We start from the raw sequence: 72,089 nt of genomic DNA, 5'->3' as shown, positions 1-72,089 counted from the left end.
ATCTATGGGTTAGTGTAGTTCAGACCTGGAGAAAGTCTTCTCCAACAGAAGTTGCATATGTAATCAGCTCATTCCCTCATCCCAGAAACACACAAAATTGTACAATCTGTTCTTTCTGCTTTCACTGAAGAAGACACACAGCACAACTAGCTGCTGCTACCACAGATACAGAGAATCACTTGGGACAGGATTTACTGTCATTGTGGGACTCCTGTTCAATCTGAACTACACTCCCACTATGAGGCACTGTCACTGGCCACTCTTCAGAGAGCGAGAGCCACAAGTTCAGACTGGCTGACAAAGGGTCTGCCATGAGGTGACCTGCCCCTGAATGAATATACATCCAGTATTTTTAAGCACTTGTTCTCACCTTAATACAAGGGCAAGAACTGATGTGTGAACAAAAGAAGCATTGCTGCTTTACAGGATGATGTCAGTCCACGAGAAATACATGATCCCTGTCCCCTTCTAGGAATTCATGTAGCCTTGTTACAGCGGGAATATTATATCACTTTAATACTTGAGATATGAGGAAATGAAAGTGATCTTTCTGAGCATATTTCTCAACTCTTGAGTTCTCGCTCATGTACCTACCCTAAGCAGTCACTACATTAATAAAGGAGAGAAGCATTAAATCCAGGGTTAAAATGGATTGTACCTGGCTCCAATTAAAATGGCATTGAATATATGCAAGCAATTCATTTAGATTAATAATACTCACATCAAAGAGCACAAAAGACATTCCATGTGACGAAAAATCTGAGGTCCTCATTGCTGTCCAGAGCATGTACACTTAACATGCAGTAGTTATATTACACTAAAGGCGCTGTCAAACATCTTGTATAAGACAACATTAAATATGGGTCTGGAAGCCAGTCAGAAAATCCCTAAGCTGAGTTTACTTAAGGGTTTAACAATATAAATCGCCACAGGAGAGAGTGTGTCCTGGAGAAACTGCTCCACAGTGTAACACTACAAGCAGCCATGTGGATCATATTTCATCAGCTGAGTGAGATCCCTTGGCAGGCCATCTCCCATGGGGAAGATGCAACATCTGTAACATCTCCAGCTCTGGGAAAAAGATGACATGGAATCCAAGAAGAACAGCATTTCCCCTTAGAACAGAGCAGCATGCAAAAGCACGAGCCTCAGCAGCTGTGTCGCAACTGCCAAGCCCTACTGTCACCGCCTCGCCAGTGTGTGCGTACACACACACACATACACAAGGGGTGGGGTGGACAATGTAATTTGCATTGAGAAAGATAGCTATATTCCTCATTAGTACATTGTGTGGTCAAATCATTAAGGCTGTCACTAGAAATGATTTACTTTTTGTCTTTTCACTGAAAAAATATTAAAAGGTCATTTGTGATCGTCTGGATGTTTCTCACTTCTGATGATGTCCTCGTTGAGGAGCAGAATTCTAATGTTTGCGCTGAGTGTATCTTACATCTCCCCAAAATAAAGCATTACATGGTCCAGACTCCTTTTAGCTAGGTATGAGCATGTGACAAAGTACTACTCAAAGAGAGGTTAAGTAGACCATTTCCAAGCACATTCTGGGTCCTGCTGCCTCCTTCTGCCTTCTTCCTGACCGAATGCACAGATCTGACTAAAGCGGTGATTTGCAATGGCTCAAGCAGCTAGCTTGGACCCTGAGGTGGCTTTGAAAACATGTCATATCTTATTAAGGCAGTCTAAGTTGCTGCAACAGAAACCATCTAGACTTTGTGACATGGAAGACATTGTTTCTCTGTTGTGTAACAAGTCAAAGCAAAGGTAGGCAAGAGGTTAGTTTTGCACCAGTCATTACAAAAACTCAAGGATCTTGGGATTCTGCTGTCTGAGGAATCACTGTCTAATCAGTGGGACAGAAAGTCTGGTCTGAAGATCTTCAAGGGATAGCCACCGTCAGCATGTCTGTTCACCTTTTCGGGAAAAGCTTCTGCATCCAGCTTAAGGGGAGGCTGGGAAAAACTCAGCCCCTCCACAGACAGCCATATTCAGACACAATTTACTGCTGTAGGTAAGGAGAAGCGTCTGAGCCCCTGGTGGAACCTTCTGGAGCCCTGTTCTGCGCTTCCAACTTCTATGCTGCTTTTGATTGAGGCGAAAGATAATTTCTGTATTGTTATCAATTTAATTGTGAAGGGTTACTTTCCCCCTTTGCAGGTAAAACTAATTCTAAATAGTATATGTTATTTGGTTTTACCTTTAAATGAAGGGTGATTTTGGCTTGAGTTCAAAATGCCTATGGTCCTTTAACATATTAAGTTATGAAGATTTGTTTTACCATGGCTGCAATTTTGAGTTAACTTTCAAAATGCAGGGGTGCTGAGATGCCTCCAGGGATAAAACCATTTGCCACCAAGCCTGACTACCTGAGTTCAATCCCTGGGTCTCATATATTGGGAAGAAATAACCAAATTCCTACAGGTTGTCCTCTGACTGCAACAACACACACACACACACAAATGTAATAAAATGTGATTTTTCTTTATTCTCCTCCCTCCTTCTGGCCATTTTTCTGTATTGTGTGATTCTTTTGAGCCTGGATATTAACAGCATTGATGTAAATCCTAAATTCATCTAATAGAGTGACATAAATTCTAGATTTGGCAGTTATCTGATAGGTGACAGCTCTTAATCTACATTGCTTAATAAGCCATCTAGTCAAGTCTCCATTTTTGAAGTAAGATTTTAAAAATAAGAATCTCTTATCTGATGAATAAAACTTTATGAATTAAAATAATGGTGAAATAAAAAAGCAAATGTAGACCTCTTCTACTGAAGCTTTTTAAGTGATTTCAAGCAATGTATAGTACTTCATGTGATAATTAAAAAGGTTTTCTTGAGACTGGTAAAAAAAAAAAATAAAGGAGGATCGTGGTAGCTTGATAGTTCTGTTTAGGGTTTGCTGTTCTGTGTAAGCTTCTGTCTGTGTGTTTGTTTGTTTGTGTTTTTGAAATTCTATCTCCATGTATCTCCAATGAGCTATTTACACTTGATCTAAACATATCTTTTCAAAGAGCTTATTTATGTACATATATTTCACAAAGAAGGGAGAAATCATTAGATTTTTATGACTAAAAACTGCCTAAACGGATGCTCTTCAAACTCTAAATCAGTATCAGCACCCTGCCCAGGAGCTAGGGCTGTGCTTAACATCACATGCTGCAAAAGTACAATTAAAATGACAGAAATTTACTCATTAACTTCATGGAGAGATCTGAGTATGGGAATGAGGAGACAGGGCTTCTGGTCTTTCTTACCATTTCTGGTCTCCTGATCTCGATCTTCACCAGTCCCTTAAATACTTGCAGCATAATTTTCCTGCTCACTAAAGGAATGGTTTGAACAATCTCACAGTTCTTGTTCCATTCTGCCAATTATTTCTCTAGTTCTAAAGTCCCCCTGTCCTGTAACAACACAGCTTTGCTAGCAGCCAGGATAGCAAACTGCCCAACCTCATAGTAAAAGCATTTAGGAACATGGGAGGAGCCTTTGAACTACTCAGAAATGGCTGTGTGATTGCATAAGTCATAGGGCTGTGTTTTGTGCCATCCATGACAACTTTTAAAAACTGCTAGTTACCTTTTTACTGGGAGTTGGTTATTTGCCAGGCACAGTGCCAAGTGAATCACACACAATATCTCGGTTAATCCTCTTGACAACTCCATGAGGGTGGCGATAGTATCCCCATTGCACAGATGAGGAATCAGAGGCTTAGAGTGATTAAATAATTTGCCTGGGCCATGCACAGCATCAAATAGAACTCATGGCTGCCCAGCTCCAAGTGCAGGCTCTAGAGTCCTGTGAGAGATGCCTGCAGGAGGTCAATCCGTCCTAGCCAGCTCTCTTGCTCCTACTCTTGGCCATGCCCTCTGAGTCACCCATATTTAATTACACCATGAAGTCTCCATAGTAAACATTCTTTGTGTCCCTCCCAACTCCATTCCCTTACTTCTCCTAATAATAGATGCAAACATTAATTGAGCATTTGCCACAGTTCTCGACTCTTTAAATAGATCCTCTCACTCAGTAGTCACAGCAGTCCTCTGGGGTCGATACTATTAGCTCCTCCATTTTCCAGGAAGGACACCGAGGCACAGAAAAACTACCCAACTAACAAGTTAAAGACAAATATCCGAATGTAGTTCTAATTCCAAAGAAAATAAAAATTGATAAATGCTGGTAAGATTCTAAATTAACATTTATTGAACCTTTTACCACATGCTGGGCCCTGTGCTAAATGCTGCATATCAACTGTCACATGTAATCCCCCTGACAATCCTACAAGGTCGGTATCATTGTGATTAATGCCACGCTCCAGATGGATGCCAAACCCTGGGTGTCTTGGTTAAGTCATGAGAGAAAGTCATCCTGAGCCTGTCCAGGGCCAAACCTTTCCACCATAAGAGTAACATGCCAACACAGCTTTCTTGTTAGAAACACACGGGTGCTTTCCTAACAAATCACCCAACCCAACTTTGCCTCAGTTGTTCTGATTTTGAATCCAGGGAATTACGAAGACATAGTGTTGTCACTATACGAAAACCATTTGGAACCATCCCCAGCATTGAGTAAAAACTATAGAGCTGTCAGGACAAAGTAAATGGGAGCCCACAATTGGCCTTTTATTACCAAGGATGCTTTTTTTTCCTGTGCCTCCATTTTATCGTTTATAAAAATGTATTATTTTAAAAGTAGAGCTAGAGAGACAACTCAGTAAAGCACTTGCTTTGTAAATATGAGGACCTGTGTTTGATTTCCTAGAGCCCACATCAAAATCCTAGGATGACGGCATTCACTCATAATCCCAGCACTATGGAATCAGAGACAGGAGGTCCTCTGGGACTCACTGCTAGTCAGTCTATAGTAGCTGGTAGGTGAGCCTCAGGGCAATGAGAAACTCTGTCTCAGAGGAGATAGTTGGTATTCCTGAGGATGACACTTAAGGTTCATCTCTGACCTACACACACACACACACACACACACACACACACACACACGCACGCACGCACGCACGCACGCACGCACACACACACACACACACACATCCATACCCATACCCATACCCATGCACAGAAAGAGAGAGGAAGAGAATACCTTATATTGTTACTGTGAGGGAAAAAACAGGTAAATATGCGCTCAGAGACAACAAGGGGTTGTATGTTTTGCACAATGGTGTGTAAGTGTTCAACAAGTGTTAACTTTTATTGTGGTTATAATGTAGAAGTCATTCTTACTATTTTGATACTTTTCTTGATCCCACAAAAATATCTGTTCTGCCTCAGAAGTTATCAAGCTGGTCTTTCTTGAACACTTTGTCCTTAAAAAAAATGTAGCAGAGATAGCAGCTGACATACATCTTTTTCCTCAAACTTACCAGCAGGATGGCAGAACTCAGTGTCTAGGCAGAAATGATACTCCCATGCTAAGCAAACAAACCCATACAGCCTGCCTTCGGGTGTTTTCTAAGAATGTGCCTGGCTTGCATGACTGACTGGCTCAAAGAGCACAGCCCTAACAGCCACTATTTTGGTGATCCAACAGCACAAAGCTGTAGCTCAAATTATCAACAGGTTCCTTGTTGAATGGTTGAGCAAAAAGCTGGTTTTACTAGCTGCCTGTCTGAGAGCATAGGGAGCCCTGGTCCCCAAAGGCAGACCATGTATAGGTCTATATTGCAAGAAGACTCTTGACCACTAACTAGGACTTGAAGATGGTCTCTTCTGTTTTCTGACTATGTAAAATTGGGCAGTTCATCAATTTTTTTTGTGTCTTACATATCTCTAAAATTAGATTCATGGCTATCTCTACTCTGAACATCAATTGAGTTAACTATGTAAGTGTTTAGAAAAATGTCTAGAGGGCTGGAGAGATGGCTCAGTCGTCGAGAAAAATGTCTAGATACAGTGAGAATATAGTAGATGTCAGAGTGTTGCATGATTGAGTGGCTAGCCCTGATGATTTAAAGTTATTTGGATTGTCCTGGCATGGCATGCTGTGTGCTGTGTCCTCATCTGGATGTAGAATTGAAGAGAGCCTCCCTCTTTTGTGCGTATAGGCAGTCCAATAGTTCCTAGGACAGCTGTGCCCTGCCTGTCACACCAGCAGTGAATATTTTCCAAGCGGGAATGCCTCCATGAATCATTTTGGCTGTTAAGGAATCATTCACCACCATGACCTTCTCCTTTCTCTTTGGGTCATGCTAACAAGTCCATATCACTTTCCACACATGCGTTTACATGTAAAAATAATAATAACCAGCCAACAATTACATCTGTAGATTTGTCCTCAAACACCAAAGACAGTATCTGTTCTTCCATTCCTTTTTCTAAAGCTTGTACTGAGTACCTTTACCTAGCTACAAGGCTAAGCCCTGCAACTAACTGTAGTGCATTGCAGTTTGAGGTGGAATTTATAATCTAGGAGCAAGGGAGACAGAGGCAAAACAGAAAGAGAATAAATCAGAAAACTATATGGTTGGTAAGCACAGAGTTTCACACAAGGAGTGGAGGGATGGAAGTCAGTAAAAGAGGTGATGATTTTTTTTTAAATTAGGCACCAAACCAGAAACAAAAAAAGAAAAAAAAATCAGATATTCCATGGGAGCTTCCCAAGAGAAAGTAAGTCCTCATCTGAGACCTTAAATGAAGATACATTAATGCTAAAATTATTTCACCCTGTTGACAAAGCAACAGAGGCAAGAAGACCATGATCCTCCACTGTAGAAACTTGTGGCATCAGAGGAAGCAGTCAGCATCCTGAGGGCGTGGAGCTCTGGGTTCCACCATCGCTCTGTGCTCTTCCCTTTCAAAGATCTAAACATTAGAAGTTTATGAGTCTGACAACTTCAATGGCATTCCTTACCCAAGCTATAAAATTCCAGCCCTGCCACTACAGAGCTGCTCTTTCTGAATTTCACAAACTTAGAGATAACACTGACTCTAGTTTTCTAGCCAGCAACAGTAATGGAGCCCAGGACTTTAGTTTATATTTGAAAACCAGCTTTACAACTGCATGGAGGGTTGCTTGTTGCCTGGGAAATCCAGACCAGTGCTGTGAGTGGATGGGAGAAAACAGCTTCTTAATTTTTTTAAATGAATCTTTGTATTTCCTACTTTGGGAGAGTCAGGAATTTATAACCCTTTGATTAGTCTTACATTTCCCTTCACAGTATGGTTTTGGAGGTCTTTGTTTATTTCAAGACACTATGTTATAGTAATTGTATCATATAAAAGTGCCTTATGTATTCAAAAGTAAATTCTCTGTGAAAATGTTAAGGCATGATGATGCAATTATTAGTCACTCAGTATAACTAATTACCATAAACAAAGGTACCAACAAGCCAATTTTGCACAATGGCATCAACACAAAGCAATCATTCATCAAATTGAGAAAAAAGGTTTTTAGAAAAAGTTCTACCCGTGTTTCACATATATGCCTACATCCATTCCCTGGGCTTTGCCAATGCTCAATAAGCGTTCATTAACCAAGAAACTTGGTGTGCCATGGTAAAGTTGTTTCAACTCAATGAAGATCCTTTGTCAAGCATGAGACCACTAACACTCCACAACCAAACCTGGCTTACTTACACATTCATTGTCTTCTAACTTGACACATGAAACATTGCCACCTCACTCTAATTCATTCAGTTCAATCAATTCAACTGTACCAGTATACATTTGTAACAAAAAGAAAGGAGAAATTTTATTAGACTGAACAAGAGAGCATTTGACATAATTATAATCGGTAACCTGAGGCATGCCCCAAGTTAAGTCAATAAAGGTTATTTATGAAGCATGAGGTACCACAGTACTGTCAGGAATAAATAGAATCCAAGACTTCAGTTGCCAGCTTCGGCTACTACTTCTTGCTCAACTGACACAATGACCTCCACAGTTCTGAGAGAGAAACCATGATAATAACACTGTCCCCCATAAAGAGAGTCTTCAGCATTCTTTATTTGAAGAATGTTGCAAAGTGAGCTATGATTACCAGGTGTTTACTCCTCCAGAGAATGAAATCGTATCAGCTTTTGCTCTCATCATCTGTTTTTATAAACTACACCCGTGGAGCTGTGCCCAGAAAAGGGCACAGAAGACGGAGAAAGAGCTCGAAGCTGGAAAGTGTGTCCACTCAGGGCCACTCCCTTTGCTAGCTGCTCTAAGAGTTTTCCAAGCTTGTTTTAATTAGGACAATTTTATCTACTGCTTTCTACCAGCTGGCAGTGACCCAGGCACTTTGGCGTTAGTAAGGACAGGCTCATCAATATCACATCTGTGCTCTGTGGTTTAATCCTCGAAATATACTCACAGGAGGTAGATGTGATCCCTCTCGTAGATTAAGGGCGGGGGGGGGGGGGAGATGAAGTTTAGCAGGGGTAAGTGATTTTCCCAAGACTGTGGAGCCACACAAGCTGAGAAACTTGCAAGGATCCCAATTGCAAGTTGACTCCCAGACCAGTGCTCTGTGAAATGTCTCCACCTCCAGGGGGTGCCCATTCTCAGCACTTTCTCAGTCACACCTTGTCTGATGGACAGCACCAGCAGTCAGCCAATTGACCTTTGAACAAAAAGACCAGACAAGTGAGACACTCAGAAACTGGAAGTGAGGAGGCCGCAAAGAGAATGATAATGAGTAAGGAGTGCCAGAGCCGGCTCACCCCTTTCTCCCACAAGAGAGAGTGGAGAGTTGTGTTCACCACTGTTTTAAAGGGCTTGAATTGTTGTGTTCAAATGTTACTGTGTGTGTGTGTGTGTGTGTGTGTGTGTGTAAAGTATACATTTTTTAATCTTTCTTCTATATAATGTCAAACCAACAACATGGGTATATACAACACTTTCCTTTCAATTTAGTAGTAATAAAAGCATAAAGAGTATTTCAAATAATATGGACCCTGTGATTACAAAAATGGTACAACTGAAAAAAAAATGAAGTGATAAATCTACCCACTAACAGTAGACAAGAGAAAAGGCAGAAGTCCTATACTGATGGAGAGACTTCCTTGCCAGGATTGTTTCATAAATGTAAAATAATTCACATTTTTAAATTTTCATGATAGATAAATCTGCAGAGCCAGTAATCTGATCTGGCTTTACACATGTGGAAGACCTCATATGATATAGTGATTACTCATTTTAAAACAAATTTGGCTTCCACCAAACTACAGTTGCTTTTTAAAAAGGGTAAAAAAAAAAAAGTTTATGTGGCAATGCCAACACTGTTCCTGTATTCATCTTCATTTCCTATTCAGTCAAATCCTACCCAGTGACAAATCTCATACCAGTAATCAGTCTTCACACGGCTTCTTAGCACTGCCAAATGCACATTTAAAGTCACCGGAGAAGACCACTCTTAGCACCACCCATTCCCCAAGACCCATCACAGGCAACAGTGAGAACCGCTAAAGCTGTGGCCTCAACTGGACCGGATGGAAAGGTGTTCCAAGTGCATCAGAGGTCAGCAGGCTTTCCCTTGCTTGGGTGTGATCATGGAAGCCGGCAGCAGGGCCCGGTCTGGGGACTTGTTAGAAAAGCAGAGTCTCAGAGCCCTACCCAGAGATCTAGAATGAAAAAATGCTGTGTTTTAATCTCCTCCGGGGAGCATTGGGCATGTTCGGAAGCACGTCTTTAGGATATTCGGTGACACAAAGAACTGCCATCCATCTAAGTGCCTAAAATACTCATGGACTATCTTATTCTCCCACATGTTGTGGGATAGGGGTGAGAAAAATGAGGATCTCATTAAACAAATCTAGCGATATAGGAGAAAAGTCTGAGATGAAGCTCAGTGGTCCAGCATGCTCCAAGTATGTGAAGGTTCTGGGTTCATGCTCCGGTACCACAAAAGGGGGAGGGGCCATTCATTTTTTTTTTTCAGTTCACTCCCCGAATTTTTATTGAATTTTCTCCCTTCCATTTTTATTGATCAGATGTTGCAATTTTCCAACGGCTAGCCTGATGTAAATGCGTTCCTTTCTCTTTAATTGCGTGAGACACATTCGAGCACAGAAATATGAGTTGCAGATTTTCATGTATTAATCTTTGTGAAGGAAGCATTCTCCGAGGATCATACAAGCCCCTCCTGACAGCCTTGGGTGCCACAGGCAGGCATAAGTTGTTTACATTAGCAAATACATTTCAACAAAAACACATGTTGGCGGTTAGCACTCCCTCAACTCCTCATACGGGCCATTCTGTGGAGAGCTAGACTCTGATAAAAAGGATTTGAATTTGAAAATTGCTCGTTTTGTATTTGGCTTCCAAAAACAATGAGAATATCTCAAAACATTTTGGATATGATTAATTTTCAGTTCACCACATAACACAAGGAGTTTACCCGGCTGTTCCAAAGTTGTAACATCATAAATGTAGAATTCTCCAGGCCACACTTTAAATGAACAACTTACTATCAAGACTGAGAGAAGGCACATGGAGGGATGTTGACACTCAGAAACCAACAAACAAGCCTGGGTACACAGTAAGACTTGGCTAAAGAAGGGTGGGAGGAGCTAACAAAGCGAGACTCTCAGGGAAAGGGAACCTCAATAGAAATAGCCTAGCTCTATGTGTTTCTGTAGCCTGGTCTTGTCCTCCCTCTCTGAATCTGGATTCCAATTCGGCTCACTGCTTAGTTGTGGGTGTTCGCTTCTGTTTCCATCAGCTACTAGATAAGGGTTCTATGATGGTGGATAAGCTAGTCATCGATCTCATTATCAGGGAAGGGCATTTATGGTAGCCTTTCCACTGTTGCTCAAATTGTTAGTTGGGGTCAGTCTTGTAAGTCTCTGGACATTTCTCTAAAGTCAGTTTTCTCTTCAAACCTATAATGGCTCCCTCTTTTATGCTCTCTCTCTCTCCCTCTCTCTCTCTCTCTCTCTCTCTCTCTCTCTCTCTCTCTCTCTCTTTTCTCTGGCCTATTCCTCCCCTGATTCAATCTTCCTACTAGTTCCCTCTCCACTCACTGCCACCCCACCAACTCCCCATGTGCTCTGGAGAACTTGTCCCTTTCCCCTTCTGTGAGGGACCTTATATAAATCTCTTAGGACCCTCCTTGTATCCTAGTTTCTCTGGCAGTGTGAATTATAGGCTGGTGATCCTTTGCTCTATGTCTAAACAAGGAGGAGCTAATGGGCCCCCAGACTGATAGCTGGGAATCCAGCATGGGACTGACTCAGACCTCTGAACATGGGTCTCAACTAGAAGGCCTGGGAAGACTAAGGGACCTTGGACAGTGGAACCAGGATGTATCTCTGGTACACCAAAGGACTTTGGGAACACATCCCCCATGGAGGGACACTCCCTTAACCTAGGAGAAAAGTCCTAGCCCTACTTCAAATGACTGGACAGATTTAAATGACCCCTCCTGGAGGGCATCACCCTACATGTGGAGTGGGGGGGAGGGGAGGGATGGGGGGAAACCATCAGAGGGTGGGAGAGAAGGAAGGAGGGAGAGGTGGAGGGAGGGAGGGAGGGAGAGGGAACTGGGATAGATATGTAAAATAAAAATAAAAGGAAAAAAAGAAATAGCCTAGCTCTGTGCAGTTCTCAAGTACTGCGGATATCTTTAAAGTGACGAGAGCTGAGGACAAGCATCCTGTCTCACATGGTAGAACTAATACTCAGCTAAGTTAGTGGACTGATAAGTTGGTACAAAAAGGAAACTTTTAACAGTGATGGGTAAACAGCTGATGTGATGAGCTCTTACAATGTCGCCTCACTGCCTAATCACCCTGATGCTTTCCTGGAACTTCTGCTTCCCTTAACCCTGTTGCTGGAGATATTACAGCTCCAGGCATAGCAGATGACTCCCTGCATCAATTGTGGCTGACATCTCTTCTGATGACCACTCTGTTCATTGTTTTGTGTATCATCTCATGTCCAGCAAAGTATCAGAAATGGTTTATCAGGAGCTGAGGAGATAGCTTGATGAGTAACCTATTCAGTCATGGGGACTTGAATTTGATCCCCAGGGCCCACATAACAAGCTAAGTGTAGGGCTGTCCTTCTGTAACCCCTGCTCTGGGAAGGCAGAGACAGAAGCATGCAGGAGTTCACAGGCCAGCCAGACTAGCCAAATGGGTGAAGTTGAAATTCAGTGATGTACCCTTTCTCAAAATGCAAGGTGGAGAACAAATGAAAACACTACACACAGGCACACATACATGTACCCTCACATGGAAACACACATGCACACACAATTTGTAAATGACTTTAAGAGGCTGGTGGTGTTGATTTCAGTCCAGAGTTGGGATTACACAAGCCACTGCACCTGGCTTTTTATGTGAGTCCTGGGGATCAAATTTCGTTACTCATGGTTGCACTGAACACACTTTCCTCACTAGGTCATCCCACCAGCCCCTTAAAATACACTTGCTGTCTTAGCTTCACACCATTTCATTCTTGTTCTTCAACAAAATGTAGACACTTTAGAACACTGGTCTGGACTCCCTCCCCGGAGCCATTGTTCCTACAAGTAGCACTGGGACTATAAGCCTTCACCGCAGTGGTTGTGTTCATCACTGCGGTCACAGCATACTAACAACTCTGCTGCTACCGCTGCCAACACCCCCACACTTTTCTCACTGCACACATCCCTGCCAAACTGCAGGCGTACAGTGGCCTTAGGAAAACACATAAAGATCCTAAGTTTTGTGGTTTGAGTGTGTCAACTTGCACAGTCTCTTTGGGGGACCTTTCCATCAAAGCTTTTCGTTTCTGCTGGAGTAAAGGTTGGTTTAATGCGGGAATGCTGAGGGAACATCCGTGAACACCACACAAGGGATTTGCCTTGCTCCCAATCCTTTGTGGACAAACCAGGAAGAAAAGAGTAAGACGACCAGAAATCAAGCATGCTGAAGGCCTGCTTGATGGGAGGACCTGGCTTGGACCAGCTTCATCTACAGCCGGGTGGCCTCTAAATGCCTCCAAACAATCCCCACCTCCCAAACCTGCTCATTTGGTTTGACCAGTTGTCTAGCACCAGTTCTTTCCAGTCCTGCCAGCTTCCATAACTGGTGCCTTCAGCCCTTCCTGTCTTCCTGTTCTGTCCCAGTGTTCCATGCCCTACAGCCTCAGGACAATAGCTCCCACACACCCAGCCCCAGCTCTTGGGAAACCAGCCTGAGCATCAATAGCCCCCAGATTGGCAGCAGAAGAAAGAGCCAGGCCAAGTTTTGTCTCATCGCCGTGACATTTTCACCTGGGCATTGCTGACCTCAGGGCCATTCATGCCCCGCCATCTTGTGTGTCCATTAGTCAGCTGCTTGGGAGCAACAGCTCTCTAAGTTACCTTCTGAGAGTGTTGCAAGTCATGCCTTACTGTAACTTAATTGCTAATGGAATTAGAGGTTAATCAGGACAAACTTAAAACAAAGAATTATTTAAGACTTGTGCAAATAAAGATTCAAGTAAATGCAATTTTCAGCTTGGGAGAATGTGCTTCTTCTGCCCCCTGTGTGGCTAGTAATAAATAATGTGTACACCAAGCAAACCCCTAAGGCATACGCCCTATAGGAAGCTGGATTTTCTTTATTATTCAAGTTGCTTTCAGGAAATTCAGGTTAGGAGAGTTATTAATTTAGAGCCATGACTTTCCTTTAGCCTTGAGTCCTCTCATCCAAATTCTGGAGAGATGTAGTATGTAAACAAAATTAACTTCGACATATATGAGATATTTCCCCCCTCATGTTTTTCCCCAGTGACAGTTGACAAGTTAGGTGTGGGATACAGCTTTTTTTAAATGAGCATCATCTCGCCAGCAGCCTTGGTGCATGCCTTTAATCCCAGAACTTGGGAGACAGAGGCAAGCGGATCTCCATAAGTTTGAGGCCAGCCTGGTCTACAGAGTAAGTTCCAGGACAGGCTCCAAAGCTACACAGAGAAATTCTATTTCAAAAAACAAAACCAACAAGAAAAAAGTGTGCATACACTATTTGATCAGATTTAAATCCCAGTCCATGAGTTGGAACCCATATCTGACACTGCTAATGTGGTCAAAGCGAGAAATCACACAGGTCTTAGGGGGGAAAAACCTACTATTATTGTTCTGCTAAAGGAATGTAGCAATAAAATGACTCCTAGTGACACATCGCTATCCCCATAGATAAGTGCATTGCTCAACCCTCATCATAGAAGTTTCTTTTTGCTGTAGAAGGTAATTAACACAGAGACCTAAGGCTGGAGTGAGTGAGGGACTCTGGAGATCTCAGTCCTGAACAGAAAGTCTCTATCCCACCGCCTCTCCTCAAGGATCAAGGATCTACGGAGAGCCAGAAAGATTGGGAGAACCAAAAGCGGTAGATGACTCTGAAGAAGCAGCATCAACTAGACAGGACTGATAACACATACACTCACAGAGACTATGTCAGCGTGCACAGGACCACACAAGCTCAAGCCACACGATCCCAACACTGAGAAGGGACAGCAGATTCAAAGTCCCACTGCTAACCAGGAAGCTATTTGCTAATGGTATCTGCTGAAGAGAGATAAAATCAGTTTCCTACAATGGAGTGACAGTGGTTGTATCAGCCACGCTCCCTGGAAGGCCCCATGCTCTGGAGTAGTTGGCCAACATAAAATAAACTTTTTTTGTATATTCGTCTGGTTTTGTTTTTTGTTTGTTTATTTATTTGTTATGTTTTTGTTTTCAAAAGAGGAAGAACGGCTATTTGGTTGGTAAGACGAAAAAGAAGGCCTGGGAGAAGCTACGTGATGAGAAAGAATGAGATCAAAATATATTGCAAGAAGAAAATTTTAAGCCAATAAAGACATACAAAGTATCATCTTCTGGGACTGAGATTCATGGGGTAGTTTTGTTGATTTGGTTTTATGAGTCTCAAGTAGCTGAGGCTGACTGTGAACTCCTAAACCTCCTGCCCCCATTGCTCTGAAGTACTGGGATTAAGAATATGCACTACCATTCTGGTTTGTGTGTCTGTGGTGTCAGGAAGCCAGTAACTGAAGCAAAGGCCTACCCGTGCATGCTACTCCAACACTCTACTGGTCAAGAAGCTAAGTTTCCAGTTAATGAGAGAACATCATTTTCTCCAATTTATTCTGGGCTTGTGTAAATTCTGGCTTCCAGTTAATGAGCCTGACAGCAGTCACCAAAGGCAACTGTGTCTTCTGGCTTATTCAGATAAGATATTCTCTTATCTGAATAAGAATCGCTACTGCTATGAAAGAAATGTTAATGAGACTTAGCAACTCCATGTAGAAAGCTTCTCTTCCCTTTTCAACTAGGTTTGTTCTTTACATTTTACATCTTCATTGCGCTTCTTTCTAATCTTGTTATCATGTTCCTTGGTGGTGTTATTATGATTCTGTTAGCAAATCTGGTTATATATAGTTATCAAAACTTCCAAATTTCATTATAAAATCCATCACCTCTCTCAGAAGTCATTTGGTATCTACAGCTCTTCACATAGGGGCAGAGCCTTGTGAGATTTCCTCCATCAATATCACATCCTTTGTCTATGCCAACAGGTGTTGTCATTGTTTAGGTCATGTTTAGGCTGTCATGTTGAATTTTCTTTGGGCTTCCCAAAGGATAAGCTCCTAACGGATTATCCAACCAACTGGGCAGTCCTAAAGACATATACATGTGAACAACATTATATGGATTCAGTAGGTTCCTTTATAAATGTATATCTATAACAATGGCAACTAAAAAAAAAAAGAAAAGAAAAGAAAAACTATGCTTTACAATAAATGGCTCAATATTTAAAAAAAAAAAAAAAAAAAAAAAAAAAAGTTCATCACCTCAGGCCACTATTCCTAATACTCACTTCTACTGAAATTACAAACTTAATAAGGAAAACATCAGGCTGCCAACTTCACCCAAAGGTCTTACCAACTTGATCAATTATTTCATTTTACAGTTATAGTACAAGGCCTGCATATGTCAGGTGAGGCTGATGCTACTCAGTGTCATGTGGAGAGCTGTGTGACCTAACCTTAGATACAAGCCAAATATATACGGGAATCTAGAAGAAGTTGCTATGTGAAGGAAGGCTCCTCCTTGACCCTTCAGTGTGCCCATAAGCCAGTGGATCTCTACATGATGGAATGAGCTCATGAAAGTTCTATGAAAATGAAGAATATGTTTGTAAATCAAGTGCTCTCTCTTTCTGTCTCTCTCTCTCTCTCTCTACACACACACACACACACACACACACACACACACACACACACTGCATTGTCACCTGATTAAGTCTTATTCATACTGATTGGTGGGTAGGAAATCAGTTCAGGATGCTCCTGTTAGCAAACCAATACTCACACAGACTGTTTATTTAGTGGCTGTTTTCGATGCAGTGTTTGCCATTCTGCAAAACTGATGGATGGTGTTCCTTTTCATTACAGAGGCTGAGCTCTGTCTAAGAATGGGGTGCCTCATCCAACTGCCCAGGAAAACAATGGTCATAAGCCAATGCCAGTAATTTCATTTGAATTCATGAGAACCATTTGATCAATTTTCAAAGGAAAACTTCACATTCATATGAAGAGAAAGGATTTTCAAATGTGATAATAGGATTGGTCCCTTGAATAGGGTTAGTCATTTGTCACAATTAAAAGCAAACATGTTCTGATGGGAACTGGAGTCTTTCTAGATGATAATGATTTTGAATTTTTTTTTTTATGGTCAGGGTAACTACAGTGCCCAAGAAAAGTTTATGAAAAGTTTATCAGGCTGTATTTAAATTATCAGCTTTATGACTTTAATTGCCGAAAAGGACTCAGATAGCCTCTGTCTCATTTGCATGCAGATGACTTCTATTCCTTTAACTTGAAGTTTAAAAGATAAAGAAGAAAAGAGAGATTTTTCCTTTCAGAAAAACCTCAGGGGAAAATGTCTCTTACCATTACCATTTATATCTCATCTACTTGGATTTCATTACATGGCAAATGTGGCAGTTTGAATGTAATTGCCCCCCATAATCTCATAGGGAGTAGCACTATTAGGAGGTGTGGCTTTGCCGGAGTTGGTATGGCATTGTTGGAGGAAATGTGTCACTGTGGGTGTGGGCTTTGTCACAGCTGACTTCCTGTTCCCTCCAAGATGTAGGACTCTCAGCTACTACTCCAGCACCATTCTGCTTGCAAGCCACCATGCTCCCTATCATGATGAGAGTGGACTGAACCTCTGAAACTGTTAAGTGAGCCACCCTAACTAAATGATTCCTTCATAGAAGTTGCTGTGGTTATGGTGTCTCTTCACAGCAATGGAAACCCTAACTAAGACAGCAAGCCTTGCTGCAAAGGAAGCTGAAAATTAGACAGCTCATTCTGGGAAGGCATTTGCCCATTTAAACCCAGGAATTCCATAGTTAACAAAGAACTGGAGAATATTTTTAGGAGCTCCAAGATACATCTGAACAAATAGTAAAAACATATCTTAGCATTATATAAAATAATTGAAATCTTTCATTGTTTAGTAAAAACTCAAAGCCTGTAGGAAAACCTGGATTTACTCTAATTTAAAATAAACTTTGCAACAGATGCTCTTTATTCTTGTTCTACCCTCAGTACTATCTGTTTATTTTGTTTCCATAGACTTCAGTGACATCTCCACCAAGTGCGTCAGTTCAAATGTTACAACATTTTTTAACTGTTACAACAGTCTTTCCAGTTCCTTCCATTGCTACTCTTATATGGAGACAACAGTCAATTATTATTATTGGTGTTTCTACCAAGACCCTACAAGTGCCACTTGAGCAGAAGAGCAAGATCCAAATAAGGGGTCACATCTAGAAGAAGGAAAAGCACAGCCTGGAGTGATGTGGCAGTGGCAGTAGCTGCCATTTCACCAGAAATGGAGCAATCCCATTTTAACCTAGGCAGTGAAAAGCGAAGAAGCACTGATCGACCCATACCTTTGCAGGTAGTAATCAAGGAGAACCAGCTTGAGCTGATGGGACAGAGAAATGCTTCAGGGACTCCTCAGTGGCAAGGCTTGGAGTCCATTACATACCAGAACATTGTCCTGAAATGTTGTTTAACTTAAAATAAATCAGACAAGGAGGAAACCCCAGTCTAGGAAATAAAGTGTATGAGAACCAGAGAATAATCCCCATTGAGACAGCTTGAACTTGGGCTGGAAACCTGAGTTGAATTCCCAGAGCCTACAAGGAAGCTCACAGTCATACTTCCAGGGGGATCTGATGCCTTCTTCCAGTCTCCAAGTGTACCAGGCTTATACACGGTGTATAGACATATAGGCACTCAAAACACCTGTAGGCACAAAGTAATAAAAATAAATAATAAAAAATTTAAGACAGCATGAATAGTGACTACAAAACCGAGCCACATCCAGAGGTGGCAGAGGCAGGGGCATATGCCTGGTAGACCTTGTCTATAACAACAGTGGATTCAAAATTCCCTTGGCAGATTCAGTGAAGCACAAACAGGGGGAAACCGAATATTCTCCAGAACTTCACTCTAAGAAGCAATGAAGAAGACATCAGTTGCCGAATGTGAGAAAACATATGCACAGATGAGAAGTCCATGTTTCAGTGAGGCAGGATCAGACCATGACTTTATCATCTGTGCTTTTAATGACATTTGCAACTTTTAAAATTGCTTATTTACCATTGGGGTGTGTGTGTGTGTGTGTGTGTGTGTGTGTGTGTGTGTGTGTGTGTGTGTGTGTGTTGGGGGAGTGTGGTGAAGGAGAAACACACAGACTTCACAGGACAACTTAGTGGAGTCTATTCTCCTTCCAGTTTTATGTGGGATCAAACTTCCATCATCAAACTTGCAGAGTTAGTGCTTTTACCCCCTGAGCCATTCCACCAGCCCCACATGGTCACGACTTTATCAGCCCACACTGGGAGTTGGTTGTGTACTAACACATAAGGTCATAAACTCACTTGTTCTTGTCCTAACCATCTTTCCTCCATCTTTATCAATGGAATCATTGTCTTTATTGCACCCATGTGCTTCTTTTAAGAAACAAGGCTCTTATTCTGAATCACTCACTCAGTTAAGCAAATCCCAGTCTCCCATCAACAATCCTGCAAAGGGAAATCCTCTGAGTCCAGGCAGTAAGAGTGTTTCCAAAATGGCAGACCCCAGATTTTTTTCTGTTACAATGCACACAAAACATTAAAAAGAAGAAGTGACTCAAGTATCACACCCAAAATAACCAAAACCATTGTGTGCTAAATGGGACTGCCAGCATTGTTGGCTCCAACCCTAGGCTTCTCCTTTTCCCCATGTTGGTAATCAGGGAGGCAGTATCAGGTGTAAGTACCATACAGCTAGTATAGAAACATATAAGAGAACATGCTAGAGCATGTTGAACAGTAGGTTGCACACAAGCTACATGTCAGTGTTTCTATGGTTGCGAGTACTTCCTTTTTGTTTGTAGGAGTATTGGCACCCTGACTCACTGCAGAGCCAATATAATTGCCAGGTGTTGAGAGGATTTGGTTTTATGTTCATTGTTATATAGTTCAAGTTCCTGTTTCGTCTTTTGGGTCTTTATCTTGATTCTTCGATTTGTTTGCTGAATTTTCATTTTGCTTGCTCAGGAATAAAAATCTCCTGTTTATGATCTCTGCGCTGCACAGCTTTGCTCATTTCCACAGCATGGCATTTTGGGCATGTCTTTAAAAGTTCCCTGTCAGGGGAGCTTGTGGGCTGGAGGAAGAAGGAACTGTAGGTATTTTCTCATTGCCAGCTGACTTAAAAGGATATTTGAACAAGATACCTTAAGTGGCATGCTAAGGGAGAGCAAAGCATGGCTCCTCAACCCCCTATTCCACAGTGAATGCATCTGAACACCTCAGACACAGGTCTTCTCTTCAAAAAAGAAACCTTCTGTCAAAGCTGAAGTCCTGCCCAGCAGTAACAGCTATGCTGATATCTTTCAGGGACCCTAGTGAAAGAACAGAATCAAGAAAAAGATGATAGAAAGGACTAGCAAAAGAGGAAAGTAAGAAGCTTGATAATAGTGATTACCAGGTCTGGTATGGAGGAGGGAGGAGTGGAGAAAGGTTGGGTGACAGGTAGCTTCAGGATAGGAGGACTCACTTATGGCATTCCATAGCACAGTAGGAGTAGGAACAGGAGTGACTATGGATCTTCCCACTCATGATTCACTTCAAACAAAATGTGACAATAAGTTTGTCCACCTGCTTCTTCAGAGCATGAGAGAAGTCCGCACTGGCAAGCCTTATGTCAACTTGACATCTAAGAGGAAGGAATTGATAAAATGCCTTCATAAGATGGGGCTGTAGGCAAGCAAGTATATAAGCATTTCCTTAATTTGTGATTGATGGAGGAGGGCCCAGCCCACTGTGGGTGGTACCACCCCTGGGCTAATGGTCTTGGGTTCTACAAGAAATCAGACTGAGCAAGCCATAAGGAGAGCCATAAACAGCAGTCTCCTATGGCCTCTGCCTCAGCTCCTGCCTCTAGATTCCCGCTCTGTTTGAGTCCCTGCCCTGATTTCCTTCTATGATGAGTAGTAATGTGGGGATATAAGCAAGATAAACCCTTTCCTCCCTAAGTTGCTTTTGACCATGGTGTTTCATCACAGCAATAGAAACCCTAAGACAACATATAATAGATATGCTTATTCTGACAAAATCATTCTGGGTACACACACACACCATAACCTTTCCCTTACATCTCAGTTACTATACAGTTCTTTCCTAATTTAATTTTAATTTATTTTATCTATATGTACTTTATATGTACATATTACCTGTGTGCACATCTATGTACCACATTCATGCCTGGTGCCTGCAAAGGTCAGAAAAGGACATTTGGTGACCCAGGACTAGAGTTATAGATGGTTATGAGTTACTGTATGGGTGGTGGAGATTGTACCTGGGATCCTCTAGAAGAACGGACAGTGCCATTAACCTCTGAGCCGTCTCCACAGCCCCAGAAATATATTTTTAAAACTTAAAGGAAAGCTAACAACTTTCTTTCTGATCCAGACCAGGTTGAAGGACTTGGTATCCTGTTCAAACCAGAACTGGCTTGTTCACTCTTGTTCTCAGTCTACTGGACTCCAAAGAGAGCCCCAAAAGGCAAGTTTACAGCCATGAGGCATGCATGCCAACCCTGTTACCCCTCTGCAGCTCTGAGTGACACAGAAGAGATGCAGAATTGCCCCATGCTCAGGGCTTCCATGGAGCTCCACAGTAATGGATTTAATTAAACCAGAAGGATGGCTGTCCCTGCCAAGCAAGTCAATGAAGGGTAAGGAATGAGTCAAAAGCTTTGGCAACCCTAGGAATGGCCCCTTCTCATAGAAACGGGGTCCAGTAGAGGTTCATTCTAATAAACAATGGCTAACATTTATGGGATTCTCAGAGTGTACCAACTGCCCTGAAAGTTTATCCAGAGTCACTCCTTTAATCTCACAACAAGCTTATGATGAAAGGAAGCACCATCGTTGTACCTGTTGTGCATTTGAGGAAACTGAGGCAGAGAATGGTGAAGCATTTGAATAAAGTAAAGAAAACCATATCCAAGTAGGAGGCTCACAAGGAAGCAAGTGGCATTTTCTCATGGTCAGAATAGAAAGCCACACCTGGAGAAATGCACTCATCTTCTAGACTTGGGGGTTTCTATTCCTCATACTTCTTGGGCTACAGAAAACACTTGCACACAGGGTTACTCACAAAACTGGGCTGGCCTTGACAGGGTGCAGCAAGAAGACAAAGACTGCTTCTCTGTCATCTACACGTCTTCGGCCCCTTCTACTTTTGTAGAGTTCACACAACCCTCACTGGCTTCCCTCCTGAGTCTCCCTAGAGCAGGGAGGGTAACAATGAGTTACAATCAGCCTTGCTATATAGTAATTTGAAGGTGGGGGTGAGCACCAAGAGCCCAGGGGAATGAGTCAGAGGTTAGAGGGACGGAGAAGAAAGACAGGAGTGTTCTCTGGTGTGCAGCTGGCCTTACACAGCTCAGAAGGGAAGAGGCTGTGCACAAAACAGGGCTTCTCTGCCTCTCTGCTCTCCTTCATTTTAACTGACACAATGTTCTCAAGTCTTCCTTTAGCAGATTGTCTTGTTCAACCCCTGTCAGTTGCTAAAAGGCCACTTTTCTAACTCTCATAACCAAAGCCCTTGTGTGGACCCTAAAGCTCTTCAACCATACAAATGCACTCTCTCTAAAGACTGAAATTAGACATGATCAAAGGATGTAGATTCTGTGTTCTCTCTTTCCCACCCAATGCCCATTTTCTGTGACTGCTGTGAGAAGTCATCACAAGTCTGACTATTTAGACAAGAGAAAAGCATCCTCTCAAATATTTTGAGACCAGATGTCAGAAATCCAGATGTTAGCTGAGAGATAGTGGCTCATGCCTTTAACCCTAGAATTCAGGAGGCAGAGGCAGGTGAATCTCTTGAGTTTGAGGTCAGCCTGGTCTACAGAGCAACGTCCGGAATGGCCAGAGCTACACACAAAGAAACCCTGCTTTGAAAAACCAAAACTAAAGAAAGGAAGGAAGGAGGAAGGGAGGGAGGGAAGGAGGGAGAGAGGGAAAAAGGCAGGAAAGAAAGAAGGGAAGGAAGAAGAGAGAAAGGAAGGGGAAGAGAGGGAGAGAAAGAAAGGAAGAAAGGAAGGAAGGAAGGACGCAAGAAAGAAAGGAAGAAAGAAAGAAAGGAAAAAAGAAAGAAAGAAAGAAAGAAAGAAAGAGAGAAAGGAAGGAAGGAAGGAAGGAAGAAAGAAAGAAAGAAAGAAGAGAATTCCAGGTGTTAGCAGGCCCTACTCCTTGTTCTAGGGAAGAACCTCTCCCATACAACCTCTGGAATGATTACTTGGTTTCGCTGTTCTGTTTCCATCTTCCCGTCCCCTTCTCCTCTACTAAGTCTTGTCTCCTCTGACTTATGGTGATGAAAAATATTCGTTGCTGGAGTCAGAACTCATCTAAATAATCCAAGATGGTATTTTCATCTTAAAAATCTAAATTTTCATTACATCTATAAATGTAATTAGAAGTTGACATTCATAGGTTCTAGAAAAATTGGGAGGCTACCATTCATCCTGGGACATGCCATTAGAAGCACGAGCAAGGGAAGAGGCCATGTGTAAGGGAGCAGTCACTCCTTCAGAGTCGTAGGCCCTCCAATGTACTGAGTCAAGGATTGTTCTGTGATTCCCTAGACAGGCGCCCACAAAGCGCCACAGGCTCCCTCTGATGCTGGGTGACTCACTGACCCCTTCAAGGCCTCTTATCTACAAACGAAGGCTTGCTCAGATGTTTCTTCAGGATCCTTCCAACTTTGGCATCATGAGTCTACAGAAAATTCCAAGCATTTTTAAAAGGCATCTGCACAGTTAGAAAACAGACAAAAAATAATGTTATCACAGGGAGCCTTGCACTCTGCAAACACTGCCAACTGCTCTTTTTTCCCTGGGAAGAAGGAGGACTCTGTGCTCCATGAATAAACCATTACACTAACTAAAACATTAATTCTCAAAATCTTGCATGGTGCTAAGAACCACGAGCCCAACAATGCTGAGCCCTTTTGTATATACTGAGTAGTCTATCCAACAAAAGGAGAAAAAAGAAAAGAAGGCAAAACCCCAGCATAACTAATTTAAAGCAGAGTTGTCTGCTAGCAGCTTTTGGTAGCTTGATGCATACTAGATTTTGAACTCTGCATGACAAAATGGAAAATGCATGAATTCTGGTTTCTGTCCCATCTGAGATCAACACTAACTCTATGAGACCATGGCTGAGGATGTAGTTTAGTGGTACAGGGCTGGCCTAGCATATACACATCCCAAGGCTTAATATTCTATTTCATTGCCAGCACCCATGTAAAAAGCCAGGAATGAGGCTGCACATCTGTAATTCTAACACAGGGGAGGCCGAGACAGAAAGATCCCTGAAACTTACCATCAGCCAATCTTGTAGAAGAAGGGAATGCCAGGGTGAGTGAAAGACACTGTCTATCTATATACATATAGATTTAGGAAGATACCTAGTATCAACCTTTGCCCTCCACATGCACACACACACACACACACACACACACACACACACATGCACACGTGTGCACCACACACATGAGCATTCACACACACATAAAACTTTCTAGGACCTATATACTCATAAGGAAAATGGGAAAAGCACAAGACTGGAAAAATCTATAGGAAACAATGAAGACTCAACTCAAGCAAGCACCACAGAACAGCAGCCGCTGGAGGTATGTTCATTCCTTCTGTTTGCCCTGCCCAGTGGAACGGAAGCAAACCTGACCTTAAACCAAGTTACAAAATGTCTCAAGTTCACGTGTCACCTGTTTTCCTGTGCTCTTGTTTTCCCTCTCAATAGCAACCCTTCCAGGGAAAGAATTTGTCACTCACAGTAGTTTGGGGTTGTTTCTGTTTTTTGTTTGTTTGTTTTGTTTCTCTTTGGGGTTCTTCTGGGGGGGGTGGGAGGGAGTTGAGACCATTTTTCTCTGTGTAGTTTTGGAGCCTGCCCTAGCACTTGCTCTGTAGACTACACTAGCCTCGGACTCACAGAGATCTCCCTGCCTCATGTGGGCCCTGGGATTAAAGGCATGCACCACTACCCGCACGTGTTTCTACCCGCACCTGTTTGTTTCTCGATTAAAGTTGCCTACAGTACCCTTGCAGTTAAGAGATCTCTAACACAGAATGTGTATTAAAGAGCGTGAGTACAAAGGCAAGGAGAGGGTTGGGAATGGGAGCACAGACGCTCCCTCTGAAGTTTGTGGAAATAAAATAAGGCCCCTCATTTGATTCAGAAGGGGAATGGGAGTAAAGAAATAAATGGAAAAAACAAAAACAAAAACAAAACCCCCAGCCCTGTTTCTAACAAAAGCCAGCCTCAAAGCCCAGTACCCTATCCCCATCACATCTATAAGATGGCCTCACCTGCCCCCAAAAAATGAATAATGGGTCATTTCTGAAGGGAGTCTAGTTTTAATATTTAAGGTTTATTTTTTTTCCTATCCAAACATTTCCAATAGTTATTATCCATGAGACCATATCTATAGTTCATCCTTAGATACACAGGGAGTTTGAAGCCAGTCTCAGACAGCCGAAAGCCTAGCAAGAGAGCAGGAGGGAGGAGGGGAAGGGACAAAATTAAAGAACTTACTGAACAAGATTGTTTTTTAAATTTTGGCTAAATAGCATACACAAAAATGTATGTTATGTTTTTACATCATGGTACTTCATTAATACTACAACTATTTTTTTAAAAAAAAAAACCTTTACAACATAGACAATTAGAATTGTTTTTATAACTATTTATTTTACTTTACATATATGAGTGAACATATGTGTACTGCATGCATTCCTGGTGGCCTTGAAGTTCAGAAGAAGGCATAGAATTGTTTGTAACAGGAGTAGCAGATGGTTGTGAGCCACCATGCAGGTGTTGGTAACCACATTTTGACTAGGGGCTGGTGAGATGGCCCAGAATATAAAGGTTAACCACTGCCAAGGCAGACAACATGAGTTCCATTCCCAGAGCCTGCATAGTGGAATCAGAGAATCAACCCCAGTGGTTGCCCTCTGACCTCCACATGAATTCCATAACACACACACAAGAGAGAAGGAGAAGAAATTTTTATTTTTCCAGGCCATAACAATCTAGTGATTGCAATTGATGCATTATATCTCCTCTAAAAATATTTCAATCTATCATTTTATAACTAGCAAGACCATACAGTCTTGGAGGAGTTTTTTGCTTTTTTTTTTTTTTAAATTGGTCTGAGATGGAAGGTTTCATTAACCCTCACCAACATTACTCCAAAGAGGAATCAGCGTCAGATAGTGCAGTATACTTTTTTAATTATGTGTAACTATGCCAAGGTATTCTTGGGGAGGAATAAGAGAAGGCTCCCTCATAACCCTTACTAAGAATCTTACACTGGGGACTTTACTCTTATTTAAAGTAGGAGTCAATCCTTTATTAAATATATTCTAACTAGGTACCACAATTACAGGAAAATCAGCTCTATGAATGAAGAGATTAGGGACAAAGGGAGCAGGGAGGATGGGAACTGTTTTCTGGGTTCCTCTAAAACTCAGCACTCCACTAAATGCTTTGTAAAAATATGGAGTGCTCGTCTTACCACTCTTTCAGCCCTCTTTCACATGGCATCCTATACAGTCAAGTTCGACCCTAGATTGTAATCAAGGATTACATAGACATACAATATGGAATTTGAAAAGAATTTGTATGAGTTCTTTACATGAGTCGGAGGGCCATCCTATTTAGATCATTAGGTAATAATTCAATTCCTGATCTTTGCTTTTGTTGTTAAAACTGTAAGCAGATGGAACATAAGGGAAATGCTGATATTATTGTGGGTGCCCTGTTTAAACTTAATTTATGTAACACTTAACATAAAACAATAGACATAGAGAAAATAATAGGTCTAGGTGCAGAGAACACATTAGTAAAGATGCAATCATTTTAAGCTGCCTTCTTTTTTTTTTTTTTTTTTTCTTTTGGTGGTTTTGTTGTTGTTTTGCTTTTGCTTTTGCTTTCTGAAATGGGAGAAAAGTTAAATGAGACAAAACAAAATCTAATCATTTCACTTCTGTGTTTGATAGGCAGACTCAGCTTACCTTTCTTGAGCATTTCAACTCTGTTCAAATGCATGTGTTTTATGTTTGTGCTAATGTCTTTGTCTTGCAGGGCTGGGGATTAAACCCATAGCACTAGGCAAACACTTCACTACAAGACAATATCTTACTTGTAGTAAATTCAGACAGGGTTTCTCTGTGTAACGGTCCCAGCTGTCCTCTAACTTGCTTTGTAGACCAGGCTGGCCTGGAACTCACTGAGACCTGCCTGCCTCTGCCTCCCTAGTGCTGAGATTAAAGGTGTGTACCACCAATGCCCGGCATTTATTTCTATTTTATTTATTTCTATTTTATGGGTGTTTGAATTAAAATATTTTCAAAATATGATTAAAAATGGTAACTTCAAAATTTTTTCCAAATAATAGAGACAACCACAACCACTTTACTCACTAAAGCCTGACGTTAAGAAAGAATATGCAGCTGTCATGTCACAGTCCTTTCTAACATCAGGGCTATGTCCTCTTTCATTTCAACGTTTAGATATGGGGCCTGGAGAGACAGGCTCAGTGGTTCCAAGCACTAGCTGCCCCTGCTGAGGTCCTCTGTTTACTTCTAGGACAGACATGTCAGCTCACAATCGCCTGTAACCCCAGTTCCACAGAATCCAAAACCCTCTTCTGACTTGTACAGGCACCAGACACACATGTGCCACACACTTATACTGTCAGGCAAAACTTCCATACACATAGAATAAAAATAGATAAGTCTTTAAGTAAGGAAAAGGTTTTGATTTATATCCGTTTCACGGTTTTCAGGTATTTGCTTATATTCTGAAATCAGACATGAGTTAATTAAAGTTAATGAATGTTAATCAGATCAGTGACTCATTCGCCTTCAGTAAGTGTTAAATTGTTGTTACACACACATACACACACACAGAGGGGGGGGGAGAGAGGTGCTGAGTTTTATTTTCTCATCACGCTTCAGCTCCTCTCTCACCTTTTAACCCTTCAGGCAGACACAGACTGATGCCCTACCAACAGACAGCATTTAGAAACAGGTCACTGATGAGCAGTGACACTCTTGTGCATGGTGCCTGCTGGCACTTAAAAGGCTCCATGGCATCTACCTCTAGCTAATGACCCGGAAGTCCCTCTTGTCCTGGCCATTCCTTTATGACCTTTATGATGGTTAAACTTCCATGACAAGCACCCTTTTTGGTAACATTCATAAACCTGCCCCCTGTGGGAGATCCAGGCTGTTGGTTTGGAAATACAAACAAACAAACAAACCAGTCAAAGTGGGCTAGAAGTCCCAGTCCTATGGTTTACAAACCACAGTAGCCCTCTGAGGTCTAGACTAACTCACTGATTCTCTGGTAGCTGTTCAATGAAATCATCTTTGGATACATGGGAAAACGATGGACTTGCCCAGCTTTCCCACCATAAGGTGTTAAAGAAAAAGATAGGCTAGAAGAATCACTTAGGTTAAATCACTGTGTTTTTCACAGTATAGAAGTTTGCTTGCAAAAAAATTGTTGGGGAGAGAAGAAGTTAGCATCACCTGCAATTTAGAGCAAGTATTCAGTTTACAACTTTGGCTCTAAATCCAATCTAGGACACCAAAAGACGTAAAAAATCTAAAGTCATCCTTAGTCACCTATTCTCGTCCTTTCTCTATCCTGAATTCTATTATATCAGTTTAACAATCTGTTTCTCAACAGGAGAGAGAGAGAGAGAGAGAGAGAGAGAGAGAGAGAGAGAACATAAAAGAGGGAGCCAATATTGGTTTGAAGATAAAATTGAACACAAAGAAAGGTCTAGAGAACTATAAGACTGCCGCCAACTAAAAATTTGAGCTTCCATGGAAAGGCTACCATAAATGCCCTTCCCGGAGAGTGAGACCAACAACTAACTTATCCTTGGAGCCCTCAACTAATGCCTGTTGGAAACAGGAGCAAACACCCATACATAAACACTGAGTTGAAGTAGAACCCAGATGCAGATGGAGAGGACAAGGCCAGGCAGCATACATAGAGACAGCTTACCTGAACAAGGAGGAGCAAACGGGCCACCAGACTGATAGCTGGGAAACCAGCATGGGACTGACTCAGAGCCCCTGAATATGGGTCTCAGCCAGAAGGACTGAGCAGTCTTAGGGACCTCAGACAGTGGAACCAGGATGTATCCCTGGTGCACAAAAGGACCTTGGGAACACATCCCCCATGGAGGGATAACTGCCTTAATCTAGAGACAGGAGAGAAGCCCTAGTCCCTACTTCACATGACCTGTCAGATCTACATGACCCCAACTGGATGGCATTCCCCAATATGGAATTGGGGTGGGGGGATGGGAGGGGAGGGTGGTCAGGGTGCATGTGAGAGGGCAGAGAAGGTAAAAGGAAGGGAGGGGGGAGGGAAAGAGGAAGGGAGGGAGAGGGAACTGGGATCAACATGTAAAATAATAAATTAAATTAAAAAAATGCTTTGACTCCAAAATTTAAGTTCAAGGACAAGTTACTGGGGAAAAGGATTTCTATTTTTGTTTCCAGGGGGAAAGCTGTGGATTCCTTCCAGACTAATGTGGTTTGATCAAGCCAGACCACCTGAAACAGAGTACCAGGCGATCCTACATTCAAAACAGCTGGACAAAGCAGCCTTACAGACTACATCCAGGATTTCTGCATCTTCTTAGAATCCCCCATGACAGCGCCCCTTACCAGCAGGAAGTAGTTTGGAAAGAACGACGCCCAAATTCCCAAATATTGTCTATAAATGTTTGTTTTCATTTAAGTGGACTTGGTTATATAAAATAAATAAATAAATAAATAAATAAATAAATAAAAATAAAAGAAAATCTATTTCTCTTTTATTTTCTGTAATTGTTTGAATATGATTAAAAATATCCATTAGCCATGCAGTTGGCTGTGGGATAAGTGGTCCTTCTGCAGCTGGGGTTCATGTTATACTGTGGCTTGTGTTACCATAAGGAGTAATGTAGGTGTCCATGGTCAGTGTTTCCCCAAGATCATGTTGATGCCCATGCCTATGATGGTGTCTGAAGCCCAAGCTGTGGCAGAGGGCTGTGGTAATGCTTGTTGTCTATACTGCTACCAGAGGCCATACTGATTCTGGAGACCATGTGATCCAGGCTGCCACTGATTATAAAGGGCAAGGAAGCTACTTTTGCCATAGTATCTATGAATGCAGCTTCACAGTTAAGAATGAGGGACATAGAAGGGTTCTGTGACAATCTCTATCCCTACCCAACCTCACCGCCCCCGCAAAAGTAACAGCCTAGACAGAAAGTCATGGAAGAAAACTCTTAAAAATTGTGATAAGGTTGCTGAAGTGTAGCTCTTCACAATTGATGGTTTCTGGCAGGGGTGAGTGTGGAGAACGACTCAATTTTATTAACCTTCGAGCCATCTCTCCAGCCCTCTGACTCAATTTTCTTTAAGGGGCAAGCCACTGAGAGTCTGACCATGATCCAGTGAGTATATGGGCAACACAAAGGATTACAAATTGGACTTGTTTATTTTTAATCTTCTTTTTTTATTGGGGGAGGCCACAAGGGGGGCAGACCTGAGAAGACTGGGAGGTGAGTGTGGTTGGGGTGTATAATGTGAAATTCCTGAATAATCAATAAAATATTGAGTGAAAAAATATCCATTAGCTACTCTCTCTGTGGGGTAATAAAGATAATACAAAATATTCTTGGTGAACATAACTATGAGACAAACAGGTGATATTTCTGGGAGACTACAAAAGAAAGGATCAGATTCATGAAATTGTTAATACAAAGCACCCCAAATACACCTTTGCAAGAGACACAACTGAACAGAAAAGTGATACGAGCAAATGAATCTGCCTCCTCCTGATACTGAGCAGGCACCCAACGTCCTAATGAGTGGAGAAGGTCCCCTCATGACAGGTGTTGAATATGCATGCACCCAGATGAGAACAAAACCATGACAGGTGAAGGGGTATCACCGATGATACCTGAAATATGACATTTGTGACACCTGAAAATGTGACAACACCCTCGCACTCCAGTAGCACTCACAGGAAGGGTGAAATTTATCAACAGTAGCTAACTTGTGGTGCATTAGAAAACTGTCAGGAGATAAAGTGATGGATTAAAAGATAAGCTATTCACTGGCAAGCAGAAGGACAAAGAGTCATGATCAAAAGGTACGCTTACCTGAGGCGAGAAGAAGTAATGTGCCAGCTAGGACAGCTCTGAATCTGGAGTGGTTTTTTTTTTTTTTTTTTTTTTTTTTTTTTTACTTCTTGTTTAATGTAGTTCATCTAGTGCTGTGTAAGTGAGAACTCTCTTAAGATCACTATGACATGGCTTTTCATCTGATCTGTTCAATGAGGTTAATAAATGCTTTCGTATAGGTTTGGAGGGGTAAAAGGTGCTTAAAGTATTAAATGTGCCAACTGTTCGTTAGAACTACGTGATGTAATGTCATTTATTTTGTTATTCGAGTTGATAGACAGAGTATAGAGGTAAAATTAGGAAGCATTAGAATATATTACCAATGTACTGTAGGGGTCTCTTGCTAAAGTGATAGCTGGCTTTCCTAGAAATAATTGAAATGTTGGCTAAGAGAGAGAGGGACTGTCTACATCCTGTCTGGGCCATTGATTTCTGTGAACACTGATTTTCCCATTTGGAAACTAACATGAAAGTTCCAAGGCAGAGGTGGAAAATCAGCTATAAACATAACTTTCAAATCTTACTTTTAAAAGTACCTTGGCTGTCTTGATGGTAATGGTTTAGTCCTTTAATTCCAGCACTTGGGAGGCAGAGGCAGGCAGATCCCTGTAAGTTCGAGGGCAGCCTGGTCTACAGAATGAGTTTCAGGAAAGTCAGAGCTTTTACACAGAAAAACCCTGACATCACACACACACACACACACACACACACACACACACACACACACACACACACACTTTGAGAGTCTGGGGGTATTATCCTCATACTCCTGTAATGTCACAAGCTGAGATCTCCCCTTGAAGTGAATTCATTAACCTTTTTCCATTATGTGGCCCAGTCACCTGTGTCACAGGAGTCTGCGCATTGCACAGTGAAGTAAACATGTTTGCCAAAGGATGGGACGTTTGGTTCATTCTTCTCTCTTTACCTTGCACTTCCTCACACTGAATAGCCATTCACAACTTGCATGTATCTATGCTTTCTGAAAAGAGCAAAAGTGGCCATTTTCAATAAAGGGATAATCACCTTAAATAGAGGCTAACCTTTTGTGTCATGGACCAGCCTTTTGTAATGAAATGACCCTGTAAAGGACCACTTGGCTCTCTCCCCTGGTTGGCTTTCAGAGAAAATGACTGGACTGTGGTGCAGCAGCTCCCCTGAAAGATGGAAACCCTAGGAACATTGTTTTTCTTCTGTATGTGTGTCCTGACACTCCTCAGCCGAGAGTTCTTCTTCAACACACAAAGACATTACACTTAGCCTGTCATAGGACCACAGTAATAGACGTATGAACAAGACAGGATGGGTTAATATCTCATTTCTCCTTTCAGCTTGGCATGGTTTTATACAGTAGCCAGATTCCTAACAGGTTTTTCTAGATTTCACTCCCCACTCACCTACGCGTTCCTGCAAATATACACGTCCTTGTTAACCAGTCCTGCCCTCTCTCTCTCTCTCTCTCCCTCTCTCTCTCCAGTTCTAAAATAAAACCATTCAAACCCAATTCAAGGGCTTTACTCTCTCTCAGCTGGGTCAGAGTCGTTACAAACCAGAATCCTAAAACTGTGTACTAATTTCAGGACAACCAAACAACCTGAGCATTAATTCCTATGGCTCAGAAATATTCCTAAAGTAGCCCTTCTCTTCTTAGAATGAATGATCCAGGACGAATACTGCAGCCAGACTTTCTCTGTTCTCTTTCAGACACTGACTTCTCCTTTCTTCCTTTCTAACATTTACAGTTCTCATTTTATCCATCCCAAGGGGCTTGTTTATTTGGTGACTTCTTGTTTGTTTAGTTGGTAGAGTTTTTGTTTCATTTTATTTTTGCTTCCTTTGTCTGCATTTTTCTTTCCTTCTTTTTTTTTTTTTTTTTTTTTTTCTTGAAATGTCCCAAATTCATTTTCTCCATTTCTTGACTTTCGAGGATTTTGACCTTCCATTCCTGACTATTTAGAGTTCAGCACACAGTTAGAGTATTTATTTAGGATGCCGACGTTAGGCAGACAGATCATGGAAGTTAAGTAAGTCTATATCCAAAAGTCCACTGTTCCTCTTACCAACTTTGTGGCCTCAGTAATTTCTTACCAATCTAAGCTCAAGTTGTTACAAGTTTGTGCTCGAACCAGCTGGACAATCATACGCTGGAAGCATGCTCGCCTGCAGACCTCATTGCCCACATTTAAAATGATGCTCTCCACTGCATAGTGTTGATACAAGGAGGAAATGTGATCAATAAATAGCTGGTGAGCACAATGGCTAAATAAATGTTTAAATACTTTATCAGTGGCTCCAGTTACTAGACTCTCCTTTGTGTAAATGAGGCTTCCTGACTCAAATTGTTCTCTATGAATATGCTTAATATAGTCACCATACGTTTCCTAGTCTATTTCTAGTCACTCTAGAAAGTGAGGGTTACCTCAAACCAAAGAAACATTTGCATTCATGTACAGCTTGGTGGAGCAATGAGTTTCCTGGGATGACATACAGCAGTGTCAGTAGCTACCAGATGCCCCCTACTAGAAGGGATCACAACCCATAAACCACATCACTAAGTTCTCCGTGCCACCTGCTACACACATAAAATCTTGTCCCCCTTCATCAAAATGGTATTGCTCCTATAACCTCAAGGAAGGAAGGGCCTTATTCTTCTCAGTGCCTTGCAAATTCCCTGAGCCTTCCCTTTGCCTCAGATAAGGTCTGCTTCCAGCCTAGGAAAGAGCTGCACAAAAAATAGTCAGGTGATGTATCCTTTTAGCTTTCTCTCATAGTCTGAACGAAGTATATCATTAAATCAGGAAGAAAGGGTGCCACACTTTACAAGCAATGTAAATATGTCTTAAGGTGAGTGTTGTTGAGTCCTTACTTGTCCACCTCTCTCCTACATGAACCAGCTTCCCTTTCAACAGCTTTTACCTGAATACTAAGCACTAACACTATGATAAGCATGAAAACAATGGCCAGAAAGCATAGCTAAATAGAGTCCTTGTGTGATCACATGGTGAAGAGGCAGGAAGGAATCACATAGACCAAGGGATTTGAGATCTCAAGGTGGGAAAGTCAGTGGTGTAAATAAGAGACTCAGAGTGAGAGGTCTGACAACTGTCTCAGGTATTTCCTCGAACCCTGACTGGTTCTAACTGAAGTGCTTGCTAATTTTTCATGCCCTCTCCTCTCTCTTTGCTTTTAGCTCATCCTTAGAAACCAAAGGTCCTTCAGAGAGATATCTATGGAGAGAGGAGTTTGCTGAAAAGTCTTGCTTGGTCTTCCAAGAAAGTTTGCAAGGAGCATTTGTAGGATGGTAGGATGGTGTTGAAGAAATCAGAAGCAGCCCAAGCACCAAGTATTACCCAAAAGAGCAGAGCAGAGTTCTAGAGTTTTTTGTTTTGTTTTGTTTTGGTTTTGTCTTTTGGGCTTTTTTGTTCATGGTGATGACAGTCCCCTTCTCTAGGATCCAAGCCTTTCTCTAAAAGTATAGAAAGAATACAACTATGAATTATTACAACTTGCAGTAGTTTAAATGAAAATTATAAAGAAAGTAAAAACTAATATTTTCTATTAAACTAAGGGCTTTTGGTATTTGAAAGCCAACGTAATGATGACATCTATCTTAAAATCAGCATTAGAGACTGTAGAGTTGTAGGCTTAGTTGGTAAAGTATTTGCAAACAAGTGTGAGGACCTGTGTGACCCACAGAACCCATGTGAAAATGTGTGCAGCACCAAAGAGCTGGAAACAAAAGGATTCTTGGGTTCACAGGACAGCTGGTCTACCCAATTGTGAGCTTCCAGTCAATGAAAGATGTCTGTCTCATAGGAGGTGGACAGTGTTTCTCAGGAATAAGCCCAAGATTGCCTGCTGGCCCACACACGTTGACACTGGAGTGTTCACAAACACACACATACACTTTTAAGGAAAAGCATAGTAATAGAATTTTCACATAATGAATGTGTACCCAAATGATATCAAACCTAATAAAGACATCTAAGACTTAGGAGACTTCCAAAAAGACCAACCAGGAAGAGTATTACATTCCTGAATTTGCAGAAATAGTCTGCTCATCAGATTTACCAATTCAGATTGTTTCATGCATTCAGTTTATGAACTTATCAGGAGCTAAAAGAAATACTGTGTGGCTCTTTCTGATGCAAACTTAGGCTAGCAGTTATAAATGAATATAATTAGCAGTTCTTGTCTAATTCATCCCCACAATATAAATTAACACAGGGGTTAGGAAATGGCTCAGCTGTTAAGAGTATATACCAATCTCCCTGTGGACCCAAGTTTAGTTCCCAGCACCCAGCTCTGGCTGCTCACAATGGCCTGTTAACTCCAACTCCAGAGAGTTCAGTGCCTCTGGCCTTCACAGGTACTAGTACTCAAACACACACACACACACACACACACACACACACACACACACAAACACACACACTTAAAATAATAAGAATAAAGTCTTAAAATAAAAAATAAGTTAAAACTCCAAGTCATAGACCCCAAGGTCTTTTCATTTTTTCTATGATGTGTTCCTCTCTCGAACCAATAATCGCATGGACATTCTCCCCCATCTAGTTCTACATATGAGAAAAAAAAAACTGTGAGTTATAATTTGCATTCTAATGAAACGATCTTGAAATTATTCTGCATTTTACTGCAGCTTCACCTGTTGTCCCACAATGCAGGTTCCTGTGAAATCCTGCTTGCATCGCCTAGCCAGAGCTGATTGAAGATCCCCAAAATGAGAACAGCTTCTCGGTTCCATCTGAATACCAGTAAGTTGCATTGGCTCCTACTTACTTACAGCAGTATGGATGGCACTGGCACACTTCACACATATTCAAACTGCTGTGAGAAAGAAAAGGCAGGAGAGCCGCATCCACGCTGAAATTAGGCAGACATTTCAGATTTCCACAGACAACCGAAAAGCTAACATCTGTTAGATTTCCCCACACACACACACCCCGTTGAGGGCAGTCTGTGTGTAAGTCTTCATATCTCTGAGTGTGTGCACACGGGCGGAGAGGGTGTAGCCTTCCATCCTCAAATCTGAAAAGATTGAGAGATTTCAGAGGGCCCAGATGTGCCAAAGGTCAGGGGGATCAATAGGCAGGCCCTACCGCGGAAAGGAGAGGGGGGTCGAATGGAAACCCTGCTAGAGAAGTGAAGCCATGGAGAGGTAAGAGAGTTTCTGAATAATTAAAAAGTTAAGAATGAGCCAACTCGGTTGCTATGGGGGAAGGAGGTAGGGTGGGAGATTAAAAAAAAAAAATGCAGTTGATGTGGTAATTAACAATTTGGTGAGAGCCTGGGCAGGTCACCTCCTTTCTCAGATCACAGCCCCATCAGAAATTCTTTCAAGTGTCCTTCTGCGTCGCCAAAGATGACAACAGCAAATCGATAAGTGCTTGAAATGAAAGGGGGATGTTGGCGAGCCCCCAGGCTACAGATTTCCCACCGCCAGCCTTTTCTGAACTCCTGTAGCGTGCCTTGCACCGCCCCTCTTAGGATGAGTTACCTAGTCTCTGGACGAAGGTGAATGCTCAGTTTATCTATTAAAAGCCCACGCTGCCTCCTCCAGCTCTCAGATCGCGCCGAAAGCAGCGCTGCGGTTCTCTCAAGCCAGCCGGCAGGACCCCGGCACCAGGAAAGCTTGGCCTACAGACTCTGGGAGACCCGCTCCTCAGGGTCCGGCCTGAATCTCCCGCAGTAGCGCTTCTGGGCTAGGACTGGAGGGTTCCAGACAGAGCCAAGGGCCAGAGCCATTGCGGCCAATGGCGTTCTTTTCCACTTCATTTATTTACAAGCAAACACAAAATCACTAACCACAGAACAAGACTTGTAGTGCAAAATTAAGTAAGGCTCGGACTCTACGATTCAGAATTCTAGATCCTGGTGTGTTATCTTCCAGTATTCATCTTTCTCCTAATATGTCTTGATTTAACACAGCATTCCCCGAACGTTTTAATTAGTTAATTCATTAGTGAGTCAATACAGACTTTTATATATTCTTTTAGCTCAAGTGGTTAAGTACTAATTTCAAAATGATAAAAAAAACAAGAATAGACAATGCATAATTTTAATTTATATGCAAATCAATCAGTTCATTTAAATGCCTTTTTACAAACAACAATTACTATACTGTAGCATCAAAAACACTGATCGAACCTCTCAGATAATTCGAAACAAGATCTTGACTGGGGAGAAAATTTAGAAGCACCAACAAATCAATAATTTGTGAGACAGTTAAACATCACTAGCCATTGGTATTTACATACTTGCTTGTAGTCAGATAAAGGAGCTGGGCGATTGCTTGCCCATGCTTTAGTCTGAGGAAAGGAGCATGTAGCCCATCACAGTGGAGGTTGAAAAGAATATTGTGCCTTTTCTAAACCCTGCTTGGAGTGAGTGAGTCGCCTGGAGTCATCCCATATCTGTCCTTGGTTTTGCCCTCTGTGATCACTGGCTGAAACACCTAAGATTCTCATTTTAATTTCCACTCTGACAACTCGGGTGATTGCTTCAAAACATTGTTGGGTAGGAATAAAATTCAAATTTTCCCTAAAAATTATCTGACTCCGTGGGCCCAGCACCTTCCTCCCGCACTTAACTTCTACTGTTTCCATTTGTATGTCCTCTTTGCTTCTCTCCCTTCTTAAATCTGATCATCGAACGATCACCAGAGAAATAATGATTGAAACAGTCCAATGCTTTGCTTTATATTGTCTTTAGATATGGCTCAGATTTGAGGGGGGAGCAAAAGGGAGGTGAGCTTTAAGGTGTGGTGTACTGCAAGGATATATTGGAGGGTGCTTTAAAAAAAAAAAAAAATACAGGGATTACCAGGCTCTCGCACTGGAGTTGTTTATGTAGAAGTGTAACACCCTTGAAATTCACAGATACATAGGTCAGTGTCTCTGCAGCCCAGGCTCCCAGTCCAGATGACCTGGCCCTTAAGGAACTAGAACCTTTGATGCTACAATCTTGTTTACATCTGCAAGGCGGAGAATTGCTCGCTTGCCTTGAACACCCCCTCTAACCCCTTCTACTTCGAAATAACAATCAGAATCTAAATGCAATCGCTGTGGTCCACTCTGGCGTTGCGCTTTGGCGAGGGGGGGGGGGGAACCCTGAAATCCAGCCTTAAATCAGCTCAGTGGTTTGTTACCCACCCCCAGCACCCTGCCTCCCTGATGCATGCCTAATGTATTCCCTGGTGATTCTGAGCATTAATTAGTTGTTTAATGGGAGTATGACTAAAAATGTAAAAGAAGGATTAGGAGCGTGAAACGTATGTCCAGCTCCTTCCCCGCACTCGAGGAGGGAATGAGAATCATTCTGGATCTTCTGTTTCTCCAGGAGCCATTTGCATTTCCCACCAGCTGCTCACTTCGGCTGCACTGGTGCTGGGCAAAGCTGAAGACCCAGCTCAGCACGAAGGGACTGCAGCCGCGTGGACTGGGGTTAAGCAGGCCGGGTGGGGGAGACTCCCGACAGACAAGGGACTGTGGATCGTCCGCTTCGCTTCCCGGAGCCCCTTCCCCCCAGCCCTGGCTGCAAACCTCAAATCCTGAAAGGGAGGAAAGAGTTGCCTGGGCAGATAATGCGCGGTTCTCTAGCACAGTTCCTTTCTCTTTTTCTCTGGTCTCAGGCCGGTCTTGATTTTCACATTCTGTGAGGTTTCCCAGCCTCACCGCTCCTGGCCAGGCTGATCTACTATGAGCACCTCTTAATTTCTAAAATGCAAAGTGGGAGGGGGGAAGCAAAATGGGACATTAGCCCATTATTTAGGAGGGCGAGGAGCCAGCAAAAAATTGTGGATGGGCAGATATCAAATGTTGTCCAGGACATGTTCCTGTGAGGCGAGAACAGAGTTCATTTGGAGGACTTGTTGAAGACACTTGATTTTTTGTTTTTTAATTATTTCAGAAAGTTCAGAAACAATGAGAAAATAAAAACAGTATGGCTACTTTCCCTGTTTCTCTTGCTTTAAATAGCACTGGTTTGCGTTTCCATGAGGTAAGAAGAGAAAGTTTGGATTTTCATGGATGTTACAAGGTTAGATATGGCTTAAAATGCTGATCTCTCGTCAGTTGCCTTCGAGGCTGAAGTGGCTAACTCTTTCCATAAAATGAGTCCATCTGTCGACTGTGAGCTATTTCAAAGTGAAGGGATTTGGCACTCAAAACAAATTGAGCAAGTTTGTTTGCCTGTTTTTACTGCTAACACCAATGAATTGAAAACATGGAGTCATTCAAAAAACCAGAACATACTCCAGACAGTCCCCCATTTCAGAGACAGTCCAGCATCTATGCCGTAGCCCGAGGATAGCTTCCCCCTTGTACACCTCCCGTGGGCATTCTTCAGAGGGGTCATTGCGTTTTCCTCAAATTGCATGAATTGGTGCGCTAATTTAGGAAGAGCAGTATGAATTTAGAGGGAACTTTGTCTCCTACTAGGGACCAAAGAGAAATGAGCCTGATTGAGTTTGTTCCCGAGCAAGAATTAATAATGATGAGAAAATGCGAAGCCATGAGGCATGGTTGTTTATTTGTTTGTTTGTTTTGATACTTTCCTAAAACATACATTGACAGGGTGACCTTGTGATCGAACGAAATTTGTCCTACATGCCTGGCAGACGCCTTCACACCTGGTCCTCCAGGCGAGTCATATTTATAGTCCTTCCACCCAAAGTCAAGATCTGGGCAAAATATCCTGTGTGTTACCAAAATACAGGCTCGTTAGGAAATCAGAAAATGACGATTTTGAAGTAGGACACAGTTTTGGAGTAGGAATGGCCCCTCCAACCTTAAATGCTCCCGACTTTTAAGAGCCAACGCTCACGTGGGGGGAAAACTTCCTCCTTGTTCCCCGCCCCCATCCTATGCAACTTAATACCACTCTCAGTCAGGAACCTTAACCTCGTCATTTTAAAAAATGAGATATCCGTGACCCGGGGTGAACTTATTGAGTGTAGGTACAGCAGAGGAAATTCTAGACTCTGAGAGTCCAAGGCTTGATCAGGGGACCCCATCCTGAACACTGGCAGGCCGGCGGCCCGGTCTACCTGCACTCTCACAGTAGGAGCGCTGGCATCCACCCGCCTTGACCCCGTTGCCCAGCAGCCACGACGACTGTACTACAGCCCAGGCCTCCCCGTGATGATCAGAAGCCCTTCCCCACCCCCACCCCCGCGCGCTGCTCTGGTCCCCGCACCTTCTGAGGGCTCACCCCATCTCCCCAACTTCTCCACACCACCGCCACCGCCTCCATCCACCCACCTTTCACTGCTGCCCTCTGTGGATCTCTCCCTCCCCTCCCACAGCCCCTGAAGTCACTTCTGTACTGTAACCAGGTTTCCTCTACTGTGCAGGCCTAAAAGGAGGTCACGCGCGCACACTCACACCCACGCTCCCGAAGCCTCACCGGAATCAAACCAAGGAAGGCATACTGCCCTTTGTTTCATATCATGGGCCACTTGCCTTGCCCCTTCCTCGTGAGCAACGCAGATTTTGCTCCGCGCGCTGGTGGGTTTACTGTCTCCCCAGGCTCTGGCTCCCCCCCCTCAGATTTAGAAGGGCCCGGGTTTTGACTCGTAATCCTTTTCCTTCCCCTCCACCCTGTCCTCCCTCTTCGTCCCCCCCCCCACTTCCCCAGCCGGAGTGCTGGCTCCTGAAATAGGGCCAGCCCGGGTGCAAGCCCCCAGCCCGGTTGCTCGGCTGCCTCCCCCATCCCACCTCACCCTACCCCCCCCTCCGGGGCTCCGTCCCGGGCTGCAGCCACCCCAGCCCCAGGGCCTCACTTCCCAGCCCGCGCCGTCCCGCGTCCCCTCGGTCGCCCCTGCACGCTCCCCCCGCAGTGGCCCAAGCGCTGTGCTTGCTCCTTGATCGCCCAGCGCACAACAGGCTCGGCCACCCGCCCGCGCGCCACTGTGCACTGGAGTTTGGTGGAATCTCTGCTGACGTCACGTCACTCCGCACACGGAGTCGGAGCCGAGGGAAGAGAGAGGGATGAGAGCGAGGGAGGGGAGAGAGAGTGCGAGACCGAGCGAGAAAACTGAAGAGCAGCGGCGGACAGAAACTGCCCGCGCCCGCTAGCTTTCGCAGCCCCCCGCGTGGACCCTCTCGGAACTTGGCACCCTCGCGACCCGGGCGCTTCCCCCCAGGCCCGTTCCACGGCGGTGGCTGCGCAGCCCGAGCCCCAGCCGCCTGGCAGTCACCCTGGAAAGCGGTGGGACGCGGAGACAGCCGCTCTCTCCGGTAGCCGGTAAGTGGAGGCCCTCTCTCCCACAGAGCTGTGAGATAATGCGAGTCTGGAAATTTGTTCCACTTTGGAGAACCTCCGCCCTGTGTGATTTGTAGCTCTCCGGGCTTGTTTCACCCGAGGTAGCGCAGTTGGCAAACAGATCTTGCTGAAAGCCCTGTTCTTTACGTCCTCGGCCGCAGAAACTAGAACAATCCTGCCGGGGCGTTGAAGTCGAGGGGAAGCCAGACATGGCTGGCATTTAAAACGAGGCATCTTCCCTGAAATCTCGATGCCCACAGGATAAGGAGAAATCCTCCGGCCGAGGATTAGCCGACCCAAGATAAAGGGCCGGCTACAAAGTTTCTGCTACTGGAATAGATTAGTCCCTTCCCATCATTACCCATTGGAAAAAAAGAGATTCCATCTTAACTGGCAGTTAGTGACCTCTCAGGCCCAAGCGAATTACCTGGGAGCCAGGCCTAGATGCCAAGCCTGCACAATTACTTCGGATTATAAAACCTTTAAATTGATCACCAGTCAACTCCAACCTTGTACACCAGAAGATGCATTTTAACTGGATGCAGCGAGGCAACTGTTTTGCAACCGGTAACTAAGTAAAAAATGCGATTCCAAACCGGAGAAATACAATATTTTTATTCCAATTTAATCACCTTCCCTAAACAATTTAGAAATCAAACTATCCTAGGAGCTGGGACCTTTTTTTCCTGTTATTTAGGAGTACTGTATTTTATTAAGGAAAATTAAGATGGGGGAACTATTGCTATTATGAATTACAATAATAGGCTTTCATACATTCTAAACTATTCAACGAAAAATTAATCTGATTTTAAGAAGTCTCTTTGTATCCTTTTCAGACTATTAATCACAACTAAAGATGTTCTAATCAAAAGAATTATCATTTGAAGACAACTCCACCTAAAATGCATATACCAATAATTTCACAAAAACAAAGATCATAACCAAAATGAACTGAGGGGTTTTTTTTTTTTTTTTTTTTTTGATGTGATTGAAAATGAGCACAGGATTCCTATAATCAAACTTTATTTTTTTAAAAAGAAATTAAGTAGCTATTTCACGCATAGGATATTTTGCTTTGCCTCAGCAAAACTATGCTTAAGTTATTGCCCTGCTTTGTCCTGTGAGTTGAGCACGGTTGCCCCTTCCAATGCTCCAGAAGCACACATTCCACACAGTGTTAAAGCCCTGCACATGGTCAGACACAGAGCTGTGTTAAAGTGGTGTCTTAATTTCCTTAAATGATTACCCACTGCAAATTAATTTACTGGCTAATCACACCAATTTAGTTCATTTAAAACATATGTCCTCGTGCCCTTCATTTTTCAGGGTTCCATGAAATGGTTCTACTCTGGGATAAATAAGTGGGGAGGGGTGAAATAGAGAAGGATTTTTGGAATGATGAGGACCGTAGCTTCTTCTGCTGTTTTATTCTTATGTTTGCACATCGGAAATTATTTGTAAGCAAGCTGCTCTATTTCTTAGCGCTTGCCTCTCTGTCTGGCTGGAGTGGTATTGTGCGTGCTAATTGCTGTGTAGTGCTTTTTAACACGATCATGATCATGATATAGAATGGAAGTTGACCCGCACCATATTGCCTGGCATATACATTCCAACCAGAATGTGAACTCCTGGTATGAGAATAACTTCGAATCAGGGAAAGTCTCCTATATAATATGTTGAGATTGGCCATCGAAACCATTGTTGTAATCTGGCAGTGTAATTTGTCACACGTTAGCTGCCTTGATGGGGCAAGTTTAAGTATCATCAGATAAGGCTTGAAAACTCTCTTTAAAAAAAAAAAAACTCTTCCTCATTTATTTAGACTGGACTTGGTCATTATATGGAGCATAAAATTAAAATTTCAGGACCCATACCGCTGCAAAATACATCTCTAAGTGACAAGGACATCATGTAGCAAGGAACTAAGGGACACTGGCTTGTTCTTTTCATTCCTTGGGCTGAAGCCTACTGGTTCTTGAAGGTTTGCTTCCTATTGCTTTGTTTGGTATTCAGCACCAAAGCAAAGGGTGGGGGAAATGTGTAGTAACTGACTTTACACCCAAGGATCAGGTCCTTCTTTTCTGTATATTTCAGTCCTTAAGAATAAATAATTAAATAAATAAATAAAACTATTTGCAGTTGCCATCTGCAATGCTGTGGCTACCGGATAATAATGCAGCCAGTTCAGACATTTAAAAAAAAAAAAAAAGATTATCGAAATGATGATGACATGCAAATTTCCCCCGAAATTATCATAAGTAAACATTTGAAGTCTGGACTAATAAAATCCCATCTGTGTTACTTCATATCGAGTTAGTAGAAAGCTGTGATAATGAATTTTGTAATATCTCCCGAACAGACATCTCAATCAGGGACTAATCCTGTGATTTTACTGCAGAATCGCTAAATCTGGAGCCGCCAAACTGCTACTTCTGGGCCCAAGGGTCCACAAGGATCGGCAGAGTCCCCACCCCGGTGCTCACTAGCTGGTGGGGGGAACTGTGTGTGGCTTCCCACTCTTGGATCCCCAGGCCACCACACCGGGCGGCCCCTCCTCCATGCAGTGCGACCTTGGCCAGAGTCCCCTGGAGCTTGTGTTGCTCCAGGAGAGGCTGAGGAGAGCTTGGAAATGCAACTCAGGCCAAAACTCGGCCCTCTGCTTCCAGGCCTGCTTCTGTCCCTCGACCAGCCTGGCAAAGCCGGCTCCCACCTCCAGCCCTGGGTTCTAGGAGAAATGGACCCTCCGATTGCAGGCGTACCCTGGTTAGCAAGAGTCAGGAGCGGAGATCACAGGGGCCTGAGCAGCCCAGCGCCTTCTTTCCTTTCTTGTCCTGAAAGCAACCACTCCATCTAGCCCTCCACCACCCACCTCACCCGGTTTGCCTGTGGCAAAGAAAGGGGGCCGCGTCAAAAGCCTGGCTGTCTGAGCTGCGGTTGGAAATTTGAAAACGATCTAGCTTGCCTAAGACGGGAAAGGCAGAAACTGGAGGAGCAGCCTCCCCAGCACTGTTGCTTTGGGCTTGGCGGCCCCTCCAGAAACTCTTGCCTGGGTCTCCCGGCTCTTCAAGCCGTATCTCAGCTCTACGATCTTAAATCATACTTTAGGGTAAATAAATGGCTGGATGAGTATCTCCAGGGAAAAGCGTGGCTAAATATGGAAACGCGGCTCCTGGTGGAAGAGAGGCCTTAATTCAGCTCCCTCCTGGAGTACCCTTGGCCGAGATTCCCTTTCTTTCCGAATTACAGAAACCGGAGGGAAAGTTGCTTTGTAGGACGGAGCAAGCTGCTTCTGGCCTTCTGCAAATGTTTGCTGAGCTCAAACTGACTAACACCGTATTGAATGGTGATCTTTCTAAAGACAAGTCCATTCTACCCACCCCCAAATGGTGTATAAGCTTAAGGTTGTTCCCCGGCCTAGGCGCCCTTGAACGTAGTCCCAGCAGCTTCTGCAGAAGCCCGCGCGGTTTTAATGGCCTCCTAACCTGTGGGCCTTTCCCCTGCATCTGGGGATATAAATTCCTCAAGGTAAACATCGGTGGGAGTCCTGGATTCGAGGCAGGGAAGAGATGCTCGGCTCCCAGAGGCTCTGGGGCGGAAGAAGCAAGCGTGCCGAACTCCAGCACCTAGTAGGCGCTTAACAGCTGGAGTTGATCCTGACCTCCCCACAAGCAGCCGCCTTTGAGCCTCTTGCTCCCGATGGCCGCCACTTCTCAAAGTCCTGCCTCTCTTCTGTTTTGCAGATAACGGGGAATGGAGACCAATTGTCGCAAACTAGTGTCGGCATGTGTGCAATTAGGTAAGAACCCACTTCTCCTGCCCGGGTCCCTGGAAGCGAGACTGCGCCAAGCTAGGGCGACAAGAAAGCCCGGGCTCCGCAGAGAGGCCCTCGCCGCAACTGGAGTTTCTCGGGGGGGGGGGGGGGGAGGCTATGCAAAAAGGAAATCAAACTAGTACAGCCGCGGCCTTGTCGTTTGGGGAAGGTTTGGGATCAGGTGAACCAGCGACGTCTACCCTGACACGCATTCCGGCTGCCAAACGGGTGGCACAGGGACAGATCACCGCCTGCACTGGGTTGCGAGGTGTCCCGGGGCTAGGCATGCGGTCGCTCCTTCTCTAACGGGGTCTTTGCTCTCTGTCCCTCTTTCTCCTCCGTCCCACCTCAACCCCTAACCCTGGCCCTCGCCCGGGGCTCCTTTCTGCGGGCGTCCCCTGCCACCGCACGTGGGGCGGGCGCTCTCGCGGCCCAGGCGTGCAGCCGGCGGCCGTTGAATGTCTCTTCTCCAAAGACTCGGAAATCAAAAAGGTCGAGTTCACGGACTCTCCCGAGAGCCGGAAAGAGGCAGCCAGCAGCAAGCTGTTCCCGCGGCAGCATCCCGGCGCCAATGGTAAGGGGGAGGGAAGCGCAGGACGCGCGCCGGGCTCCCGCCTCCGGGACTGTGGGCCTCCCGTGAAACACTGGAGGGCGAAGCCGCCAGAGCCGGTGTCCCGCTGCAAAACTTAGACAATTGGCTTCTGGGTAGAACGCGGAGCAGCCGTCCCAGGGACTTTAATTCCTTTCCACAAATTATACTGCACTCCTGAGACCCAACACCTCTCCCTTTTCTCTCTCCCTGTGGTCTGATCCCCAACGCGCGGCCCAGCCTACCACGACCGCTCCAGCTGGCCTGCAAAGTGGTCCAACAGCGACCTCTGTCGCTCGCCCGGTCCCACTGCACGCAGTCCCTTCAGGGCCCACCCGGTCTCTGCAGCTCACAGCCATGCCCCACCCAGGCCGGTGGGTGCAGATTATGGCGTCAGGCAAACCCTGCAAAGTTGTATTGAAGGCTCGTTTCGGTGGGTCTGGGTTCGGACAACAGACAGCAACTGTGCGCAGCACAGGAGGGCCGCTGAGATTGTGAGTTTCTGTTAAGGAGCCCCAGTTGATGTACTATTAGGTCTTGGGCTTGGATGATGTGGTTCTTTGACTGGCTGGTTTCATCCTAGACCACTCTGCAAGCTTGGGCAAAAGGTTTAAAAAAAAAATTTTTTTTTCAAGTTTCCGACGCACAGCCAAGGCCTTGGAGAACTAGAAATTTGTCCTTAGATAATGTATTGTGAATGTGAGATGGAGAAGCCTTCATTTGGAATACACTTAAAATTCCAATTTAAGGTTTTTCTTATTCTCCGGGTTTTGCAGTCTCCGTACTAAGTGCCCAACCTTAGGAGCTTGTTGACCTTTGATAGTGTGAGGAGATAAAACTCCCCACAGCCCTTGGCCCCTAACCCCCTCCTTCCGGATTAAAGTGTAAGGACACAACTAATGTGTGCCAGAGGGGGCAATTTGGAACTCCCGTGAAGTAAACAAAAAGTATTACTAAGAAAAAAAGAAAAGCTTTCTGCGGGTATCTGAGGAGGGGGGAAAGCATCATTTGTTGAAATAAACCTTCTAAGACAAGCTGTAGCTTGGCTGCCGGACACTGCACACATTCCCGGTCGTCCTGCTGGGCCAGTTAAACGCTCACTTGTCCGGGATTAACCCCAAGGGGTTAAATAGGGGCAATGCAGAGATAATGTCGGGTGATTTCTGTCATTAAGATTGTGTTAAATTCTTCTTCTGTTTGATAATCGGTCGTAAAAATAAATTATTAGACCGGAGAATGTTTGGGATATGGTTAAAAATCAAGAGCAGCAATGACTCCCAGGCAGAATTCTTTGTGCCAGCTCGGCCTCCTCTCTGACCGGACCAGGGGAGCTCGAATGTGACTTCGCAGGGGGCGGGCTATGTAGCAGACAGCGAGTTACATCCTGGGGCTGTGACCCAAGGACTCGACCCCACCCCCAACCCTCATTTCGTTGACCCAGAGAATTGTTTCTGAGGCTAGGTGACCTGCCTTCTAGATGAGAGGCACAGAACCCCTTCAAAGAGTCCTTGATGGGATAAGATTCTTGTAGGTGGGCAGAATGTGTCTGGAGTCTATGGAGTCCACTTTCCACTGAGGTGTTTTGTTAACAGGAGAGAGGCCTTTACATTCAGGCCTGATTATTTTAACTTGTATATGAAAGGCGCTCTCTCTCTCTCTCTCTCTCTCTCTCTCTCTCTCTCTCACACACACACACACACACACACACACACACACACACACTGCCAACCCCTCTCCTTTCGACCAAAGAGAAAAGAAAATTGCTGTCCAAACGTGTTTAACAGCATTAATTTTAAAAAGACATGTGATGGGGAAAGATACTGAAAACCTTGATTCTTTCTACTGGGGTGTCTCGTGTGTGTGTGTGTGTGTGTGTGTGTGTGTGTGTGTGTGTGTGTGAATTGATATATATATATATTTTTTTTTAAATGCCATACACTCATACACAAGTAAGCAAAAGCCCTCAGTCACTGCAGGAAGGTCATCAGAGTTAAATACCTTTTGAGTATTAGCAAAATAGCTTATGAAATATGCAAACTTCTGATTAGGATTTATTTTCTGTACTTTTGAAGTTCCTTTTATTTTAAAAAGGAAAACATGTTTCCAAATTTAACATTTGATGACAAAGAGAAAGCCATGATATTCAAGGGTGGCACCTACCTCCCCTCCTTCAAACACCCTGCCTGCTTCTTAAAGGAGACTACGGTTTGCATCCAACTTAAACCAGGCTTCTTCAAAACCCACCATCAGGCAGTGTAGGGGCTGTGAGAATTAGTAGAGGAGAGAGATGGCCTGGCACCAAGAGAGGGAGGCATTTTGACCAGTCCTTCAGAAAGGAACAGAGGCCAGCTGAGGACTTCGCATGAGTTTTTTAGGAACTCTTAAAATGGTCTTGACCTTCAGGAAGAGAACAGAGTGCAGAATGTTTGGGAGTCACTTCTGTAGAATAGGGCAGGAAGCCCACAGCGCTGCTACCCGCTTGGCCTCAAAGCCTGTCCAGTTTGCCCTGTGACAGGCAGCCAGTAGTCACCTGCTTCCCCCTACCCCCCAGCCATGCCATTAATTTTTAAATAGCTTTGACAGAATGGCTGGGCTGAAAGTATTCTAATGGCACCAAGTGGCAGATCGTCTCAGCCTAGGAGGAAACTCTAAGGTCCCTACTGACACCCTGGGTCCCTACACACCCCTTCTCCCGCTGTGCCAGCTCAACACTCTTTGGAGGACAAGAGTAAACTCTGGCCCTTGACTGGGCACTATTCCCTCGTAGGCCCCCACTCTCTTAGTCAAAATCTGTTGGCGAAGCTCGAGGACTCCTAATTTTAGACACACACACACACACACACACACACACACACACACACACACACACACCACTACTCGGTTTTCCTTCACTGGTAAGCAGCCACTAATTGGGAGACATTCTAACAGGAGCCGCTTAAACCTTCTGTAGCAAAATGCAAAATCGTGGTGTGTGGGCCAGGGATCTGAGCCCCGAGAAAGAAGGTTACAAGCAGAAAAGATCTCAGCTGTGGCTAGGAAGTAAGATAGAGGTGCTGAAGGAGAGTCAATGCTTGCAAAAGCCAAGCGAGGGGAGAGCTGGATGGTGGCAGGTATCTACCTCGTCCACCACCATTGAACCTGCAGTCTATTGGCAGAAGCCGCCTCTCTGCCTGTGGTTTCCAACCCCCAGTCCCAACGGGGAAATTGTACCAGATGTCCAGGTAGTTAGTCCCTGATGATCGGTGGCGAGCGTTCTCTGCAGGTGGCGGTCCTCCCAACCGCCTCCGATCTCACTCAAAGTTTCTTTAGACCGCTTAGGCTGTTAAACTCCGCACAGACTGCTGTTAATATATGCAGCAGTTGTTAGAGCGACTCCGGGGAAAAGGAAATGTATAACGAAAGCTTATTCGTGAGCAGGAATATACTAATGGAACAATCTGATGTCTTCTTAATCCTATGTAAAAAGCTTTGTCGTCTTCCTAATATTGACTGAATGGGTAATTAATGGCTCTTCATCTAGGCGAATACCCTGTAATCCAAGATAGGCAAAAGACAACAAGCCCAAGTTAGAAGACAGAAGGCCCAACTGCAGCCGCAGGCCCCTCCCCAGGGACTCCAACTGGGAAAGTTTCTTCCCCAGGGAAAGGAGGCCAGAATGGGAGACAAGATCCACCCTTTCTAGGTTTCGCTAACCACCGAACTTGACCGCTCGACCCTTCAGAACGCAGCTTTGCTCTCTGGAGCTCTTCTCCCTTCTAAGCTTCTTTTAAGATGAACCCATCCAAAAGCCATCTGAAGATCACCCGCCCCCAAATCGATTAATACCCACGTGCAACACAAAAGGTCCTTAAAAAGCCTCAACAGGACACCCCCTTCTTTTACAAACCAGTGATTAGAGTCCATTAAGACTAAAATAGTCGAGGTGGAGGAAAGAAAATAGTAGAGCAAGAACATGCGCGCGCGCGCGCGCGCGCGTGTGTGTGTGTGTGTGTGTGTGTGTGTGTGTGTGTGTAACAACCATTGGGAGTGATGGAGTCAACTTCTTTGTGAGGATCTGATGTGGAGAGCCCACGATTCTCCCAGCATGTTTTCAACGGGCTGACATTTTAATTTAAACCTTTAGAGTAATACATTACTAAGGTTACTACAATGAGGTGGGTTCCTCTTTTTTGTCAGCTGACAGCTTTTAAAATATTATTTCGCTAGGGAAATAAAAGCTTCATCTCAGATTATAGGTGGGTATTTTTGGATTTATGTGGTTTATGGTCACCATGGCAACTAATGCCGAATGTTAGCTACCAGCATGTCTGGGAGAGAAAAAACAGAAAGAAGGGAGAGGGAGAGAAATAGGAAAAGGAGGTGAACATGAGCTGGAGAGAGAGGACTGGTTTAATCCAATCATTTTTTAAGTGACTTCAGTTAGTCCCTTGCACCTCCTTTGCTCCCAACTTGGGTGTCTATATTTATTTTCGTTTTCGTTTTCTTCCTGCCCTTGCTCTTCTCAGCTTCCTTCTCCTCTCCTGTCTCACACTCTCTCTTTCCTTTCCTCCTTCTCTCTCTTCTCCATGCCTCTAAGTCATATGTAACTATACCAGTCTCACAGCTAAGTAAAGTGATGCTTGCTAGAGATGGAATGAGTGCCTAGTGAACCTGAAATGCTCACTCACGTGCAAACGCGTGAGGGACATTGGCTGCTCTGGGGTCCGTGGTGTCAGCACCCCCTTCCTCCCCACCCCCAGTCTTTCCCATTTTTCTCACTGGGCAGTGGAAGATACTTTCCAGTGGCACCCTAATGGACTCTTAAGTTATCACCCCAAACCACTTAAAGAGGTTGAGAATTAGACTAGAGATGAGGAGCTCTACCAGCTGTAGTCTACTGGGTATGTTTTTATAGGACTACAGTGTTGGTTGATCTTATGATTCACAGCTGAATTCTCCCCTTTAACAACCTTGAACTTTTCCTTGAGTTTAGGGAATGAAAAAATAATAATAATCCACACCAAAGAAGTTTTTAATTTGGGGGGGATTAGTCACTTTCATGAGCGAGTGTGTGTGTGGGGGGGCGATGTCTTTCCAAATCCTGTATGTGAAAAAAGCCCACTCAGAGACCACTTATCTAGGAAAGGTGCCAAGTCTCCTCTGACCTCTGTGCCTCACAGCATCCATGTGCACATTACCCATTAAGTGGCTAGGGCTGGTCCTTGAGACACCTGGGGCTATGCAGCACCCGCCTCCACACAGACATGCATACACACACACACACACACACACACACACACACACACACAGACAGAAAGAGAGAGGGGGGAGCCCCTCTTTATGGCCGGATAGCTCAGGGAAACCTCTAACTGAGCCATCTTCCAGGTGAGGTCTGAGGGCAGAAGCTTTACAAAATTTGAGAATTAGTTGATTGAGTCCAAGCCCATACTCTGCAACTACCAAAAGGGACTTCCCAGACAGATGTACTCTGCTCACCTAACCAGGAGTTAGTTTGCTCAACTAACACTAAAGAGTGTGAAATTGAGTAAGACTTTAAGACGGGTAATCGGTGGCAAAGACCAGCTCAAAACACGCCTGACTGACCCTGTGCCACATACTTCCCTCCTGGAGGGTCTTTGTTTGAAGGAGTAGTGGTTGATAGGACCACTAGTGCCCTGTACACTAGCCTTGCTTTCCTTGGCCCCAAAGAAGACTCATAGCAGAGCCCAGCCCCCCTTCCTCTTCCTTCCTTCCTTTTTGTTTATTTCTTGAACAGAAGACTCCTCTAATGATGGCTATAGTCACCATCATGTCTAGATTCGACCAAGAAGAACCCACTTGGGTTCGCAGTAGCACCAAACTCACTGAAAGTATGATTTGACTTTGACCTCCTCTTCGTCTATGTCATTTGTGACTGTCTACAAATCTCACATAATTAATTCAAACTCCAAACTGGGTCACTGCCTTGAATCTTCACCTCAAAGCCTTTCTTGGTCTCCATCACACACCTCCACTACCTACTCTGGCATGAACCCTTTTGATCCTTAGAAGGTTGACATCCTATCAGGACTGGCTGGCATGTACAGAGCAAGTGGGAGAGGGTCAGATGGCTATGAAAACATTTTTTAAAATATATTTGCATCAGTTGTTTGGTATGTGTGTGCCCACATACATGCATGTGTGTGTATAGATGTATATGTGAACATACCTCAATGATATGCAATTGTTTTTACTTCAGTCAGCATTCTCTGAATACTGCTTGGATGTCTTTGTTCTCTTGATCTCAGTGGCTCCATGAAATCTAAATATATATATATATATATATATATATATATATATATATATTTACATATATTTAGACTTATTTGTCTGTATATCTGTATTGTTCCCAAATGTCTCATAATTTGGCACTATGGGACACAACCACTTACCCTTGGGTTTCCCCTCATTTGGAGGTCTGGCTGAGCTCCCCCCCCCTTCACCCCATGCGTGTTTTTTCACCAAAATTTAAACCATCAAAGCTTAAACTGGAAGTCTCTGGGTTGGATATGAGATGATCTTGAAACTATGTGGGTCTTTGGCACCTGCTCAGTTCTGCAATCTCTAGCCTCAAAGACAAACAAATCAACAACAAAAAAACAACTGGTTTTGACACTTCAGCATTCAAATATCGAGGCAAAGAAGAGTATGCCCACCATACTCTTGCATGCTTCGATGCCATGGAGTTCATCATGAAATGAAGCACCCCTGGCTATGGCATTGTGACACCCACAGTGATGGTGAGGTTTAAAAGAAGAAAGTAGAATATGTTGGGCAGCAAAGATTCATATTGGCTTAGTTGTAGGTCATTCTCTGGCAAGTGCACAGGAGAAAATATTTACTTTACACATATACTTTATGATCTTGAGGGAATTAGAGGAAATTCAATAAGAAAATGGCTAGAAACATTTAAAACCCTTATTTAAGAGACTTAAGCAAATTAGAGTCTTATCAGATTAAAACCCACTACAAATGTAAGAACATTGTCTTCAGCGAAACGCTGTGGGGTCTGAGAAGGAGATTGGCCCGCCAAATCTCAGGGATAAAATGCGTCATCTAAGCACCAGATAATGAGTAGAATGTAAATTAATTTAACCTTCTTTACCAACATGCTGATGGTGTAATGTGTATAATTTAGTGACAAGGTTGGAGGACCTAATATAGCTGGATGCATGAGCCTCAGTTAATTCAGATCTGTCACAAGGGCATGAGTTCTGCTCTGAGCAGGTGTGTGTGTGTGTGTGTGTGTGTGTGTGTGTGTGTGTGTGTGTAATGAGGTGAGTTAGAATAAAAGGTTAGAAACTAATAGTGCTGACCTAAAGCTTATGAAGAAATTTCTCCTATTACCCAAATTCTTAGACTGGAATAAGAGTGGTAAGACAAGACCAGAAGCAATGTTCCTGTTGGTCCTTTGGATGGTCTTGTGTGTTTAAGATGGGAGGAATTGTTATAGCCGGAGAGGTGATAAGGATAAAAGAGAGACAAATGTTATAAATAAATCTGTAGTCAGTTTCATCTGCTTAGTGCCAGGCTAAGTTCCTCAACCTTGTGAAAAATGGCTAGGAGGGAGTTTGCTGAAGATTCCTTATACTGGCGTTGCAAATCATTGACTGTAACGCCAAACAAATTACATTCCCGATGATAACACTAACTCCACAGTAAAACAATCACCAATGCAGAACACAGAGGAGAGGGCTAGATTACTTTGTGTTCCTCTGCTGACCTAGGCTGGGGGACAAAAGGTGTGTGTGTGTGTGTGTGTGTGTGTGTGTGTGTGTGTGTTTCACTAGATCTCATACTCACAACCTCCAGAGAGCTAGGTAAGAAGAACCCCAAGACTGAGTGGACTCCTCCCTTCCAGTTCCACAACAAATTGGGGGGGGATGTATGTATTTAAATTTACTTCTTTGGAGCTTAAATTTCCTTTGAAATAACGCCGAATCATGCTGGTGTTTCCATGAGTGATCTGTTTTGTTTTATATAAATGAAAAAGACTTTGCTTGTCCTAGTTGGGCAGTCCTCTAGGCTCTCCCCCCCTCCCCTTAGCGCAAACCTACTGTTTCTGCCTGTGTTTTAATGATTCAAGACAGCCTTGAGCTCCCTAGGAAAAGAAAATGACTGTTAAAAATCATCCTTGAAATTGGTCATTTGGCAACGTCCTTAATTGTATGGAAATTCATTAAGGCATATTTTCTATATAATTAGCTCAAGGTTGTTGATTCTACGGGCTAAAGCCTGGATTTGAATCTGATTGATAATAAAGTAAACAAGGGAGTCGAATTTAAAGCATAGCTCTCTCTGGCTAGGACGAACTTAATACAGTGTACAAGGAATTTGAAAGATCTAGGATGTGTCTTAATCAACGTTAAGTAGAATGGATAAGCTTTCAGCATTTCGAAAGCGCTGGGTTAGGGTTTCTACTCTATTGTGAGTTTTCTGTCTGGGGACTAATAAGCATTACAGCGGACGTGATTTGAGGCGACTTTTTATTCATGTATAAATCCAGAGTGAACCACCAAGCAGTTGTTCGACTAAAGTCAAGGTAATTTCCTTTTGACGGGTCCATTTTCTTCTCGATTTCTAATTTATTAGCCTGCCTTTTCAAGACTCTGTCTTCTTTGCAATTAAAGTAAAGCTTCCTCAGATTAGTGCGACATTCACCTGACAGGCGAATGAGGTGGGGGGCGGAATTAAAATGGGAAAGGTGATTTGCTGATGTTTTAAACTTCATAGCTTTAGGTAGCAGATCTCCTTTCTGTCCTGGCCCGGGGGTGGGGGGTTGGGGGGTGGGGTCTGGTCTAGAAATGGATGTGGTGAGACACAAAAGGAAGGGTACCGGCTGTTCGCTGAACCTCACACCTTTCGGTCCTCGACTTTTCTTCCTTTTCCCCAACCCTCCGGCTCCAAGCCTCCCCTTTTCACCTTCCAGCCCTAACCAAAAGCCAGGTCGCCTTAGGCCGGGCGGGAGCAGAATTCCCAGGAGCGCGCCTGTGTAGACCGGGTGGGCACGGCTAGGAATTAGTTGGGCCTCGCACTGCTGATAGGTGCAGACCGAACCATCCCTTCGCCGCGACTCGGGGCCTCGCGATTGGTGTGGAGCCACGTCACTCCGACCCCGAGAAGGGTCTGGGAGGAGGCGGAGGCGGGGAGAGTTGGGGAGGGCCGCGGCAGAGTGACGTCTCTCCACCAGGAAGCCCGCCTCTGGTTTTAAGATGTTAGGCCAACAGGGAAGCGCGGAGCCGCAGATCTTGCCCGTCGCTCACCGGGGTGCCTGGAGCTGAGCTGCGGCGGGGCCCGGCTCCAGCTCGACCGCCCGCGGGGGTGTGCGTGCGCGCAGCGGAGGGTGTGCTCGGAGGCCAGCGCCGTGGCCGTGGCGGCTGCAGCCGCCGCGGGGGATCTAATATCAGCTACCTGTCCCTGTCACTCTTGACACATCGCTGTCAGGGCTGCAGCGCGGGGGGGCGGGCTGAGAGCGCCCTTAACTGTCCTTATTGGAGGGGTATTTGAGGGAGGGAGGGAGACAAGAAAAGGGTCTCTGCCCATTCTTGTTTCGCTTTGGATCGTGCAAGTCAGCTCCCTAAAGAGGCTCGCAGCGGCTCCCTCCTGCCCACGTCCCCAAGACTCCGCTGGCTCCCTGACTTTCGGCTGCCGAACACTTTTGGCTGGAACCTGCAGCTAGAGAAGACAGGGGGAACTTGGCTCGAGGGGCTCGGCAGGGGTTGCGTCCCCTAGCTCTACCGGCTCGGCTAACCCCGGGACACTCGGTGCCTAGAGTGCTACCCAAAACCGGCAGCTATTGGGGCACGGCGGGCGCCAGCCCTGGACTCATAGGGCGCCGCACTCCATCGTCCATGAACTGCATGAAAGGCCCGCTGCCCTTGGAGCACCGAGCAGCCGGGGCTAAGCTGTCGGCCGCCTCCTCACCCTTCTGTCACCATCCCCAGGCGTTAGCCATGGCTTCTGTCCTGGCTCCTGGTCAGCCCCGCTCCCTGGACTCCTCCAAACACAGACTGGAGGTGCACACAATCTCTGATACTTCCAGCCCTGAAGCCTCAGGTAAGGCGCCGCGCTGCCCCACGGACACTTGAGCGCAGCCCCCAGGCGCCTCCTGGTCCGGTCCTCTTGATCCCCTAGGAAGTCGCCCCCTCCTGGGGGAGGCGTGGTGGGAGTGTTTGTTCTGTTAGCTCAACGCAGAACTTCCGGGAGCCGTGATTCTGAAGACCCTGTCCCTTCCTTTCGGTCCCCATCGTCTTGGGTCCTTTGGCTCAAGTAATCCGACAAACGCCACCCTTTCTACCCTGGTCTTCCCTCAGTTTCTTAGATCACAAATGCTTCAGCATTTCCTTCCAAGGACGTTCAGAGGCCGCCCCCACCATCCTATTCCTAGTCTCTTGTTGGCCTTTACCTCCCAAGGAGGCTCTCTCCTTTAAAAAGTATTTCCAAAACTACTTAGAAAGGCCCTTGGCAACGGGGCTTACCTCCCCACCCTGTGAAGAGCTGGCCAACTTGCGTTCCTACCTGTATTTCAACATCCACTCTCCTGGCCTTCCTAAACCTTAAGGAAATCTGAGGTTCGGGGATGTTGTCTGTAAAGCACGCACATGTGCGTGTATTGAAAGATCCGTGTCTTCTCGATGCTGTATGCTTGTGTGCAAAGGCTATAAAAAATGAGTGTATCGTCTCTGTGAGATAAACGTGTAAATAAAACGTGCGGCGCTGGGGGAGGGAAGGAAATGGGGTGCACACACCCACACTTCCACCGCTCACCCCCAGACACCACGCTCCCTAAGGACCTGAGCCGCCCGTTCACAGCCTAGTCTCCCTCCAGCAGCCTGGTTCTTTCTACTATCTCTGCTACCCGATCCGGTTAGGAGCTCACATTTTGCAAGCAGGAATCTGACCGAAGCTGTGTGTTTCTTTTTGTTGTTTTGTTTTGTCTTGTTTCCAGAGAAAGACAAGGGCCAGCAAGGGAAGAATGAGGACGTGGGCGCCGAGGACCCATCCAAAAAGAAGAGGCAACGACGGCAGAGGACTCATTTCACTAGCCAGCAGCTGCAGGAGCTAGAAGCCACTTTTCAGAGAAACCGCTACCCAGACATGTCCACTCGCGAAGAAATCGCCGTGTGGACCAACCTTACGGAAGCCCGAGTCCGGGTAGGAGCCAGCACCCAGTCTGGAAAATCTAGGGGGAAGGCCTTTGCCAAGCTTCAGACCCTGCAGATCGGGGGTTGGTGGTAAGAGTGGTGGTTGGAAGGAAGGCAGTTTCGCTCCTCCAGGGCGCCGGTGGGAAGCAGTTTTACAAGAAGAAAAGGTGGAAGGCCTCTAGGCGGCTAGTGTGCCCGGCGTTACTCTCCGGGTTCCCAGGCAGAGCGGCTTGCCTGGCGCAGGCGCCGAGAGCCTCATCCGCTCTCTGCCGGGCCATCCCGCGCCCTCCCAAGCTAAGCCGCGCGGGCATTCCTCAGCAAAGGGCATTGTGTTCCCGGCTTGCCGTCGCCAGACAAGCGCCAATAAAATCCCTCCCCGCCAGGAGCTGTGAACAGGCTCCAACCTGTGCTCCTAGAACAAGAAACCCCTCCAGAAACACGCAAGGGTTGGCCTCACTAGAAAACCTTCGCGCCCAGCCTGGCCCAGCCCTTTCTCCCTTCGGCTAGCAAGAGTTGCTCTCGGATCTGCTCCCGGGAGGGGTGTTCAGCTATTCAGACTTCTCTCACACTCTACTACCTAGTTTTGTAATCCTTGGAAGTAACGACTATTCTGCTAGCACTTTTAGAAAGAAAGGAGAAGAAAGACGTTTCAATTTGGTTTATTTATCTTCTCGAGGAAGTTCAGCTCTTTGAAGGCTGTACTCACACCCCTCGCTTAATTATAGTTATAGGTTTATAAAGAGAGCTTACCTTCACTCTGTAGCAAATCTGCCCCTTTACGGACCGGCGGGGGGGGGGGATAAAAAGCTTAAATAAATTACCCAGTAGCAGCATCCTGGTTTAACACCGGTCGGTAGGCATTTCCAAAATAGTTACGATTCTGAAAGAGGAAAACAGAACCCAGCAGACTCCAGAGAACGCCGTTTTATAAAACGCGGTCAGTGTAGAAGGGTAAGAAAGAAGGGGGAGGAGGACAAAAGAAAAAGAGACTATTAGACAACAACGAAAATAAAAACTCAAGTGCATTCCCAAAGCAAGGGAAAGGAGACAGACACTGTCCGCGCGGCACTGAGGCAGGCTAGGCTCTGCCGGCAGATAAAGGAGCCGAGAAGTGAGGAGTGGTTTTAGTTTAACTGCGGGGAGCCAGCGCTCATGCGGGGGCAGCCAGGTTTTGAACAAGGTCAGTCTTTCTTTAGCATCAGGGAACAGTGGGCCTCGCACGTATTCTTCCCTCCTGGTCAAAGTTTAGAAGGCCTGGAGTAGAAATGACAAGTAATTAAAATAAAGACACAATTTGTCTTTCACTGAAGTCCCCGGGGAGAGCCCTCCCGCCACACCCGCTTTTCTGAGGCCCTGTTCCTCTACAGCGGGTGCTCGCTCCAGTTACCTCCTTCCAGGCGCTTAGTTGTTCAGCCAAGTGCGTGGGGCTTGCTTTTTATAGCAATCGGGTTCAAAAAAAAAGGAAATCAGAAATGAAAGGAAAAAGGAAAAAAAAACGCGGAGTAGACGGCTGGGCGCGACAGAGACGTGTAATGTGCAGCATCACAAGTGTCAGCTCTGGGCTGCTAGGCCAGGCCTCGCTCCAATACACAAAAGCCACTGTCTAGGGCGGCCGGCGGCCCGGTGTGGATTGGAAGAGGGGTTGCGGCAGGGCCACCGGACGCGGGCTGGGGGCTGGCCAGCTTGAGCAGCCTCCCGCAAAGCCCAAACGACTCCTCTGGTCCCGTCTAGACCTGAGCTCGTAGCTGACCCGTAACTGGCGAGGCCTGAGTGGGAGTGGGGTGTTACAGAGCAAAGCTCAGGGAGGTGGAGGGCTACAGACAGGCTGGTCCAGGATTCCCAGTTTGCCTAGCTCCTGGATTTTAAGAAGCAGACAAAAGGAGATGGTCTTTTACCTTTTATTTGGTTGCTTTTTCTTTTTCTAGGAGAAGAAGTGTATAGCATCCGGGTCCTAGCTCCTTGAGGAGGTGGGGTGGGGTGGGGAGCGCGGAGGTACTGGAGTGAAGGGAGGGGCTGTGTGGGAGGAGAGTGCGCGCCCTCCCGGTCCCTCTGGTCCCCATCACTGCATCAGTGGCTTTAGGATGGAGTAAGTTTCCAAGGTCCTAGAAAGGTCCCGTTTATTTTACAGTATGTTTGGACCCCAAATAGGGCTTAGACTGGGGGATCAAGAGACCCATAGGCTTTATGGCACAGCCAGAGCCCAGGCTCTGTAGCTGGAGCGGACTAGGCCTCAGAGCGTTACCAAGGCCTGGGACGAGCACCAGGGCTGTTTTCACTATTCTCAATGGCTTGCACGCCTTGTACACCGCAGGGACACCGGGCGGCCAGAGTGTGACCCGGGTTGGCTTTTGGTACTTTGTGTGGACGAGTTTTTAACGGTCTCTGTGTCCTCTGGCTCATCCTTTATCCCCGCCACCCCAGGTTTGGTTCAAGAATCGTCGGGCCAAATGGAGAAAGCGGGAACGCAACCAGCAAGCCGAGCTGTGTAAGAATGGCTTCGGGCCGCAGTTCAATGGGCTCATGCAGCCCTACGACGACATGTACCCCGGCTACTCCTACAACAACTGGGCAGCCAAGGGCCTCACGTCGGCGTCCCTGTCCACCAAGAGCTTCCCTTTCTTCAACTCTATGAACGTCAACCCCCTGTCGTCACAGAGCATGTTCTCCCCGCCCAACTCCATCTCATCCATGAGTATGTCGTCCAGCATGGTGCCCTCAGCGGTGACCGGCGTCCCGGGCTCCAGCCTCAATAGCCTGAATAACTTGAACAACCTGAGCAGCCCGTCGCTGAATTCCGCGGTGCCGACGCCCGCCTGTCCTTACGCGCCGCCGACTCCTCCGTACGTTTATAGGGACACTTGTAACTCGAGCCTGGCCAGCCTGAGACTGAAAGCTAAGCAGCACTCCAGCTTCGGGTACGCCAGCGTGCAGAACCCGGCCTCCAACCTGAGTGCTTGCCAGTACGCAGTCGACCGGCCGGTGTGAACCCTGCCCAGTGCGCGGGGATCCGAGGACTGTCGGAGGGGGCAACTCTGCCCCAGAAAGACTGAGAATTGTGCTAGAAGGTCGTGCGCACTACGGAAAGAAAAGGAAGACGACGATATTGGAGGAAAAGAAACCACTGAATTCAAAGAGAGAGCGCGCGCCTTTGATTTCAAAGGAACGCCCCCAAGTGTCTGACGTCCTTCCCTGAAAGTATTTCCTACAGTTGCAAGAACGCGTACACCAACAAATGTTTGACTGGATATGACATTTTAACATTACTATAAGCTTGTTATTTTTTAAGTTTAGCATTGTTAACATTAAAATGACTGAAAGGATGTATATATATCGAAATGTCAAATTAATTTTATAAAAAGCAGTTGTTAGTACTATCACGACAGTGTTTTTAAAGTCTAGGCTTTAAAAGAAAGCATGTTATACAGAATCGGCTAGAATTTTTCGCTTGCGAGCAAAGGAATGTATATACTAAATGCCACACTGTATGTTTCTAACATATTATTATTATAAAAATGTGTGAATATGTTTTAGAATAGTTTCTCTGGTGGATGCATTGTTTCTGAAACTGCTATGTACAACCTATCCTGTGTATAACATTTCGTACGATATTATCGTTTTACTTTTCAGCAAATATGAAAAAAAATGTGTTTTATTTCTTGGGAGTAAAATATACTGCATACAAACTGGTCTGGATTTTTTCTCCCTTTCTCTGTCACCTGGCCAGGGTGTCTGTCACTGCCTCCTAAACAAACCAGTTTCCTCTGCCTGCCTAGTCAAACATACAGGGTAGTACTTAAATTCAGTAGAAATAGTTTCTAGGTATTCATCGGAACCCAAAAGATGAGGGGGGGGGGAGCTGCAACATGCAATGTGCCTAGGATTTTTCTTTGGCCTAAATCCATAAAATGCCATTGTTGTTAGCAAACAATACCAGAGAAAGAAGAAAGGTGAAAGAAATTTCGAGGTATGCCAACCAGCTTGGAATGATTCCGAAGCTTACTCAGTCAGAGAGAAACCACACCTCCGGTAAACTGTTCCGTAGAAATATGGGAGTGTGTACACATGTACAGTTTATACACATAAACTTCTTAGACGGGCCACTTCTATAATAAATTTACAAGGAAACACCTCAGTTCAAAATATTTAGGCCTCCACGTTTATCTTGGAGGCTTAAGTAGAGAGATCCTTCATTTATATTGTATTACTATTTCCAAGTCCTTTGGAGACATTAAAAGAAACAAAGACCATTTCTAATAACTACAGCCGTTTCAGTGTTGTCAAAGAGCCCAGGGGTCGAGGGTTAGACTGGAGTTTCCTGAGCCTTGTAGAGCAATATGTAGTTGAGGCAAAGGTCATGCTCCCTGTGTTTTGTTTTAAATAATATTGACCCATTAATTCTAAACCTGCTTGTTCCTGAAATTATACAGGATTATAGTTTGCAAACTGCAGGACAATGAAGCAAATCAAGATGAATTACAGCTTGGGCCCTCCCCCCCCCCAATCCTCTGACATCTAAACAGGGAATGAGGTCCATGTGAGCGTTTGAAAGAACCTTAAGCCCCGGCCTCCTCCTTCCCGCGGAGCGTTTTAGCTCCTTTTTGTTAAACGTGAAATTTGATTTCGTAACCAATAGTAGCAAATAAGGCTTACTCCCGAAGACTTCACGGCCTAGGCGCTGGAAGGGTCACTAAAGGGTGTGCAGAGGTCTTTTGTTATTCTTGCCCCCACCCCACCCCCACCCCACACAGTATGCTAGGACAAACACCAGCCAGGGAACTTGTAGAGGAAAGTGGCCTCCGGTTTTCTGAAGCCCAGAAAGCCGGCGTTTTAACGTTTAAGTTCTTTTTATCTCACCGAAATTCTACCTAGGAGCTTTCGGAGCTCAGACACCGAGTCTTTGTGCTGCGAGGGTCTGCTGCTGCCACTTAAACAGACCGCAGATAATATCCCCCGATTTAAGATCAAGTGCTCCGAGCACATTAACTTTCTTTTTCTGTCTTTTTTTTTTTTTTTTCCCTGTCCTGGGCCGGGATCACGCGGCGGTGGGGGGCAGATAGAAGGCCTTTGGACGAGGGTCACCTCCGTCCTTGTTCATTGGAGAGCAGTGGAGAGGAAAGCGGTCACCCAAGGCGGACTTTGCCTTCTGGAACAAGGAAGGGGGGCAAGGAGAGCCAGTCGGTGCCTCTCTGCGCCTCGGGGTGGTAGGGGAGAGCTCAGAAGGCGTTGCAAACTGGGTGAAAGATCTGGGGACCCAGCCTGCAAGTGCGGGAGAGGGCAGCTGGCCCCTTTTGCTTCTCCAGCTGGACTATAACCCCGGGTGACTTAGGAGTCCACGTTTTAAAAGGTGACTTTTGGCCTAGTTTGTTGGCTTAACTAGAACTCTGGTTAGAGGAACTCCAAGTGAAAATAAATAAATAAATAAATAAATAAATAAATAAATAAGAGAGTTATCACTTCGCCTACTTTAGAGGTTCAGACTGGGGGCGGAGACTTGGGACAGAAGATAGGCCTTGTCTCAACCACCTCAGCTACGGTCTCTGGACTTCAGGATTCACAGGCAACGCACCCTCCCGGCAGCTCCTCTCTTTCCCCTGGAGCGAGAAAAGCCCGCCTCCTCGCCCCTCCCGGTCCTACACCCCCCCTCCAGCCATCGCCACCTCCACCACCTCAGTTCCACTCAATCGATTTTTGCTGCATGTCAACACTTATTACCGGTGAGTGTGAGGGTATTTTTTCTCCTTCTCTAGGTCTCTTAATGATTTCTGAGCTAGTTGTGTATTAAAGTGCTTAAAGGAAACTTTAAGGTAATCTATAGCATGAACATCAACCTCCCCCGCGTGGGTTCAAACATGGCGAGCGCTTAGCGGGAGAGCCAGGCCTCTGTGGCCTGGGTGCCCAGCAGCGGACCTCAGGGGAAGCCCGAGCAAACCCGCGAAGGAGGTCTTGTGTAGACCCGGAGTGGGGTAGGCTCTAGCCCCTGCTCACCTATTTGCCACAGACAACTTTCACCCACCTTGATGGCTATATTCAAACTGGGTTTTTATTTTATTTTTAAAAAAAATTACTTTAAAAATCTTCTTAGGGTTTCCAAACTCAAACTCACCATTCTTCTGACACGGGATTCTGGTTGGTGGAGGCTGGGAGAAAGGTGTATACAGCCCACATTCCTCCTCATCACCTCCCAGTCCCTAAATCTCACACGTGAAGTCCACAACTTACTTATAAATGTAATTGTAAGGGAAATATGGTGGCAAGCCCCAGCACCACAGGCAAACTGAGCAGGAGAGGAAGCCGCTTCTCCGTGACCTGGTTTTTTCCCTCTCCACGAGGTACTGAACCCTGGAGTCCTCTTAGGAGTGTAGAACACCACCAACAAATTAATGGGGGGAAACAGTATCTTTAAAGTACCAATATTCCTCGAAAGCCCTATAAATTAACCCGTGGAGAGCAACGGACCCTTTCAAGGATCGTCTATAAAACTCCAGCACGTTCAGGAAAGAGGACAACCTCCCCGCCCCCTGTCACGGAGGTGACCAAAACAAAGGTCTGCCCCGCAATCCACATCCAAATCCACGAGTCTCCGACGCCTGTCGCCCAGCTCTGTAGGCCCACGACAGATCTGAACTAACTGGGAAGTCCCGGCTGGGAGATTTAACTTTTTTCTTTTTTAAGTGCTGAGGAGAGAGGGAGGGGTGTAACCAGATCAGAGTCTTTATGAATATAGACTTCCCATTGATTGATTTATAAACCCCCAGCGAACTGCAGTCAAACGCAAGTAAGCATACTGATAGACAAGACACAGAGTCGGCTCAGTGAAACAGGTTTTGGAAAGAAATGGACAGGAATCTCATAGCAGATTTCTCAGAAGAAATAAAAGTTCAAAAACAAACAAACAAACAAAAAAAAACCCCTCCTCCATCCTCCCAGACTACTGTGCTTTAATTTAACCTGAAACAGATAATTGTAGAGGAGACGTTTTTGAAATAAACTGTTAGAAATACCTCTGCAAACACATAACTGATTTACCTAATCAGATTTTTAGCAGATGAAACTGTGGAGATTTCACGCTGGTCTTCAAAGCTGTTACCTCCTCCGTTCTTCTGCACCCCAGCCCCAAGACTTGTACATTGTTGATTTTTCTATCTGACAAGATGGATTTATTGTGTTCAGGATGCACACCTTCATTTCTGTACACTGAACATTTTGTGTTTTATGTAAATGTTGGTTTTAGGTGTTGAGGACTAAGGAAGCCCTGCAAGAAATAAACACCCCATTAAAGTAGTTAATTCTACTTAATTACTCTAAAAATCACAGCCACTCCTTCTGAGGATGCACTGTAGCAGTTGTGGAAAAAGTCAGATACTCAAAGCTTAAGCTACTTAGCTCAAGAATGCCTAATAGAACCATCTAGCTTCCTTTTAATTTAAAACATGCTTTTAAAAACATTCAATGGCTGTGTGGAGAAGGTATTTACTTTGGGGTGATAGTGTTGCAGGATTGCCTTTCTTCCTCTGTCTTTTTAAAAGGAGGCTAAATGAAGTTGAGACTAATTAGTTGCTCCCCAACCAGTGTGTGTGTGTGTGTGTGTGTGTGTGTGTGTGTGTGTGTGTGTAGGGGGGGTAGCCGTGATTTTGATGGATCTTTGCCCATTTGGTTCTCCTAATCTTCTAGTAAAAAATGTTTAAGGTCTCGCTGGAGTTTTTTCTCCCTGCCTTTTCGGCCTTACCATCTTCTTTGCAGCTAGCCAAAGTTTTGCTTTATTTTGCTGTTTTCTTGCCCCTCCCCATTTAAAAAATAATCCGTGGTGCTGGAAGCTGATGCACCAAAATTAAGTCTTGGGCTTGGTTGTTCCTTACACACTCGGCCAAAGCTCTCTTTTTCCAGATTTAACATAGCTTCTTTGCTTCCTTCCCTGAGTAGCAGTGCTCTGGGTCAGGAGCTGGAACCCTTCTGCTAGTCGCCTTGAGATGATGATATCTAGAACCCTCCTAGCTGTCTCCAGTAGAACACTGGGGCAGGGAACTCAGCCAAGTAGCAGCCTAGTTCTCCTGTTCTGCCTCTGTCAACAGCCACAGCAACTAGGCTTCACTGCTGGGTTGATTACTGAACAGGGGAAAGGGGGGGGGGGGAGGAAGGAAGAGCGAAAGGAAGGAAAGAAGGGAGAAAGAAGGAGGAGGAGGAGACGACTTTGACGACATCCTTCCCCTATTCTTTAGGATGAGGGCTTTCTCGGGCGTCACTTCACACTGAAGCCTGCGTTTGGTTGATCGCCTGTCTCCCACACAGCTTCACCTCGCTGTGTGCGGCCCAGGGGCGGGGGAGGGGAAGTGTGCGGACAGGCCATCTTCAGGACTGGGCTGTGCCTGCCAGAGCCCAGGGCTACAGATCTCTTTGAAAAGAAAGTAATATCAAACAAAAGAGAGTGAAGTAAAAGCTTTCCGCGTGCTCTATGTCTCAGGCGAATGTTCATTCCCAGAACTTCACCAACCTCGGCGCCTCGGGTGCACGCTGAAATCCAGAAATGATGGGGGGTGGGGGTGGAGTTGATCTTATCTGATGAGGTGGTGTCTTATCTGTTTAAATGACAAATGGGTGGATCCAGTCTGCGACTGCTGGGCTGCCCATTCCAGGCTCCAGTTTCCAGCATGGAACCTCCCAAGCTTCGACCTTCTCCTGCATAGCTGGACTAGGTTGCCAATGACCAGGTACCAGGCCCTGGGCAGCAAGACAGGACCTTTTAGATCCTCGAGTTCCGTTCGGCCCGGCCCACTGAGCTTGGCTTTTCGGATCATCCAGAAGCTGCGGCTCCACCTGAGCGTGCCCTCAAGGCCAGATTCTAGGGACACTAGACCGGGTGGCTCGGTACAGCCCAGCATTGTGGCTGTCCGCCTATCCCCGAAACCACTTTATGTCAATGTCCTGGCTATTTTGTTTTATTTTGGTTTTGCCCGAAGGTAAGAGCAAGGGGCTGTGGTGAGAGATCGGACCTCGTATTTTTCTGTGACCGTTGGAAGAGAATATGGAACCCCGAGGGCTGACTATGCACGCCCATTCTCTCTATTGGGTCTTAGCATGGTTTCCGTGTCCCTCCAGATAACACAATCTGACCTAATCGGTAGCCGGACCCACTTCCCAGCTTCCCTCCCACGCCCGCAACCAGGAGCCCCGGATCCGGTGTCCAACACCTTTGGCTGGGGCACTTTTAGGGCGGCTGCAGGATCCAGCTGTGGAGGTGCGCCGATCCCTAGCGCTTGCGCGCCTGGGTGGCCCTGAAAACGCCGAGAGGGGCCAGGACGCAGCCGGGCAGACAGTCCCCACGCAGTCAGGGCGCGACCTTGCAGCAGCCATCCCAGAGGCTGCAGTCTGGGGCAGGAGGAGCCCTCCCCTTTACATCCCTTCTCACCCTCTCCCGGCCTCTGCGTCTTCACTCCTGAGCGGCCATATACCTTGAATGGGTCACCCTTGCCTGCCTCCTTCAAGATGCCTCAAGCCTGAGGGTTAAATATTAACCGGCCAGAGCTATAGAGTGAGGTAAAACGTTACATATAAAAATGAATCATCTATCCGATCCCAGGAGAGACAGCTTATAGCCAGCTCTGCATCTAGGAAAAATCTGGCCACATCCCGTGTACCCACTGCACTGACTGCTTTGACCCACGGACTACTCTACCGCAGGTGGCCAGGGACAGACACCAGACAGCCAATCATTCTCCTTGCAGAGCCTGGGGTTAATTGAGGGTTTTGAACACAAGCAAAAGTCCTTTCAAGAAAGGTCAGGGACAGTATTTCATCTCTTATAAGAGTTAGTGGAGACAGCCTTTAATTTAAGAGGACTCCCTGGCCTCAGGGTGAAGGTGGGAAACCCCGCGGTCTGTGGCTTCTGGCATAGCTGGAAAACTGGGCTGAGTGGGTATCAGAGTGGCAGGCAGAGGAGATCAGAGGCCAGTGGTGGGTGGCTACAAGCTTATAGGGTTGGCCTGGGCTGAGTGTCCTGGCCTGAGTTGCCTCGAGAAACCACTCATACTCCCCCTGCCCCACTCATCCCCCCCCCCCCCCCGCCTCAGGCTTTACCCTTTCTCTCTCTGACCTATTTATTTCTATTAACAAAACAGTAACCAATGTTCTATGCTGACTTAGGAGGTAGGGCAGGCATCCAATCACACAGAGAAAGACAGCAGGAATTTAAAAAAAAAAATACTCTGGCGCTGGGCAAATTCCTGACTAGGAAGGTGATTTGGTTTCTTTCTCTGGTTTTCCCTCAGCCTAATCCTCCCTTCCTCTCCCAATTGGAGAGAGAGAGAGAGAGAGAGAGAGAGAGAGAGAGAGAGAGAGAGAGAGAGAGAGAGAGAGAGAGAGAGAGGAGAGAGAGAAGAGAGAGAGAGCGCGCACATTAGAGAAAGATGTGATGCTCCACGAAGCTCCCAGGCATTGCCAAGAAGCTGCAGGAAAAATCCCTGCCTCCTAAGAAAATTGAATCACTCCTCTCAAATACTGGTTTCATTAAGAATGCAGTGTCTGGCTTGTAGTAATTGTTCAGCATCTTTGCCCTGGCAGGTGGCAATCACCATTCTCCTCAACTTGGACCCTCCTCTGACCTGGTCACTGAAGCAACCCCATTTTCACTGAGAGTATTCACCTGAGTCTTTGTACTTAGTGGGTACAAAAAAGGGGGTGGGTGGGGTGACTTTGATGGTGTGTCTGTCTAATCTGAACCCTAGCACCCCTGCATATCCTCGGACCTCTCTTAACTTCTTTGCTGCCTTTGCAGCCTGTATCACTAGTGGTCCTGTGTATCTCTGGAAAGGTTTAGAGGCTGGCAGCAGAGCTGTCTAGTTAACAGGAGTTTTCAGAGACTCGGCAGGTCTACCCATCAAGCCTGTGCTGAGTCCTGTGTAAAAGTATTAATGGGGTGTCGCCATTCAGTTAGTTCTTAGGGAATATGGCCTGAGTTTAAGATGTGGTTACACCCTTAATCTCATCACTCCATGGCTTGTCTCTGCTCTTACTTCACTGCACACAGTGTTCTATGTCATTCCCGTACAGCGGTGACAGCTCAACTTTGTCATCATCCAATTTTGTGTTACATCTCTTCCCCAGGAAAAATAGAATTGACTCAAATGTTCCAGGAGTTTGCTCCAGAAAGATAATGAACACATCAAAGCAAATAAATAAAAGGAGGTATGAATCATGCACTCGGTTGCCCTTCTCAAAGTGAATTTGAGACTGAGGAACAGGTCAGGAAGGGCATTTACTCTTAAAGGTACTGGGTGGCAAGAGAAGGGGAATTATAGAGGGCATAATAGCCTCAAACAATCTTCTTCCTCACCAAACTACCATGTTATCTGACACCCTCAATCTATTTGTGTCCCGGGTAACAGAAGGTTTGACTGATAGGTCACAGACTAGAAGGCTTGGGTGACTGAAAACAAGTTTGACAAGAAAGGAATCTGGGTGGGGTGCCACCATGGAGGTGGAGAGAGGATGGATGGGCCCAGGAGTTCCAGGAGCAGCCTGACAGTCTGGGTTTGCCTGGACCCTGATTTACACAGAACTTTTCCTCAGAGAGTGGTTACTGACACAACATCATGGAGGAGGAAATTTTCAGTCTCTGTATACTTGTACCTTCTCTTCATTTCCCATTTCCCTCGAATCTTCCTACTCAACTTAGGTGTCATCTCCCCATAACCAGGCCTCCTCCTGGTTTTCATTTTTTTCCTCTATAAAAAGTTGTTTTGTGCAAATAAGAGTCTACCTGTAAGCCATTTGTTGTCAAGAACGTGGAGCATTCATTTGAACCACAAAACTTCCCCCCCCCCCACTTTTTCGAGACAGGGTTTCTCTGTGATTTTGGAGGCTGTCCTGGAACTACCTCTGTAGACCAGGCTGGTCTCGAACTCACAAAGATCTGCCTGCCTCTGCCTCCCGAGTGCTGGGATTAAAGGCATGTGCCACCAACGCCCAGCTAAACCACAGAACTTTTGGGATGAACAGGCACTGCACACAATACCATGGCTATTCTTCAGTGATGCTCCTTGTCATGCTGGATGTCCTGGGCAGTCATGAGTACAGTCCTTCCAGGGGCCATGGAGAACCTTAGAAAGAACCGAACTGGGACACCTGCCTTCAATTTATCTTCTTTATTTTAAATCGCAACAATAACAGCAAATAAGCACATTTGTGAGTGTCGGTGTACATGTGTGCACATGTGTCTGGAGGCCAGAGGACAACTTAAGATGTACTATGTAGGAATACCACCCAACTTTTTTTTTTTTTTTTTTTGACACTGTGTTTCTAGTCCTAGAACTAGCTCTGTGACCAGGATGGCCTCAAACTCACAGAGATCCACAAGTACTGGCATTAAAGGCAGGTGCCATTACTACCCAGCCCAACTTGTTTAATATATATATATATATATATATATATATATATATATATATATATATTCATGTATGCAGAGGTAGGAGGACAACTTTAGGAACCAGTTCTCGTGGGTTCTGATAATCAAACTAAAGTTGTCAGGCTTCATCGTCAGGCCTCAAGAGCCTTACCATTGAGCCATCTCTCTGTCCTAGCCTAACTTATTTCACAGACTTCCATTAGCTTGAAATTCCCATCAAGCTAGGCTAGCTGGGTAGAGAGCCCCAGGTACCACCTGTCTCCACCTCCCTGGTTCTGAGATTACAACCCTGTACCACCACACTTGGCATTTTACCAGGGTTTAGGGCACGCAACTCAGGTTCTCCTGCTGGCAAGGATGACACTCAAATGACTAAGCCTGTCTCACAACCACAATTTACTGCCTTACCTTGTAAGTTTCCTCCCTGAAAACTTCCACCTGTGGACCTATACGTTGTCTTCCAGGAAAACACACACAGACCTTTGTTGGGCTGGTATGATCCTCTCTCCAGCTTCCTGTACAAAGGCCCTCGGTTTTTGGTAGTGCGTGCTTATTGGATTTTCCTTTCTTTTGTGTAACTCTTTTAGGCTAGAATGTGATTGAAAGATACCCTTCCTCCATACACAGCTGCGCCATTCCTCTTTCCTTTGACCTACTCTTTGCTTTTCTAATTCCTCCCAGATTCTCAGCTGATGTCATTCTAAATCAGTCCCACCCTCTTTTTGTTAACCTAGTTTCCAGATAATTACTGTTCTCATACCACAAAACTACCTTTTGCTGGAATAAGTCCTTTGGCAATTCCTATATAGGGCATTGTATTATGAGCGAAGATTTTGGAGGTCTTTTTTTTTTTTTTTTTTTAGTTTTTTTTGTTGGAACTTGGCACAATACTTGACATGATAGTAGATGTTCAATAAATGCTTATTGATCACATGGCCTAATTAAAACCTTTGTGCACAGAAATAAAACATCAAAGACATTAAAATCTATTTGGTTGGCATGAATTAAATCTCAGAGTAAGTCTAACTAATTTTAAACATTTTCTCAACAAACCAGATATATAAAAGTATCCTGTAGATGTTTCTCCTAAATCTTTTCATCATCTTCATGATGCCAGAGTGTTTCTAAGATGTTGAGTCATGGTCTAGGTTCAAAAGATGCCAGACAAATAAATGCTAGTATTTTGGCTTTATAAAGATGTTTTTACAAAATTTAGAAAATTTAGCTTGGGAAATAGATGTGTTAAGTAGTTAAAGAAAGGGATTATGACTGGTCATGGGCACCAAGCTCTTGTTGGTTATTGCAGGACTTAGGAGGCAGGAGTGATGACAAAAATTCAAACCCAGCATTGGCTATAAAAATAAGACCCTGCCTCAAAATGAGGGGGAGGGCAGGTGTTGGAGTGAGAGAAAGAAACAGAAACCCAGACTATGTGTGTGTAAAGTGAGGAGCAGAGGAGGCAGATGTTCCCAGCTTGTCCAGCTAGAGGGTTATAATAGATAACCCTTAAACTTATTTTACTATTTAAGTAATTTTGCTGTTTACAACAGGATGAACAAATATGATGATTCCCAAGAGTATAAAGACAATTCGATCAACAAAATTAGTCTTTCTTTGCCTTTTTCTCCCCCCCCCCTTTTTTTTTTTTAGTGTTTTGGATGAGCCTTGGTTTCTTGCTTTAAGGTTTATTTATTTATTTTATGTATATCAGTGCTCTGTCTTCATGTACACCAGAAGAGGGAATTAAATCCACTACAGATGGTTGAGAATCATGTGGGTGCTGGGAACTGAACTCAGAACCTCTAGAAGAACAGACAGTGCTTTTAACCCCTGAGCCATCTCTCCAGCCCCCCAAGCCTTTGTTCCTTTTATATTTTAGACAAGTGCTCTTTCACTGAGCTATGTTCCAAGACCTGAATTTTTCATTTTTTATGACTAGAAACAAGAAAACCTGTGTGGTTAAAAACACTGACAAAAAAAGAACAACAGATAATTTACTCAATCAGATTGGAATTGCAAACTAAACTTCACTTTTTTTTTTTTTTTTTTTTTTTTTTTTTTTTGCTAATACAAATATGTATTATGGGGGGAAGGCCTAGGCCCTGCTCCAAATGATATGACAGATTTTGAAGACTCCCCCATGGAAGGCCTCACCCTTTCTGGGGAGCAGAAAGGAATAGGATGGGGAGTTGGTGGGGCAGGGGAGGAGGGGAGGGAGAGGGAACTGGGATTGACATGTTTCTAATTTAAACAATTTAAATAAAAAAATAGAAAGCAAAAATGTATTTTGTGTAGCAGGACTCTTTGTTGCTATTGTTTGACACTGGTCTCTCTGTGTAGCACCGGTTGTCCCAGAACTTGCTGTATAGAGCAGGTGACTGGCCCAGCCTGCCTCTGACTCCTGAGTGGGATGAAGGGAATGCACCATGCCATGCACCCTCACACATTTTTTTAATTCTCTTACTAGTGGCAAGATGCTCCTTGGACCAAACATATGCATCCCCACTTTCCAGAAGTTACCATGAACAGTAAACAACTGACCTTGACACAAACATGAAATAACCATGAGGCTTTGATAACTCTTGATAGTTACCAGAAATGAAAAATCACCTTTTCACTAAATAAATTGACAAAAATACACATATAAATAAACAAGTAAATGGTGAGGCCCAAAGCTGTAAAGAATTACAGTGAAGTTCATCATTTCTAATAATGAATCTGCCTTGGTCATGATGTTTCTTACAGGACTCTGAGAGAGGACTCACTGGCTAGAGAGTCAAAAAGCAAGAAGATATTCATTAGAAACACAAACAAACAAAGAAAATGTAACCTTGTGAAGTAAGTGCTATCATTTTCTTATCTGCTGGATTGATGTTGAGGATTAGTTTGCTTCAGATTGCTTGGTTAATCAATGGTAGATTCGAGCCTTGAATAGAACTGGTTGATTGACAACATAATTGAACAGAAAGATTCCCAGTATGTTCATCCAAGAGGTGTTTCCAGAGATGATTAACTAGAGAGAGAGAGAGGGAGGGAGAGAGAGAGAGGGAGAAAGACCTATTCTGCCTGTAGATGGT

At 44.8% G+C, this 72,089-nt stretch overlaps 1 protein-coding gene across 5 annotated transcripts; it reads left to right on the top strand.

The window, feature by feature from the left end:
• Positions 1–40,609: 40,609 nt before the first annotated feature.
• On the top strand, positions 40,610–60,298 carry Pitx2 (paired like homeodomain 2). 5 transcript variants are annotated; one of them, XM_051185520.1, is made up of 5 exons: positions 40,610–41,035; positions 44,794–44,849; positions 45,301–45,438; positions 56,420–56,625; positions 59,037–60,298. In XM_051185520.1, exons 2-5 carry the CDS (start codon positions 44,804–44,806, stop codon positions 59,598–59,600), a joined length of 954 nt encoding a protein of 317 aa, XP_051041477.1. In that variant the 5' UTR covers positions 40,610–41,035; positions 44,794–44,803; the 3' UTR covers positions 59,601–60,298. The 5 variants fall into 5 exon arrangements, with proteins under 5 accessions (XP_051041477.1, XP_051041479.1, XP_051041478.1 ...); XM_051185521.1 differs by lacking the exon at positions 40,610–41,035 and adding an exon at positions 44,252–44,396; XM_051185522.1 differs by lacking the exon at positions 45,301–45,438 and having other exon boundaries at positions 40,621–41,035.
• The last annotated feature ends 11,791 nt before the right edge of the window (positions 60,299–72,089 follow it).

This window comes from Phodopus roborovskii, unplaced genomic scaffold, assembly GCF_943737965.1.
Source record: "Phodopus roborovskii unplaced genomic scaffold, PHOROB, whole genome shotgun sequence".
NCBI classification, from domain to species: Eukaryota; Metazoa; Chordata; class Mammalia; order Rodentia; family Cricetidae; genus Phodopus; species Phodopus roborovskii.
Note: the sequence above shows the minus strand (reverse complement) of the source record. Positions and strands in the feature narration are given on the sequence as shown.

Excerpts from the sequence above, each read along its gene's own strand:
- Pitx2 (XM_051185519.1), top strand. The coding sequence starts at position 55,323 with ATGAACTGCATGAAAGGCCCGCTGCCCTTGGAGCACCGAGCAGCCGGG. Across the intron at positions 55,528-56,419 it reads TTCCAGCCCTGAAGCCTCAG|AGAAAGACAAGGGCCAGCAA; the intron begins GTAAGGCGCCGC and ends TCTTGTTTCCAG. Across the intron at positions 56,626-59,036 it reads TTACGGAAGCCCGAGTCCGG|GTTTGGTTCAAGAATCGTCG; the intron begins GTAGGAGCCAGC and ends CCGCCACCCCAG.